We start from the raw sequence: 71,834 nt of genomic DNA, 5'->3' as shown, positions 1-71,834 counted from the left end.
TTCAAAGGTAGCAAGTTCGCACCATTTGCTATATCACCTCGGCAAACCCTTGTTTTTTCTGCCCATGTCTCACCATCATACAAAGCTTCAGGTTTCAACGCTGGTGTGAGTCAGCAGCGCACGGCGGTTCTGCCACTGACAGCTTCTGGTCAAGACACACTTTGATCTTGACTCGTCGGTTGTCTCTCGCGCAGTTATCTTCTAGATAGAGCATGTTAACATCAGTGGGCAAAGGTTTTATTTTTACAAGGCAACTATAGCGGCGTCCCTCAAGAATCCGATTAGAACTACTCCTTTTGAAATTTTTATTAACGATGTTCATTCCGCTATTCGTAACTCTTCTTTCCTTCTATACGCCGATGACCGCGAGATTTAAAAAAAAAACATTCACACTGTTGATGAGTGTCGGACCCTGATGGTGGACCTGCTTTCCTTTTCTAAATGGTGCGAATATAATAACGTTTCCTTGAATGCTGCTAACATCAAAGCCATGACTTTCACGCGGAAAACAGCAAGCATTTCTTTTTCTTATTCTGTAGATTCTGCAGCGTTCTGTAGGGTGTGCGAGATCAACGTTCTCGGTCTACTTTTTAATCCAGCCTTACACTTTCCTGCTCGCACCAAACGCGTTCCAATGCGCGACATGCGCCCTCTCTTGGTTCTGTTTGCAGACTGTCGAGGGAATTCAATTGAGTCTCCTACACCGTTCCGCAAGTTGTGTACGCAACTATCTGTCTTCCTCAACTCGAACATGCGTTGGTCGTCTGGAATGACTTTTTCTAGTTCCAACAGTGACATTATAGATCGGGTCCAGAAAAAGTTTCGAAGCACATGTCATCACCGCTTTGCAAACACGGACATTGGAGCTTGTTCTAACACTGTTGGTTTTTTGTCATTGCCCTTACATCACTCTCGACGTAATCGATGCTGACCTTCCGTTTCTTTTCAAGCTCTCTCACAGTATCCTCACCTGTCTCCTATCATGTTTCGTATTCCGCACAAGATACCCAACACGCAAGCCTCCACAGAAACAGTGCCTCTGTAAAGCTTATTTTCATTATCTTGATATTTTTCATAACTCGCTGTCATCGTTCCCTTCCGAGCTTTGCCTTGTTCTGTCATAGTTTCATGCATCTTTAAAGTGCCCTTCTCCTCCTTTTCCATATGTATTTACACTGCGCTTTGTTGTATGCACATTGCTTTTTGTAAAAATTATATTCCCCCTGGAGTGCTCTGGTTTTTGGATTTTGATGTATGCGTGCGCCAGCACTCAGACCTTGGGGTTGTTCCTGGGCACGTTAAATAATATGACTGATTATTATTATTATTATTATTATTATTATTATTATTATTATTATTATTATTATTATTATTATTATCGCTACTTCTACCAATTATTACCCGTGCTTCTATACTACGGCTGCAGTATTCCGGTAAAGCAATGTACCACCTATAACGAGAGGTAGCAGAACAACAGCACACACACAAAAAGAAATGAAAAATGCTGGCTCTCCCGTAATGGAGAGTAGATGCATGCATGAAATGGCTACTGGCAAAGCAGATCGGTTTGAGATGCTACCATAGCCACAATCTTAAAATGGGTGTAGTGCATGTTCGCAATGGCGCACCCCACTACATCACACCGCACCACGCCACGTACTGTGCACTGGTCCATATGAATGCAATAGTTTCCTGTCACAGAAAGAACCTCATTGCATGTATCGTCTCGGTCAAACGGCTATTCGCGGAGCCCCGGACGCTGCCGGCTTGGACGCTGCCGCGCGCGCCGCAAAACTCGCGGACCGCCGGCGTTGAAAAGAACACTCCACGCCGATAGATAACAATTAAGTGTACGGTGCCCGATATCTGCCTTTTGAACGCCGCTATTGGAAGTGACAAATAACACTTCAGCGCGCTAGACAATACAGCTTGATCGATATTGTGCAAAAACATTACGAAGAACTCGGAAACAATATTTTTTTTGTACCTTGTTTCGAAAGTAACTAGCCCATGTAATGAGGTCTTGACTGGTTGCTTGGCTGATCTCGTTTTGTTCTCGCGTTTGCCCAGATGTTCTCGTTCGAGTGCCCGGATAACGATGGCACGGCTCTGGCTTTTAGCTCAAGGCCACTCGAAGACCGCCGACAACGGGAGCTAGAAGCATTTCACGCTAAAAAAAAAAAAAAAACCAGACGCAGCACGTCACTGCGCTTTTGTTTTTGCCTACAAAACGCAAGCAACATTTCAATTGGCTCCGCTTTCGTCGCGCTGTCTCGACGCGCGCGAGTGCATTTGTGTGTTCCTTTTCTTTTTCGTCCCTGCGTTTCATTTCGCTCTTGCGGTCTACAGCCTCTGCAGCGCATGCGCATGAGGAACAATTGAGGGCCAGCTTCATAGGGTGCACTCAGCGCGGCATCAAACGATTCTTCCTCAGCGGGTTGCGATCGCTTGTTCTAGGTCATTCGTTTCACGTCGAATGACACAGCCGCTGAGTGTACACGCACCGGAACTCCTATGCCGCCTGTTCAAATACTTGTTATGGTAATTTTGTAATTGTAAATCATTTGCGCGAGAGCGAGTGACCGCTCGGTGGCAGGCTAGGCAAAGTAGATAAGATCCCTAGCGCCTGAATGCCTGTAAGCTTGCCACCGAGTGCGATTAAAATGCAGAAAAGCTTTTCGTGAAACAGGCCGATTTGAATGAAATTTGTTGTACTTGAGACAGGAAGGGAAATTCTAGTTACCGTAGTAAGGCAAATGTTGATTTAGAGTCCGGAGTGTTTTTGAAAAATTGCTCGAAATCGACTCGTCTCAAAATATACAAGAACGAAGATTCGAAACCCGAAACTCTGTGCCGGAAATAGGCATCGCAGTTTTGTGAACTGCCTTTCTAAAGCAGACAAACTCGATATATGAATTTAAAGCTTAAGTAAATGTTTTTGCCATGTTTATGAGAGCTTCGCAAAAGTCCTACACATATAATAATGGTATATATTTCGAAGCTGTGTAAAACACACCGATTTCGTCCGCTTTAGATGTACTATGAGGTGCAGTTCACGAAACTGTGATATCATTTTCATTGCTCACTTACAAAGCTGCAAGCATGATAGTCTTTTTCTTTTAAATCACGCCATTTTCATCAATTATTATAATAACATTGACTGCCAAAATCAAGATGCCGCTTCTAGCAGTTAATCGATTTTAAATTTCTTTCATAAGTGCAACGAACCTCATCATATTCGACGCGGTGGTTGGCGAGGAAAATGGTTTCTCCTTCCCCATGTGTTCTGATAGGAGCCCCCGAGCTGTAGGTTCTTCCTAAAGTAGCACTCCACTGCTCGTCAAGGACCCGTCGATTTTTTTTTTTGTGATAGCTTCGGAGCGCCGCAGCTGTCTTGACGAGATGACATTTAATTGTTTCGAAAATTTACCTGCTGGTACGTCTGCAACATCATTAGTCGCTGTTCATGTCGTCGTGAAATACGACACAGTCGTAAAAGCGGTTATATGGCGCCTGCCGGCTGCCGGAAAATGAACTTTTATACAATCGCTACCGGCGGCTGCCAAGCATTATTACCACTAGAGTCAGAAGCTTTTTAACAGCCGTAGACATTACAGGCACAGCTACTTTAAAGGACCGCCCCACCAGGCATGGAAAATTGAAACATACAAGCGCAGCGTGAGAATCCCGCGTTGACGATCAAAGGACACCCGTGTTCTTTGATTTAGCTGCACGTCGAAGAACCCCACCGCGGGTGGTCAAAATTAATTCGGAGTTCCCCCCGCTACGGCGTGCCTCAATATGGGATCATGTTTGTGGCACTTGAGACGCCATGTTTTAATAGTTTTTTTTAAATTAACGTCTTTCTGAACGTTGCACGTCATCAACAATGACAACGCGACGTTGTTGGTAATTGTTAAATTTTCGATGTACCCGATCCACTTGACGGAATGAGCGTCGCGAATAGTCCCTTATCATGCCGACAGAAACATTGACGAGGGAGAATTATAGAGAGTGACAGGACACGACACCTCATCGATTGTTTTGACTAAATCACGTGAGGCCTGTAAATTCTGCCCAAGCGATCTGGATCCCAGCAGTTACACCGAAACGTCAAACAGCCCACTGTCTCGTCTCAAGGGTACGCTCACGTTATGATTAAAGTGTGGCCAGAGTTCAACATATCCGGCTTAATAATGAACTTCGAAAACATTTACTGAATCCTTATTTTCAACCTGTTTTCGTGGGTTCCACAAGGTGACCTCGCTGAAACTAAACGGGTCCCGGGAGGCGACTCGGCCGTGACGTCACGACGCAGGAGGTGCCCGCGTGGGAGCAGGACATCGCGACGTTTTGACACTATGGCTCCGGCGCGCTCGGTCACCTACAGCTCCTATATGATGCGACTCGTTGTGAGGCTCGACATAGTGGCTAGCCGACGACCGAGCTGTAGCCCGCAAGGTGTGCCAAAGCCACGGAGGAAGGAAAAACATAGGAGGGAGCATTACGTACGTCACGCACCCATGGCCTTGTCAAGCGAACGCTCCGCAAAGTCACAGTGGCCGCCAAACACGTTCCCTCTCGCGTCGAGAGAGAGAGAGAGAGAGAGAGTAAAACATCTTTATTAATAATACTTGAATGGCGAGAGCAGTGTGGGAGGAACCCTCAGTCCAGGGTCCCTAAGATGATTCCGGCGATGTTTCGAGCCCGTTGGATCACAGCTCGGAGGACCTGGCGAGGTCCGTCGCGGAGGGCATCGTCCCACAGCTCTTTGTTGCGTAGGGGATAAAGGAGAGTTGGCAAGGGAGGAAAGAGGGAACACGGAGGAAATGCGAGATTTGTCGAGACGTTTGGTTACCGGTAGTTTTTATTCGGTGGCAGCTACCAGATGCTCACATCGAGGCTCCCGCGGCTGCTCAGCTGCTTTGCCTGAATCTCTGGTCGCATTTTTCTCTGGATGCTTGTTTCGCCTCGGTCGTTTCCTGCAAGGCATGTGTTCCGCACTTTGGGCGAGTTGTGAGAGGTTCACAATACAACGTCATCCGGCCGAAGTAAACAGACCGTTGTGAGCGACAGCAAGCGATATGTATTCGTCACATTTATGACCGAGGCCTTGCCCATGTGTACTTTGCCTTGTTATGGGAGCATTATTGATTTGCATTGTCGCTCGATCAGTCGCGTCTTACGCATGAGGGTTTGCGTGCGTGCGATTGATCACATTACGGGAGCGGAGTCATCCTTGCAGGCCAAACGAGGTGGAGCTTATTGCCTCAGATAACGCTGACTCCCTCAAGAAACGGTGAGTTGCATTTGCTACGTACGTACGTGCTATGCTGCTTCCTCATGAAACGCGGTGCGTTGTCAATTTATCTGCTCCCAAGAAAAGCAGCAGCAACTGCAAACAGCGCTTGTTCCAGCTTTTGGTGTTTGACACCGATATACGGCCAGGCCATCCGGTCTCCGCTATGTTCCCAAGCACTGGCCCTGCTTCGAACACTGCGTACTGCGAACACGAACAAGGGGTAGGTCATCTGACGCATGCCATCTTACTATACAAAATGGGTTTTACGTGCCAAAAGCACGATCTCATTATGAGGCACGCCGCAGTGGCGGACTACGGAATATTTTGGGTCACCCAGAGTTCTTTAACGTGCACCTAAATCTAAGTACACGGGTGCTTTTGCACTTCGCCCCCGTCGAAATGCGGCCGCCGTGATCGGGATGTGATCCCGCTATCTCGTGCTTAGCAGCTCAAGACCTGGCCACTAAGCAACCACGGCAGGTAAAACATAACATGTATCGGCGAACGAATGAGGATGGTGCACTGCAACTAAACTTTGCTTTATCCCTCACACGAGAACTGACCAGCTTACAAAACAGTTTTTAGCCTCCATTTATAAGTGAACGATATGCGTGCTTAGCTTCTGAAACAGACATTATGCAATTTACTGAAATACGAACCGCAGCGCACACTTGCTGCAAAAGCAGTCAGCAGTGTACCAACGCAGCGCACCTTTCGGAGAGTCCTGCAACATTTGCCTTCCACTTCCGACACGCTTGAGAGGCGGCTCTGATGCGGCTCGCCGAACGCACACGCATAGCGCAACACCGCGATTCGATACCACAATGGATGCCACAATCCAGAAACTTGAGCGCGGCATTAAGCGAAAGTGCTGCGGTGGTAGCCATGTTTTCGTTCATTGGAAGAGTTTTTGAATGATTTCGAATGCGTATCGAAAAAAAAAAAATCAACCGGGAGTACTAAAACCTACCGCGCGCTCTGACGTTTTTATCACGTGTTGGGCCGCCACAAGGGGTTCACTCGGGTTGCCGGCGTGCTCCTTCCTATTATTTCCTCCCTCCGTGACAGGCAATGCGATGTCCTGATCCCACGTGAGCAGCTTTTGCGTGGTGACGTCACGACGCAGTCACCTCCGCGAAAAGGAAACCGAACCTGGCTGTATGGAAAAGCTGTTACAATAAATTAGGAGAAAAAAGCTATTATGTTAAGCGAGAACTCGGGGAAACGCTCGTTTCACCGGGAATAAATTAATGTGATTAGCTTAATTATATTAAATTGAAAAATAATGTAGTTAACTTCAATATAATGAGAGACCTGCCAGCGTTTTCTTTTTCTCTCTATAGGGTATCTACCCCGGACCTTTATTGAACGAAAAAAAAAATGAAATGACGAGTCCCTAATATTGTTTCAGGACTCATTTAATTCCTTTTTGTTTTAACTTTTCAACTGTATACGATGTGCGTTTAAGCAGCAGCGGGCACGTACGACGAATACAGTGCACCTGCGCGTATCGTTGCAGTGCTTATCGTAATCCTGTCGGCGCGAGGTTGCGTGCCCCGAGCTTGAGTCAATGCTCTGGTGTTGCATGCAGCAGCTGCTTGAGTACGAAGTTGCTTGCTGTCGTGCTTTAAATGTGCATTGAAGCGTTAAATTTGCGCAATTCGAAAGATGAAGCGCGAAAGACAAGGAAAGAAAACAGAAAGAAAGGGAGAGAGACGACGAAGCAAGTGTTGACATGGAAGGCAGGGCAAAAAGCCATGACTGGGTGACTGCCATATAGAGGAAGGAAAAAATGCTTTCTCCATGGCGACGTCCTAGGACCTTTAGTAGAAGTCCAGCCCCAAAAAACCACACTGCACCTATTCGCTCACGACCGCGCACCAAAGCACAGATCTGGAGAGGCCACGATATTGAAAGCAGTTCTCCTGCCCGTGACGTCACGGAAATTGGCTACTGTAATTGGCTGGCGCATTTTTTTTTTTACAATACCTCTTTGAGGTGAATTGCGCGGTGTATTTGCCACTGCATGCTATGGGTACTTCCGACTGACGGACGTGTGTCAAAAAAAAGTTTGCAAGAACACTTAGGATTGTTTAAAGCGTGCTGCAAATGAGGAGAAGCAATCAGGCACAGGCAAGCTGAGAGCCAGTGCCTAGAGTTCTTAGGGGCTGGCTCTTAGGATGCAGAAAGTTACATCACAGTATCCGTTATAAACTTCGAGAAAGGCGGCTTGTACGCAGTCTTCTAGGGTTCATTGGAACTTTGGCATTACGGGCTTTAGGATATTTTACCGCGTATTCTTGAAGCCTCTCACCAGTGTATGTACAAAAACGTTTGCTCGGTTCATGCAACCCTTGTTTACGTTTCAAGTGGGTTTTCGTTCAAGCTTTCTGTTTCAAGTGGTGTAGCAAGCTTCTGTGCTCATGTTGGATTCTCAAAGCCCTCGGGGATAGGCCAACCACCGGAAGGAAGGGGTGGGGTAAACAGAAGTCAAAATAACCTCGTCTGTCAAGCACAGATCAAGGCTTCCATCGTTCGTCACGCTCGCGAGCAGAAGTCACCGATGCAGTCGCGCGCGCTGCTTGGCCGTTGCGGAACGCTTGACCTTCTCTCTCATGCGGGCCTTTCCGTTAACGCAAGTGCCAATCGCGGTCACGTGGCAGCCATTCGAGGACCGTTTGTGAACAAACGAAAGGCCAGAGGAAGGAATAGACGCAGATCACACCAGCGCAAGGAATGGCGTGCTGCATGCAGTACGGAAGCTCGGCGTTATACTCAAGGCTGATTTTCTACGACGCAAACGACACGAGTGCGGGCTTTCGGCAGATTCTTATTGCTAGAGATAAGCGGTGCAACGCAGACGAAAAACGGTCAACGAATCAGCTAGACGACAAGGGCGCCGACTCTCAGGAAGGCTTATTTCTTAACTTAAGCGTTACAACGCAGGCGACAAACGGCCAATGAAACAGTTATATAGATGACAAGACTAGTGACTTTGAGCAAGGTTTCTTTCTTAATGTAAGCGTTACAAATTTCAATGAAACAAGAGAACCGACTTTGAGCAAGGTTTCTTTCCTAATGTAAGCGTTATAACGCGGACGACAAATGGTCAGTGAAAGAGATGACAAGAGCGTCGACTTTCAGCAGGGTTTCTTAATGTAAGCGTTACAACGCAGGCGACAAACGGTGAACGAAACGGACAAAACCGCCAACTTTAGGCAAGATTTATTTCGTAAAATAAGCGTTGCGATGCAGTCGACAACCGGACAGGGAACCAAATGGCACAAGCGGTGACATTAGCAACTTTTATTTCGGAAAATAACCGTTACAACGCAGGCCACAAGAGCGGGTGACAAGTTGACAACCGTTACATCCCGGAATATAAGATACGCTTGCATTCAGCGATAAAGATTGCCGATTGTCGGCGCTCGCATCGCCTGCTTCGTAGAAAACCTCCACTGGCTGTACATAGCGCAGGCGGACTTTTTGTTAGCGTATGACTGTGGGACGCAAATTACAACGTACAAAAAAAAAAGGGGGGGGGGGCGGGACCCTCAGACACTGATCGCACGGCGCGAACTGCCTTCGACTTCGCTGCACGCAACTTCGAAGAGGAGGGAGGGCGCTGAGCCGCGGTGTGTTGAAGGGGGCGCGCGGTAGGATTTAGCAACGAGCAAGCGAAAGCAGAGGAAAGAGAACAAAGAAAGGGAATGACGGGTGTGCGTGCACTAGACAGGAAAACAGAGGCTACAGGGGGGCGGGGAGAGCGAGGCGCGCTCAGCGGCGGCCCGTAACGACTGCAGAGATGTCCTTGGACTTCCGCCGAGGGCTGCGAGCGTTGTGACTGACTGGCGTGTGCCCAGGGAGGCGCGCGTCCATTTTCAGTCGTTCAAGGCTAATTCGCTCGCGGGCAATCCCAGCCGAATATACAGCGCCGGCGGCGAGTCAGTTACAGCGGCGACGTGAACAATTCGGCGGACTGTTGCGCAATACCAGAGTCCTCCACTGTAATACGTATGATTGGCAAAAAAGAAAGAAAGGAAAGGAAAAAAACTGATGTGCGATTGATAACTCGGTAATTGCAAGCGGTTGCGAGATCACCCCCTAAATAGCTGCCGCGACTTCTGACGTTTCGCTAGCCGGTACAGTTAGGGACTATAACGGGCTGCGCAGCCGGTTATACATAACGAAAGCGACTACAGCGCATAAACAGGCAATGAACGTACAAGGGGGAAAGAAACAACCACTGTAGTCGCTTTCGGTATGTACACTTAGGCAGCGATCGTCGAAAAACAATCGCTTAACGATGAAGTTGCGTAGTTAACTAGAACTCGCTAACCGTGGTTTGCTACAGCGCAGTCAGGCGTCTCACAAATCTGCGCGACAATCAATATGTTCAACGTCAAATTTATCTATTGGTATCTTCAACATAAATCACTTAATATATTTAACAAATCAGTTGATTTCATTAGGCAGTTCTTGTGGAGATCCATGTTGATGGTCGTGGGAATCTTGGAAAGCATCAATCACTTTTTTTTTCTCCGCTGCATCATCCATCACGATGTTTAGAGATGGATATAAAGATCGTCGTTATTATTATTGAGCATGTTCGCACCAAAATCGTAACAATATTATCAACGACTTGGGGGGGGGGGAGGTGTTAGAGTGTTTAGCCTGCGACTCCAGGGTTCATGGGGTGCATCATCTTTCAGCACGAGTTGAGCAGCTGAGCCAGGGGCAGACAGGACGCCCTTCGGGGCGTCTCTCAAAAGCGAGTAGTTACGAAAGTGATGAGCCGTGAATACGGCGCCGCGTACGGATGGTGTCACGGGGTACAAGCATGGCTGACCGGCTGGAGGTCACGTGGTACACCGCTTCGAGACGAGCGACGATTGCGTCACGCAACCAGACGTCTTCGCGCACCTGCAAGGAAACTGAGACACGCTTAAGAAGGCTCGCGTCGTTGCCGGCAACCTGCGGCGCCTTCTCTCCCCCACAAGGAGCGAGGCAAGCGAGAGGACACACACACACACGCACACACACACACACACACACACACACACACACACACACACACACACACACACACACACACACACACACACGCACGCGCGCGCGCGCGCGCGCGCGCGCGCGCACGCACGCACGCACGCACGCACGCACGCACGCACGCACGCACGCACGCTTTGCCGTGTGGCCTGCACTCGGCAAATTTGCACCTTGTGCCCAAAGAACAGTCATAATCTCTCTCTTGCGCGAATTTCCTTTCCCTAGCGAAATGGCGAACTGGGCAAGCTATTGTGGATTCGTGGTCATAGGAAAGAGCGAAGCGACAGAGACGACCATGGAGAACACAGGACGAGCGCTTGCAATCAAGTGAAAGAGTTTTATTAGAAGGACATCTGAGACGGTTAGTGAGCCGCAGTCGCTTGCATGTAGGCCCCTTAGAAACGGTGCACCGCCCGCGTTCCTTCGCGATATTTTCAGTTCATGAACGGCATGTATCAGCGTGTCATAGAGTTCGTGACAGGGAAGTCTGGGGCACGCAGTGCTAAAGAATGAGAGAGAGAAAAACAAGGAAAGGCAGGGAGGGTAACCAGAGGGACGCCCGGTTGGTTACCCTGCACAGGGGAGAAAGAAATGAAGAAGTTGCACGCAAGATACGTAGATGATGACTATTGTTTGGTAACGTATAAGGGGGGGGGGGAGGCCTTATCTGTGGGAAATAAAATTTAGCACCAGTAAGGTTCTTCGTTAACGACCGACACATATAGGTCACGGGGTGTATGTACAGGGGCTTCCGGGGGTGTAGTCAATGCAAATGCCCGGTTTAAAAACACATTGAAAAATACACTGTCAAAATTTTTTTACATGCTTCGGGACTCAGCTTGTCCCGGAACGAAACCGTCGCCAATCTTGAGCGCACTTATTTTTATTTAACGACGTTCTGTAGCTACGTTCCTGGCAGGAAACATATGTGGGGCACTGATAAAGGCACGCTATTTGTGACCTGAATGCCCCGGGCGCATAGCGTTGAAGTAAAGAAATGCACGCAACATAGGTTGCGATTATTGTTGCGGAACAAGATAAGCTCCGAAGGCCGTTAATTTTGCTTGCAGTCTATATACTCCAACTTGGCCAATCAGTGTCTCATAATACTCAATTCGGAGTACCAGCGCTCCGTCTACGTTCTGTGTGTTTTTTTCGTCCTCGTGCAATTCGGCGCTGGAAGGGACCCTACCCTGTATGAATGAATGAATGAATGAATGAATGAATGAATGAATGAATGTTCCAAAATTACGGAAGAATGACATTTGTTTATTGCTATAAACCGTCGGTCAACACGTCGCTCTACCTCTAGATGACGTCGCATCGACGGCGCTACAGGCCTGCAGTTTCTAGCTTGCAGTGTATTCACGGTGACGTCACACACGCCATGTTTTTGTCCTATTCACAGCGCTGGCGGAGACGAGCGAATGGAGATAACGCGCGTGTAGCCCCTCACCGTGCACCGTTCGCTCTACATAACAATACGCAGGCCTCGATGACGTCAGTGCACCCCCCTTGTGTGCGTTGCAACGTACCCGGATCGCCTTGCATATAGGCGCACGCCCTTTATTTCGTGAGCTAACAGATGGCTTTATCTGAGCAGTACACACACTCAATGCATGACGCAACGCGATCGAGGAACCTGAGCAGAGTATACACACTCTCAGTGCATGGCACAATGCAATCGAGGAGCGCAATGTTCAACAGAAGAATGCACGCCTTTCGCTGGACGTGTTTGCCGGGCGCTTTTGATGAGAGGGCTTGATGAACGGGCTATCTGGCGTTATCGGCATCATGCTGTCGGCTAACACATGAAGCAGGCCGGCTCCCTGTTGAGATAGCAGCTACGTGCACTTGGCTACGTTCCGAGAGAGAAATGAAGCAAGCGCACACACACAATGCCTCCACGTGCACTGACCGCGCCAGAACGAACTGAAGCAGATAACGGAACTCCTCAGAGTTTACCTGCAGCAGGTCGAATGGGAAGTGGAGCCGGCGCCGGCGTTTTTTTGACGAAGCTGCCTCCGCATTCGCGGGTGTCGAAAGCTTGACTGGTAAGATGTCGGGTCGATTGACAAGAAGCATTTTGCCTTTGCTGAAATACGCCTAAGCCTAGAAATGCTTCAGGTACGTGACGGTAAGTTGCTGCCGAGCAAGTTGTCCTGTGACGGTGGCGCGACGGGCCCTGTTATTTCAATTACGAGACGAACACAAATCTAAACTTAGCAACGTTTAGAACCGGTAACCAGTGCGAGCACCAGTTATAGCCATTCGGTTATGTCAGGTTGTAGTACTAAATTATCTTTTGCGAAGATACGCGCAGACACGCGATGCGCGCCTAGTATACCCAGTGCATTTGTGGCGCACCCTGCTATAGTGCGTCGGGTCGCTGTCCCTGAGTTACCCTTGTGACGTGGGCTTGTTTCCGCTCAGCATTTGATAAATTTAAGGGATCATTTTTTTGTCTCGCAATTGTAGAGCGGCACATTTGCCAGCGGCACACATACCTATGGTTACCCAATTAGGCGTCAAAGACGTTCATTGAAGAGTGACGCACACATACTGGCACATAGCCAGTGACCCAAGTTGGCATTCCAGAGGTTCACCGGAGACGAGCACACACCGAGTGGCACATGCCCGATATTCCAAGTGGGCGTCAAAGAGTTTCTTCTAACAGAGCAGTATACCTACCCAGACCCACGTCTCATCATCATCGTCACCACCACCATCATCAGCAGCAGAAGCATCGTCCTCACCATCATCATCAGCAGCGGCAGCCCATTTTATGTACGCTGCAGGATGAAGGCCTCTCACAGGGATCTCCAATTACCCCGGTCCTACGCCAACCGGTTCCTACTATAGCGCTTGCGAATTTCTTAATTTCATCACCCCACCTAGTATTCTGCCGACCTCGACTGCGCTTTCCTCCCCTTGGCACCCATTCTGAAACCCTGATGGTCCACCAGTTATCTAACCTGCACGTCCCACGTCTACAGTGACCCATATTGGCGTGAAAGAGGTTCGGTGAAGAGCGGCGTGGTGTATGCTCAATGCCGCATATTCAGCACTCCCGCCTTCTTGTACAAGTTCAAAATGTGCTTTCTTTGGGTACCGCTACGCTTGGGCATAACGAGGGGAAGGTTAGCGACAAATGAGATTTAAACTGTGAATACAAAAAATTTTAGCCTCCTTTTCTTTCACCAAAATTGAACTTGAAATGTTTTTACTTTATGGTCATGGTGGAACTTTCCGTTTCATAAAATGATGCAGGCTCTATGATCTCTATCTTTCGATTATAGCTTACCTATATATAATATACAAGTTTCCCTAATTTTACACTTTACAGTAACCTACCCCACTCTTGGCCAATCCCCCAGAGGGGGTGTGTGCCAGTAGGTCACAAGGACCTACATTTACATAATCAGTGACCCAAGTTGGTCCGACGGTTGGTTTCGAAACTTGTTACCTCAGCACAGCATCCCGATGCGCTGCCCGTTCGACTATTGACCACCCAGTGACCCAGGTATTTAGGCGAGGAAACGGTTAGTTACAAACATAGATAGATAGATAGATAGATAGATAGATAGATAGATAGATAGATAGATAGATAGATAGATAGATAGATAGATAATTCCCCAGAAAGAGCGTGAAGTACCCAAAGAATGCTAACGCTTTAAAACAAGGATCGTTACAAAATCTGGGCCTTCCTGGGCGACGAGCCAGTACGAGATGGGATGGCCGGCCTGCGTTTTCGCACGCTGCAATCACTGAAGTGCAGTCGCAGCGGCAAGGGCATCAAACCTGCGACTTCTTGCACACGAGTGTAACGGGCCCGGTTGGCTCAGTTCGTTCTTGCTCCGCGGCGAAGCGCCACATAAGCTACGGCATCGCGGAAGATTATGTGAAAAGCTGTCGAGGGCATATGAACTTTTTCGTGTATCCCAAGTTCGCATGGCTTGTACGTGTGTCACAGGTTGAGCGCTCGTGGCTCATTACCGCAGCAATCGCGTGACTCCCGGGCAACCTTGCGCGGGGCGCCGTGTCGAGGGTATAGCGGCATTACGTGCACGTTCATTGGCTACGAGCAAGGCTGGTACGTATTGGGCCCCAGGTAAATGCAGAACAAGTGCTCATCAACACACAAGACAGCGCATTGCTTCATCTGACTTTTTTTTGCTGATCACAGCTATGCACAATTTATACGGAGAAGTCCACGATGCGTAAACACCCATCCGTCGCAGACCGTTATTCTTTAAAGCTGGCTTACTATAAATCGAAGGGACCTTGTTGGTTCAATTTTTTTTTTATTCGAGATTCCTACCGCAGTGTTTCATAGCAAGCGAATGCTCGCAACTTCCCCAACCCCGGGCAACGTTGCCCCGGGAAGGCGAATGCTAGTTTCGGTTTCAAGGGTGTCGTCAGAGGCATCTGCTGAAACCCTTGAAACCGAAACTAGCCAAGCAGGCACAGGGCCTTACTTGAGCCCAAACCCTCAGCCACGTTCCCCTTTATCACCACTACCATCGGTTTCAAGGAACATGCGAGCTCCAAGCGGTGTTGCCGGATATCCTAACTTATTATTTTTTTATTTCCTTCTTTGTGAATTTTAAATCGGGCGAAGCGCGGGAAGTGGTTGTCTTCGTGCGTCCGTCGAGCTTACCTCAGCTCATCCTTGCCACTCGCTCACCGATATCAAAAGTCGGATCGCGCTTGGTCATGTGATTCGGTTGTCGTCCCAAGTATGAAGATGGGAAAGATAAGACAGAGAAACTCGATCAGGCGTGCAACGAACGGAAGACGCAGGGAACCAGGCCAACCAAGCATAAGACGAAGATGGCTAAAACGGGCGATCACACATTGCGCGGCTCTGTGGTGTTCTAACACAGGGAAATTCCAGTTCTGCGAAGTTTTTCAGGTTTCCTAATGACAGCCGGTAAGCACAAGTATTTCACTTTATTTTGTGAGCAGGTATTTATATTGCATGAGTTTTGGCATGGGAGTTCTGTGCAAGCCTCAGTGGAATGACACTACAGGAGAACATTCGTTCTACCCATTCGTCATGACGGCAGCCCATCTGCATACTGTCGGTGAAATACTTGAACTGAAGGGCTTAAGTGCGTGTTTGTTAAGCTATATATTTTGTGCACTCTTCGTCCAACATGCGGCCAAGGCTAGAAGAAAATAAAAAAAGAAAGCCGTGGTGTTTTATCAAATTTCAAGAGCAATGACGGCTAAAGGATGCACGCACGTAATTTCTTATTGCGTTTTGATGCACCATTACTAAGATATCTTACTGAAGAAGGTTGAAGATCCCCATTATATCTAAATTTTGGCGCGTACACTGTACAATACCCTCCGTTACCTTGCTTTAGGCTCAGCTTCTGTTTGTGAAAGTTTTAGGGCACCTGTATTATAGACCAGGCGCAATGTTATTTGTTCTGCCGGAAAAAATGTAGTTAATAATACTAGTAATACAAGTATGAAGTATTTAATGCTAATTAAGTGAAAACAGGTAATTAATCCCCCTGGCGATGAAAAGTGCTATTAAGGGGTGTTTTTTTGTGAATTGTCGGTTCCTTGTGCTGCTGTTGTGTCAAAACAGTGTCCCAATACTCGCCGTGTTTTTCTGTATATATGAATATGACGCAAAGTATGACAACAGGCAGATTATATGAGCATGTGCACTATAGAAATATGTCCCCTCATTCGACATATAGTTCAAATAACGAGAGCAATTATAGGCTACTGCCTGTTCATGCCCAGGTGCATGTAGCCAGTTTAAAATTCTGTGGGTCCTTACTTCTCATACGGTAAATGAAATACATGTATTGTACTCTACCTTCTTTCTGTATACCACAAAATGTGTCGCCTTCATAACAAACGTGATAGTTAAGTTTCGTGTGACTTGCCCGTGATGGTTAATTTTCGCATTGGTTTGGATCTTCTGTAATCTGTGTTCGCTCATTATGTACAAATTTCAGGTGTGCATGAAAACTGCTTCTGCATATTGACGCTTTCGCAATGCGTGGAAGTCAGTCTTTTTCCAGTATGGAATATGTGAATAAAAACGAAAACATACAACTGTTACTCGTGGTGAGTTTTGGCTGACTGAGAAATCGGCCAGCATTATAGTTGATCCGCTTCACAACACGCGAACGAAATTAAGGAATGACGGTGCCAGGAAGTTATTTTCTTATTTCCCCCACTATATCTGTGGACTAGTTGAACTGCAGCCCTAAACTTAACCACAAGTTAGGAATTTCAAAGCGATTACTTTCACGAAATGACGAGATGTACTATTACCTCCGAATATAGGTAGTTAACGAGGGTTTGCTATATAAATATTTTTCATTATAAGTGCTTGGCACTGGTGTGTACGAGAGATGTTCCAGTGCTTTAAGAAATGAATAGAAGCGTCTAATGTAAACGCGGCACAAAAAAAGAGCTTCGTAAACACGGCAGATGAACCTGAACACAGCCGCTAGAAGGTGTTGACACAGCCCGCTTGCATGCAATGTGGGAAAAAGCTTCGCGGCAAGCCTCCTCCTCCCGGCGGCGCGCCCTCTCCCTCTACTTTATGACCTCATCAGTGACGTCATGGAGGCATTTTTTGTTTGTGAATGATTTCCAATTGGATATCCGGCAACCGCCAGTGGTGGAAACGGCGCTGCCGCCACGTATCGGCTAAAACCCCTCAATCTCCAACAGTAGCGCCAACCATTTCCCGCCTCCTCCGCTACACTCCCGCGCTCGGCGCAGCCTCGACAGTGACGCCGCCTATGTTGTTCCTGTCGTAGCAGACGACTGCTAACGCACTACCGGAATAAATACGCGGAAACGTTCGTGCAATATCGAGCCCTGCGGAGCAGTGTTTGAGGCGAGATTTTGCTTCGTCAGTCGGTAACTGGCCTTAATAATGTCGTGTTGGAATTGCGCAAGAAAAAAAAGACCATAATTTAAGGCGTACGCCCGCACGTTGAGAGTTCGTGTTGCTGAAAGACGACGAATGCACGCGGTGTACTCAAACACGCGCGTAATTACCTCAGTTTGAGGTTTTCACTGTGTGAAAGTATGTGTACGTAGTTTCGTGGTTCATTTGTGTACCTGCAAGATACTCTTGTTCGGCCGGCGCGTGAGAGATTCCACCTGTCTGGGGCCAGCAACGCCTAGCAACAGGGCCGCTTCTGCTCCGCGAATTTTGCAGATGCGTGTAGCTCATACATGGGTTGTGGCGGCCATGAGCAACGTTTTCACACGTAGACAGTAATGATAATTTGAATAACGTACCAGCACATGAAATCGTTTATTGATTATAATGCAAGTGGTTGGAATTTGACAGCAAGAACGAACTTGATGGGACAACTGGACAGAGGTTCCGAAAATAATTATTCCCCCCTCATTAGCACCAGTAACACTTTTGTTGAAGTGCTTATTTGATATATGTACACTACGTGCGTCTGTATTGTATTGCGGTAAATTTTTGCAGGGCAGCAGTGTTGCTATAACTGGAACACTCAAAGCACACAGGACAGGGAAAATTTTGATTCTCGAGTTTTATGTGCCAAAACCACGATCTGATTATAGGCACGCCGTAATGGGGGACTCCGATTTTGACCAGGTGGGGTTCTTCAACGTACCCACAATAGACAGGACACCGGCGTCCTTGCATAACGCCCCCATGGAAATGCGGTCGCCGCGGCCGCGGTTTGATCCCGCGACCTCCCACTATCAATCCGTCTGCGCGCACTTTCGTCGCACTGGGCCAGCAATGGCGGTCGGAGCGCGCTGGAAAGAAAAACATATACAAAAGCGCGACGCGTGCTTCCACGTGACACAGATTGGCCAATAGGGGAGCGGCGGGGGAGGTTGGGGCAACAGGAGGCGCGGAGTAGGAAATGCCAGGGAGAGCGGCGCGTGGCTGAAAGACCTAAGAATGGCACTACTTTTGGAGAATTGAGGGGCTTTAGTGTCGGCATGGGGACCGAGTGTCCCGAGGAAGGTATAGGGAGTTTCCGCCCCCTGACTTCCCCTCGACTCAGGATGGATGTTATGAGCGTCCCCTTTGGAACGGGGCGGTGGGCTGCGCCAACAAGCTCTTGCTTTTATACTGCCTAATGTCCTACCTAGGTTAACAAAGGAAAAAAAATCATACGATGAATTCCCATAAACAAACTTACTGATCCCTTATTGTCAACTTTGCTTTTGTACGTCTCCGTTTCTTGTCATTTCCCTTACTTTTCTTCCACCAGTCTTCCAATCGCCGCTCACCAATCTCTACTGCGGACATGCTTACTTTCCCCCTGCTGTCGCTGAGCTCAAGGGTTTCAAGGAGGCCAGTGGTGCCTAAATCGACCTCTGGGCAGAGTGGGCGGCGGAGCCACCCCTCGGCTGAAATCGCCACTGCAATTCCATGGCCGTGGCCTCCGAAATTGCATTCCCCAACCTTTCGTGCACCGGTGCAATCTCAGAGGCCATGCGCCGGTTCCGTCGATCTCGGAGGCCGCGCATTGGCGCACCTCGGCGATCCCTCGGCGATAAGACTGCAACGAGGTGCTCCAGGCGCGCGCGTCACGCGCGAAATTACCGACGCATGCCGAAGGCTTGGCGCTACAGTGACTCGCTTTTAATGCGGGCCCTTACTGTCGCTGGCCCTTAACAAAAGTCCCAGAAAAAAGAAAACGGTTACGAAAAAAAGAAAGGCAAGAAAGAGAAAGAAAAACACCGCCAGGATGAGGGTCACGTGGGACATCTCTGGGCGGGGTGCATGGGCGTGCCGCGGGCGCAGCGGAACGCGTCGGCGAACGGCCCGAAGTCGGCCAGCTGCCGGTTGAGCCGGACCTTGGCCGGCGCCCACGACGCCCTCTGGACCACGTCGGCGACGTCTTCGTGCAGCTCGCAGAAGGACTGCGCGTACAGCAGGAAGAAGAGCTGCTCCGAGCTGACGTTGGGGACTTCCGGGAAGTGCAGGGACACGTCCCGCAAGCGGTGGCCGCGTTCGCTCTGCGGCGAGAAGGTCACCACGGCCGTCCTGTTGTCCACCACGGCATCCGGGGTGTGTGGCCGGGGATGTCATGAGTAGAAGTGGAAGAGGGAAGCGTGGAAGGAAAAAAAAAGCATATAACGTTTTAAAGAGACGCCAAAGACAAAAGTAGGCTTAAAGGGACACTAAATAGAAGAATGAGTTCTTCTGCATCAGTAGATTACCTTTCTACGGCACTAAATACACCATTGTCACCGCAATAAGACGCTTGGCAAGGCAGAAAAAGCGCAAGAACGAAAGACGGGTGGCGACGTCTCCTTGCAGTTCCCGCAACTGGTCGCTGTGACGTCATGAATTTTGACGTTATCTTCTATGTTCTACTTACTTGTACAGTGGTACATATTCACTACATTGTGTTCAAAAGGAACCAAATATTAAACACAGCAAGTTTCGGTAACCTTGACTCAGCCAACGCGGCCCAAATGCGAAAACATACTTCGGAGTCCCAGACGTCCCACTGACGTACTGGCGTCGGGGTTTCGGCGCGAAATTCAAATACATACTGATACTTCGACCTTCATTTTCTCATCTAACAATCAGACTATTATTTTGAACTGACTGCCTGCAGGTTTCTCAAACAATGCTTTATTAGTCTAAACTGATTTATTGTTTCGCTTTAGTGTCCCTTTAAGCTGTATTCGTAAATTACTATTCGACGACGACGACAACAACAACAACAATAAAAGTCGCTCTTACGACGAGAAGAGGCTCGGTGTGACGTCATGGATGTTGAAGGCGTTTTCTCGGACTTTGTTTATATCAGTAAATACGGATTAGGTTGTATTCTAGAGGAGCCGCAGAAGGAGCTTGGAGAGTTTCGAAAGCTTTTACTGCCGCCTCAGCGGCCCAAATACAAGAAAGTAAGCCGAATTTCGTGACGTCACGCTGACGTATGCCGACGCTGAGGATTTCGGCGCCGAATTACAAAAGCGGAATTCGGCCACAAATTTTCTCTGCTAGTAAGAAACATTTTACGGCGAAACTAACGAAAATGGAATTTTGAAAGAATGCCTTATCAGTCTAAACTGACTTAGTGTTTCCCATTACTGGTCACTTTCAGAGATGAAAATCATTGGAGGGTGTTCGAAGAGTGAAATTTCCGAATGGGATCGAACACGAATATTCTATGAAAAACGACCACAGAACGTAAATTCAAATATCAAATATTTTCTCATTTCTAAGGCAACATGTAATGTGAAGTTAGCGCGGAGTCAGTTTGGTAAAAAATAAAGAGAGAGAGAGAGAGAGAGAGAGAGAGAGAGAGAGAGAGAGAGAGAGAGAGAAATGGGGCTTTATATACACTGACACGCACAGCTCACAATTAGTCGGCGGGACAACTGACGGCATTATAGATTACAGATTATTTAAATTATTTGGGGCACCACTGCAATGGCAGTAATTAAACAAGGAAACATCGTGTTACCAGATGCACGTGCACAGTTATGTTCGCTCAAGGGGAGAAGTGTACAGTCGGCGAGAAAAATGTACGGACCGTGGGATCGGAGGAAAAGCTGAACACCTCCGCAGACTCGCAACGCAGCCTGCTATTCGCATTTCCAGCTTATCCTTGTATGTGCGCTCAACGTTGTCATATACGGTTTTACTGGCTGCTATTACAACACGCCCGGAAATTCAACGTTTTCTGGGATCTCGTGACCCATAAACTTTCGTGGCCGACTCTGCGTGATACTACAGCGCCGCACATTACATTAAATGGATGCAAAACTGGCGAGACCGGAAAGATAACAAATTGGAACAAATTCGTACGTAGGCTGTCCAAAAGCGGGCCATTCTTATTGAATTACTGGAAACGATTGGGCAGAAGTTATATGCTTCCTACGTTCGCTTAGAAACCGGTGCCCCTGCGCAACAGCGTCAGGTATCCTGCAGCAAAAGATTCGTAAAAAGTCCTCGTATACACCGTTCTTTTTCTCCCTCGAGACTGCAATAACTGTTTGTTGTCCCTTACATGTTCGATAGTAACGAATATACGTAAAACTTTGAAGAGTGAATTCTCGAATGGAATGCGTATCGAATAGCAGTAACTATTCGCAATTCCTATTTTTGAATACTCGCACACTCTATAGTTAAGTTATTAAACATTGGTGTAACGTCATCACCCTCCTCATCCTAATTTATGACCGTTGCAAGACGTAGGCACCTCCCACCTATACCTAATTACCCGTGTCGTGCATGAGCTCCTTCCGTCATATACCTGCGAATTTCGCCAAATCTTACTATACCACCCGATTCTCTGTCGCCCTCGATTGCTTCTCTTCCCTTGGCACTGAAAGTGTTACTCTTACATTGCGACTTTTACCAAGCCGATAATTTCGCGTCTGAACTAGAAATCCACTTTCGTTATTATCATTGTTACCATGGGTGCTATAACGTAAAACTATTCCAAACTTTTCTATTCCAATTCTGCAATCAGCCCACCGCGATTGGTCTTTGGACCACCCCCACTTCACCTGTCTGTCACGTGACGTCACGAAAACTGCGATAGCTCCTCATCTGATATGACGTGTACCCACTGATTATGCATAATTTGACCGAAGAAAACAAAAATAGTTATTTCTGATTCGATGATTTTTGCCATTAGCCTTCGGCTATTGGTCAAAAGTTTTCGGGCTGCACCCACTTCACCTGCCTCTCGCGCGACGTCACAAACTCGCAAAAACTTACCGCGTCGAAGTGACGCGTACGCGTTAAAGATGCATTAATATGCCGAAGAAAACTGCATTTTCTTCTAAATAGCCGCAGGCTGCCCCGTTTCGAAAGGAATAAAAGATGGCTGCCGCCGATCGCTCCGGCACTGGCTACTCGCCCCTGCCGGAGAGCACGGGTTTATTTGCGTGCAATAAAACTTTTTGCGTGGCCGTGTAACGTTTTCGAGAACTTTCGGCACATTTACGACCTCGTTCTGCCAAGTCTTCTTTGCTGAGGAGCGTCATTCTTAAGCTTCCGTTGCATGCCGCCGTGACTGTCGACGAGCCACCGCAAGCTAAGTAAGAGAAAGCGGACCAATCGCAGACGCCGCCACCACCCTCTTCATTCAGTTATCGATATTCAGTGCAGCGGCTCGGCCCCATCGAACCTCTCTCCAGTTGAGCATGCTCCTCGCCTCTTGTGAGCCAATTAGATAAGACAAGCCGCTCAGTGTGCAGGCAGTGTTATGCGTTTTTCAAGCAAAAGTGACCTCCCATGAACGAAGGGAGCATCTGATCGGTTTGTTCAGACAACCCTGCGGGTGACCGCCCATGCTTGCGTCGGCAGTTAAGCAAATTTAATGTCAGGAGATTGGAATAAAAGCGCATTGGAATAGTTTTACGTTACACGGCCCCATCTTTCTTATCCGACGTGTCGCTTTTTTTTTCCCGAGAAGTTTTGCATTCGAACCATGTGTAATCTTCCCACGTAATGTGGCCCCTACTGCTGGGGCCAGTCCCTGGTCTGCAGTACTTTAATTGAAACAAATAAATAAACAAATAAGCAACGAAATAAATAAATAAATGTTAAATAAGCTAACTTGTAGGATTTGTGCACGGCCTTGAGCACCACGTGGTCCATGACGCTTGTGCGTAGGCAGCGGAACCCGTCGACGCTCCGCCGGCTCCGCCCATCGGCCGCGCTAAGGTTGCCGTAGGCGCGCTGAAGGCACACGCGCAGTGGCTGCAGCTCGCTGGACCACATGGCGTGCTCCTGCGGACGCAAACACAGATCCAACGAGGGCAAATAAGCTGCGTTGGACATCATTTAAAATGTGAACGCGTCAGCTACGTGGTAGCAGATCGAGAAACGTCGCATCATTTAAAATGTGAACGCGTCAGTTACGCGGGAGCAGAGAAACGTCGCATCACTTAAAATGTGAACGCGTAAGTTAGCTTCCATTAGGGCTCCTCCAAGAATCCCGCGAGATCTCGAGGCCATGGTTGTAAAAGAGTTTCTCACGCTTACGTAGATGTAAAAGTGACGTTGCTGTGCTGTCATCGCACGGCAATGCTGGGAGATGAGTGCTTCTGAGTGGTTTGTTTCTAAGAGAGCCAGGATACTTTGAAGGCACGTCTGGCGAACAGCCTACTGTCTGTCAGTCTCGCAGTTTCTTCCCAAACATGGCTCAAGATCTCTGAAGAGCACGACTATTCTCTCGTCCAAATGTTGGCCCCAGACTGACGCATCGCTCGGTTTGGCCACTGTCGATCAGCTATGCTGATTCACTTTCCAGTGCATCCTCTCCCTAGAACTTATTGCCTTTTTCCTTTGCTTCTGCTCTGGTCATTACCAGAAGGGGACGCTGCATGTCCCGTATTACGTAGACATCTTGACCATCGTCACTTCATCTCTGAACAGTAGAAGTGGGGCGAAGCATCAAGTTGTAAGTTATCTACAGCATAGGTCGGCGCGTTCACTCACGAGTACACTGACTCATACTCGCTCTGCCCTTAAACTCGCATCTCACAAGTCGTTTGCAGTGATGCAGAACGTGCAAGGCGCACACAGGCGCAATATCATTGCGCAGAGTAATATAGTTCCAGGCGTAACTGTCCGAATAATGGCGGGTTTAGAGTTTTCTTTTTGCTTGGTACTTGATACGATACGGCGATACATGAATATCTATTACCTTTGCGCAGGACCCTCGTATGCGACGACTCCAGCAGCAGCCCAGCAGACGACGCGGCGCGGATGGATACATCTCTACGGGCACTAGGCCTTACCACTGGTACCATTGGCTAAGGAGTCGTGCTGCTTCCACAGTGCTGCGAACAACTTGCGAGATGGATTATAGTTCACAGGCGCGAGTGCACGTAAATGCGAACGAGTGCATAGCCTGCGAAACTATTGGTCGGTGAGCGAATGTCCGCTTATTCTACCGACCTGTGATTGGCCACAAGCAGAGCGCAGACAGACGAGGAACACTTAAATAGGAACACAAGACGACTGCTGTCTATAAACTGAAAGTTTATTCAGAGAAAAACCTGCTAAGAGGAACGCGACAACCTTGAGGAAAGAAAAAAAGGACAAAGCTGCATGAAAAAAAAAACAAGAAAAAAACATGAGCCGTCATACAAGCCAATTTCTTTTTTTCACATAATTAACGAAGCTTGCCGTGTATCGCCCAGCTGCGCATACCGCCATCAACTGGCGACGTCGCGCGCTACGCGACGCATTGACGTTATGCAAACGATCCGTCAGAGCTACGTGCGGTGTTTCCGTTATGGGCGGCAATGGGATCGGCCGGCTCGTATTGCCAGCATCGCATTATGCGCCGGATGGTCGACGCAAGGCTACGCCAATGCTAGGCACACGCACTGTTTGTTTGTTTGTTTGTTTGTTTGTTTGTTTATTGGTTTCTTTCCAATACAAGGAAAAAGCGAAGGGAGAGCTAAAGGCTACTAGCCTGACGAGGCCCTCCCTCCGCATACAGTTTCGACAATATTACAAAAGAGATTTGAGAAAAACAGCACACACATTTGTAGTTACACTCTACACAGTTCTATGTCATAGAGGATCTAGTTCATATCACTGCACACAAATATATAAAACAGATTTCTTGTCATAGATGTGGCAGAACGGGAAAAAAAAACATATGAACGCAAATGCAAAATGTCAATCATCGTAGCGAACATATGAAAAAAGAGAAAAAAGGCGACATCCAACACACAGTAAAAGAGCACTGTTTTACAGACAAACGCTACATATGGTTTTAAATGAGATGTCACTGGTAGCGAATTTCTTTCTCGATAACCATTGTTTTGAATGTTTTTTTCTTAATCGATTTGTTGAGGTCGACATCATCTGGAAGTTTATTTAGAAGCACCGGAATTTGGTAATTTAAATGTTGTTTTCCATAATTCGTGCGTGTTCGAGGCTTTCTGCGCTCTTGCCTTCGAAGGGCGAGCGTGTGTGTTTCAGCGGGATTGCTAAATGCGTGTAGTTTATGTTTTTGTACATACTGCAATAACTTGAAGCAATAAATTTCATCAGCTCTTAGCAGAGAATACTTTACAAACAGTGGACCTGTTGGCAAGTCTTGTGGGTGTCCTGCATATCTTTCGAGTAGGCGAAGTACACGCTTCTGAAACTTTAGTATTCGGAGGTAGTTTCTACTAGAGGTTGTACCCCAAACCAAAATACAGTAGGAAAGTCTGGAATAAAAGAGAGTATAATAAAGAGAAACTTTAAGCCACAAAGGTATAAGTGAGCTTATTCTATACAAGCAGCCGAGCGATCTACTGAGCTCCAAAGCAAGATTATCAATGTGGGTGTTCCAAGACAAATTTTCTTGGAACCATACTCCCAGAAATTTTTGCTTCACCTCTTGTTTTAACGGAGTGCCCCGAAAGGTAATATGAATATCATTCTTCATTGGCTTGTTAATCGGAGCGAATATAATATATTTGGTTTTATTAGTATTCAACTGTAACCTGTTGGCATGTAACCAGTCAGAAAGTGACTCCATATACTTATTAACAATCTCCTGAAGCTCTGTAAGGGTACGTGCAGTGAAGAAAATATTCGTGTCATCTGCGTACATTATTAGTTTAGGGGAATTATAGATGCTACAGAGATCATTAATATAGACTAAGAATAATAGCGGTCCAAGAATAGAGCCTTGAGGAACACCTTGTTTAATTACTATTGTTGTAGTCGTTCCTTGGTGGACACTTACATATTGAAGCCTATTGCTTAAGTAACTCTCTATCAGTTTAAGGACGACGCCGCGAACACCGTATCTTTTTAGTTTAATTAATAGCACATCATGACACACTGAGTCAAAAGCTTTTCGTAGATCTACTGTGCATAGTGGAGCCATCGTGCGGACAACAGGCGCAGCGCACTCCACTTCAAAAGCGGCCGAAGTCTCGGGGGCGATAAGCTAATTCGATATCAGGTATAGCTGGAGTATCTACGCGACATCGCATACCGTGGCGGCAATGTAGATGCTGATGACATGTCCACAACCCCCCCCCCCCCCCCCCTCCAAAGAAATTTCTCTGCGGTGATATCACTGCCGAAGTATGCCATGCACATGTGCGCGCATGAAGTAGACAGAAGCAGGTGTCGGAAGTCGTGAAATGAAAAGCAACAGGCGCTCGAACGCGAAATGTCAGAATCGCGGTGGTAAACGCGTTGGCCTTGCGAGGCTGCCGGCATGACTCATTCTTCCGGGTGCGTGCATTCTAGCTTGTGCATTGTTTCCGGGCAGGTGGCGAACGATAAACGTGAAACTATTAAGAAAATTCGCATGTTCGCAGAATTTGCTGTTCTCTTTCTCCTTTTTTTTGTATGCAGGCCTGGTACACCAACAGTGTAGATCACATGCATTAGGGAGAAGACAGCGCAAAAGCGACACCTCCCTGGCAACTACGCGATACACTAAACATATAAGGAGAAAAAAAATATAAAAGAAGGAGAAAGAGGACAGCAGGGATGAAGTTGAATACTTCAAAGCAGCACGGAACAGCGTGCTTTGTTCGTCTCGTACTGAGAGTGCACTTTATCTCACGGTGGTGGTTTCGGATTTCGTACATATCTTGTATGCGAATACTTTAGCTAGTTTTCTATTTGAGTACGCAAAGTTAGGGGACGCGAACCGCTGGCATTAAAGGTAACGCAAAACGCTATACAAAATAACCCCAATGAGTGCCAAGGACGCAAGTGGGGAAAGTGTGTGCGTGTGTGGGGGGAGGGGGAAGGTAGGCTGGTACCCAAAGCCGTTCGCCATTCTTCGCAAAAACTAAAACTTCCTTTTATCTGCGCAAATAAATATGTGAGTTCATGCTGGGCTCAGCCCCTTTCTAGCGCTCTGTCTGGTTGTGCCATAATTGAAATAAAAGTATGGGTAAACCCAAACTCGCCCTTCAGTACGTGTTCCTCATCGACTGTTTTAAAAAAGAACGCAGAGGGATAAGTCGATGTGAAGTGCCTAACGATGTTTTTCACTGGTCGATCTGGGGCGGCCGCCGAAATCCTGGCGCGAGTGCTCGGATTTGGCCAACCCGAATCTACCAGCGGAGGACAAAAATGCTCCGTGGTTCCTCCGCTGTTCCGCAGTGGATCATGCCGGCAGTCTGTGCAAACACGTCACACAACCCGACTTCTGCTCTGCATGTTTCTATGGCAACCGAGCGAAGTCGCAGTGCCACAGCAAGCGGAAGTGACGTATGATTTTCGTCCATTTCCGCCCAAACCCGCGCCTCGGCAGCGGAGCAAGTGAGAGCGATCTGGCGTGGAGCCAGATCCTATGAAAGCTTCTCGCACAACATGGCCATGCAGGAGAACTGGCTAAAGGTGGTGACAGTCAAAGCCCACGGAGAACGAGGGGTAGGGGCTTTCTGCACGCTCAATGCGGTCAGCCGGCATGTCTTGAGAGGGGGAGAGGGGTTTGAACTCTGGATCCGTGCTTAGGTAAGAGGTCAGCCAAAGTTATCACGAAACGAGTTGTAACTTTTCTTCGCCGGAGTACGAAAAAAAGTCAGTCGTCATTTAGCCACCGTCATAATATATCGTCTTGCTACTCTCGTCATGTGCATTCACAGAAAGACGTTGATTGGTCTTGTAACGCTTTGCACGACTCCAAACGATGCCGGATGCAGGATAAGCTGCAGTGCCAGCAGCAAAATGCTTAGCCCGGCATCCATTCCCACTGTTCATGGTATCTGCATATATTTTCAAAATTATGCTTGAATTTTTTGTTTGTTAGCTGCTGACGTCCAGTCACTACCACTAGCTGTTTCCTTTTTCTGCATTATTGCGTGTCCTTTGCTTGAGTATTAGTTTTGAGAAACGTAGCAGTCTAACACACAGCAGTCAATATATTCCATAGCATTCCTCCGGCGCGGTTGAACATGGGACTGGATTATACAATGAAAGTAACGCCAAGCGGATAGTGGGTCTCGTGACTCACTGACCACCCGATCCTGGGATTCGAAAAACAACCTGATAGCCATGACGAACGCACCATGGTTAGCTTAGGAAATTAAAGTCTCTTATGAGAGCAAACGTGCTTGAACAGCGGTCTAGCCCTTAAAGGGACACTAAAGGTTACCAGAAACTCAAGTTAAAGTGGTAGAGCAATGTTCTAGAACGTCTAAGGCATCAATATAATCGCGAACAGAGCTTTAGTAACCGAGAAATTGAGGTAAATGCATGACACGATTTGAGACCCCCCAGCGACATTCCGGTACTAGCCCGATGACGAAAGGACTCCTCATAATTTGTGTTACTAATACTCAACTACTCGTATTAAAAATATCATTTCATTCGATTATAAGACGGAAAAAAAATGCTACTTGTCTACGTCTATTCGATTCTAAGAAAAAATAACATTTTGACGTTGCCCTTCAGTAATATGGGTGTTCGAAAGGTTTCGTTTTCGCTCGACTCTGCGCCGCGCACGCTTTGGAGTTTCAGTAGTTTCGTTATCGCGTCGTGCTGTGAGGGTTCTGCTGGCTCGCGAAACTTTCATTTGGAACAAGCAGCGAGAATGCCACGTCCATGTGATGTCGTGGGAAGCCCTCGTTGCTTTCCCGCTCCGGAGAGCCGGTGTCTCGAGGCCGCCGTCGTAGTACGCAACGACGCCGGCAGTGCGAGCCCTCAGCAGCAGGTCGCACTCGTCGGTGCTCAAATCGCTGAAGTTGAGCCCACCATCGCGAGCCAATCTGTCTGTGTCAGGGTCCATAGCGACGAGCGTCGAAGTTAGCGTCAAAGAATGAAGTACCAGCTTATGGGCGTCTTGCGCTGGAGTTTGAGGTATAGTAGCGGCGCCTGGTGGCGGTGCGGGAAACGACATCTGGGTCGTGCCAGCTTGGGTCGTATTGAGCCCTGGCTGTGGCGAAGCACGTTTCTAGGCCGAGTTTTGCGTCGATTCGCACAATTTTATACCCTGTTGCGAGTGCGAAAAGGCTCGTCGCTTCTCATAGACCACGCCGACCACGCTGCGAGCTCGCCGCAGCCTATAGTTTAACGAAAACGGACTCTCCGTGTGCCGTGGGACGTAATGTGGGACGTAATTCGTTTCTCCTTCCGCTAGCCACCATACTCCCGCTTTCGCTCTGCTGTCGGCTCTGTCTTGGCTGTTTCTGGCCGCGCGTTCGCGTTTTGCGCAGAAAAGCCGTAGCGCCGTCTGCGGACGCCGTTCTACTCACCGATGGCGCAACGTCACTATGAGACCATGATGTCAGTACTTCTCCATCGGAGGGCGGGCGATTTGAACTGCGCTAGAGGTACGCGGACGCTTCAGAACGCATTTTCTCTTAAAATAAGTCTCTCCTTGGCACGAAACAAGCGTTTCGAGGTTTCTGTGATGGTATTTCAACAGTCCACGTTGACTTAATAGTAACCTTTAGTGTCCCTTTAAGTGCCGATGTAAATAAAATAGGTGGCGTCTAAATCGCAGTCCCGCACTATCGGACGCCAATCTCGAAGTCTACATATTCCTGGACTGCAAGCGCCGGAAGCGACTGCGGGAGCCGGGAACGCGTCATGGTCACCATCTTTTGGACATAACTTATTCATAATTTACAACAATCGCTCAGCTAAACATCCACCATGTGAACGAACGAGGCATGCAGAACGCGCTCTAACGAATGGAAGAGAATGGAGCTCTTTAATTTTTTTTTTATGCAGGCTAGTTAAACACGTAATATGCTGACACCTTTTGTTTTTCTGGAATCTAACTCCTTTACTACTCAGCAGCACACTTTTTGGGAAACGTTAGTCTCGTGGGACTGAATTTTTGTCCTTTAATAACGGCTTATTTTAAACCTTAGACAAATCCTCAGCAATTGAACGCCTCGTCTCTGATTTCGATAACGCAGTTGATACCGTCTTACAGCCGCTACCATTAAACTTAGAGCACTTAACATTCAATTCAGCCTTCCTAAATGCGGCGTATATTTCTTGCGGAATAGCACGCAGTACGTGTCAGTAAATTATCAAGACCCCAAATCACGTCATGTAACACATCTGGTGTCCCTCAGAGTTCTGTGTTAGGGCCTCTTCTTTTCGTCATTTATATTAAGAACTACCCCGGGCCCGTTAACTCAAACATAAGGAAAACGATTGTGTTCTTTATCTGAAAATTTCTAACGAGTCTGACATTTCTATGTTCCAGTTTGACCTTTAATAGCGTTTCATCTTGGTGCAACACGCGGGCTTTCGAAGCTTAACGCTAACAGATGTAAAGCGATGCGGATGTCTCGTAAAAACTAAATTGTTCACACGTCAAACGCTAAAGACCTTAACGGTTGCCCTCTCGAGTTCGTTGACAGCTGCAAGTACTTGGGCATTTAACGCGGGATCAAAGACTTTCTTGGGCTGTTGCTCTGGCATCTGAGCTAAGCGGAAGGCTATACAGCAGATTGCAGAGCGATCGAGCCAACCCAATTAGGTTTTCTGGCGCGGATGCTGCGTCGAGAAGCTTGCTTCTCCGGAGCCAACGCGGTGTCACTTTGAGGAGACTATCGAAACGCTGCAGTACGGAACAGTAGCATGGGATGAAGACAGCAAGTTCTCTGAAGGTGCCGCTCGTTTCGGTAGCAGCCCTGCAGACTTAAAGCGGACGGACATCGTGTGTGGCAAGATTGCCATATACAATGTCCAAGTTTGCCGTATGGAAATTCGCTTCGAGTGGTTGATTAATTCGACCTTGCTCTGCAATCTGTTAGCCTCCTGGTTAGCGCAGATGATAGAGCAACCACCACGGAAAGGCATTGTTCTCAGGTTCGATCCTCAACCGCCCTCAAACCAGGTCGACTTCTTTTCCTTCAACTACGACGCTTCCTTTCTGTGAAACCGGTATGAGTTATCTTTGCAGCTTCGTGCTACAAATAGGGCAGATGATAATTTTTTTGTTTTGTTGAATCCTCCTCCACCTTGAAGGGTTCTGCAGAACCGATTTGCCATAGAGTCAGGGTACTTGGTTCTCGGGTGTTCTATATATGTATTTTTTTAATTCGGGAGGTAAAAATAGGGCATTATTATTTAAAGAACAAAACAGGGGAGAAATCGGGAATTTTGTTGTCTGCCGGCCCAAAAGTTCGGGATTTTTCAGGTAACATTGAGAAACTATTCACTTAACAATGGTTTTCTTTTGGACACAAACGTTCAATTTAAACATGCTAAATAAACTTACAGGAACATCTGATGGCAAAGAAAACTGCTCGCAAATCATGTGACAACGCCCATCTACAAATTATAATTGTCAGGCATTGGTAATTATTTAAAGGAAACCACGTTAACAAAAAGAACGAATAGAGACAGGTTCGGCGACCCCTTCTTTACTTTGTTGTTTGCAATAGTTTAACAAAGAAAAAAAGTATTGCGCACGGGCATGCTTTGCAAGAGCTGTGATGCTTTCCCATGTATCTTGCTAACCCTTGTTTGACGCACATGATCATATGCACTGAGACCATTTCTGTGCCCATCCTAGACCTGTCAGACTTGTCGTCCTTGTCTGTTTTCCTGTTTAACTGATTCCAAATGTACGCTTTTGCAACAAAATAAATAAATGTCAGGAAAACGGTGATGTGACCAGTCTAGTTCAGTTGCACTGAAAACGGCCCTATGGACTACAAATATGTTGCAGTAAAACTAGTCAGGGCAAATAACGCAGCTTGAGCTCGTTGGTTTTTCATTGCGCGATACTAACACTAGTGTTGGATCACCTTCGTATCGTTGTCTTGTCTCTTGCGCTGGTATTGCATAATGATTAGGGCTAGCTAGTTTATTCCGAAACTATGGCGAGGACGGGCGCGACCTCCACTCGCCTGGAATATCCTGTAGATCGAGCGGGCCATGAGCAGTCCTACGGTGGGAATGTCCAGGAAGAATTCGCGTCCGCCCACGTCCACGTCGGTGATGGACATGGGTATGCCCAGGGTCTTCGTGTCCGGGTCGAAGTGACACGCCAGGTCCAGGTTGGAGTCGAACACACGACCTCCTGACCCGACCACGCGCTTCAGCCAGTGGGGGACCTGTCGTGAACGCGCGCCAGCAACGTGTAGTGGTCCTGGGGGGCGACTACAGAAAGTTCTCGCTTAAGGGAAGACGTACAGAACTGACAGCGCGTTTCGTTTGAAAACAATATGCACGCTGCGGAGAGTGACGTCACAGAGGAGGCGCTGCTGTCACATTCAGCGCCGATAATATATATATATATTGACATAGTTTAGCGGCCTGAATTTTCACTACAGCAGGAATAATATACGTGGCTAAATTAACATAATTACTTCGCGATGAGTGCTGTTCGAAGTGACGAACGGCGACAAGGTTTCAGCGCATTCGCCTGCTCTGTTTTGCCTGGAGGTGTATGCGCGCCGGTTCACAAGCACGCAACTTGTCCATAGGAGGTTTTCTGAACAGGGAACACACAATTAAGAACGCTAATAACTATTGCCCCCTTTTGACAAGTCGAGTTTGGGCCTTGCGCAGTGCCGGTGACGCAGTTGCTTGAATACACTGAATACACCCGCGTGCACGTACTGTTTCCTTATTGGTTGAGCAAGATTGAGAATAACCATAAGCTAAGCTAGAGGCCGCTGTCGGGCATTTGCATAAATAACCCTAGCGGAATTTGGGTTCATTACATCTATAATCCTACACGTACAAAAAGGCCGGATAACGAAACGTAAAGCACGAAGATAACACGAGCTGCAACATGACTGGGCTATTTTCCCCACGCGTTTCCTCTATATATGTTGCTGAGAGCAGCATTCCGGGCAAGTTGGTAATCCATTACTTAAATGATATTGCGCGACACTAAAAAACGACACGGACGTCAGACAAGACGACACACCAAGCGCAAACTTTCAACTAAGTTTATTGTGCCACTGCGCCAGTTTTATACATGGCAGGCAGCGTAGATCATTTAAGTAATATATGTTACGTTTCTTTACTCCGTTGAATGGATTAGCGCGAAAAGGGTAGTGAAACATCGAAGCTCAACTTTATTTATTTTATACTTTTTTTTTTAAGTTATGACGTAGCGGTGTTTGGCACGGGTATTTGGCCCACCAACACGTGCATTACGGGTAACTCCTGCTCCGAGTGCAATACTGGAGCTCGATCTCGTAGCAGTTCGGAAAGAGGCGTTCGCTTATACCTCACGTGATTGGTCGGAATTGATGCCGAAAGCGTGATTCTGATCAATCACCCTAGGGCACGCGATCAGTTTGTCACTGATTAGCGCAAGAAGGAAGTCGAGTGAGTCGATTGTTTTCGCGAAAAATAAGGAAGCGCTCGACTCGACGCAGGTACAACGCACTAACGCTCCACCGTGGACACATTAGGAAGCGAACTGACTAAGTTTTCACCGATCGCCGCAAGATGGAGACACATTCCGCTCCTCTTCGCCGTGTTGTCATTTTCGCGCCGTTCTTTCTTTCTTTCCTCCTTTTTCTTTAGTAGCGCTGGCGCAATGCGCCAAACACAAAGCGTGTTTGTTTTTGCAGCTCGTTCTATTTACAATTGAAGAAGAGGTAAACAGTGAGGTAGCGTTACGTCAGGCAGTCGGCCTTCGCCATGCCAACTTTTGGCGAAGGCATCCCCTTCGCTTTCTGACTGAGAGAGAGTTTATTTCCGAGATTAGAAAATCGAGCTAGAACAGCCGGCATGTCCGAGGAAGGCAAGCCCGAGGAAGGTCCACCACAATAAGAGTGGGCGAAGCGCTATTTTCGGGACCGAATCGAATACAAATCTAAAAGTTTAACGACCGAATCGAATCAGATGTTGAATACCTTTCGAATAGTTTTGGAATAATGAAAAACCGTTTTAATAATTAATAAGATGTTACAGGTTTTGTGCGCTCAAGCAGCACACCTTACTTGTGTTCCTTTGTACCCCTTTTTCTTTTTGTGTTCATACCTTTTTGCATTGTTTTGTAAAGCCGGTGGCTTGCGTCCCCAGAACTTAGGTGCGTAATAACTAAAACTCCCCTAGCTTATAACAATGTTAGCATCCTGGTGATCACAACGTTAGCAAGGTTCTCTCATTGCACATCACGTTATGAAGCGTTGTTTATTAGTAGCATAAACGGTATATAGCAATAGGAACAAAGTATGTTTTTTCCTGCTCAAAACGATTGTAACCCTGCTTGCGTGACGTTTCCCATGGTTTCCCTTTATTTCCGATTACGCACTTTTGGTTTGCCCTAGTTTTAGGATTCTATACTCTTTTTTGAAAATTTATTTGGTTCTGAGTTGTTTCCTATTTAAAAACTCTTTACTTTATTCTAGGTACTGATTTGTATTGTGTCAGACCAATTGAAATCTATTCGTTATTCAAGGGTTTCGAATTTCATGCGCGCCTTCAAAACGCATAGTTTGTATAGTAACTCTATGGTCCAAGACGCGACTCTGTGCTCCGCGAACTCGGTCGACCGTGGCTGGATGCCGGTATGCTTTATTCGGTGCTAGTAGAGCTGTTGGTTATACATCGTACTGATAAATCCCGCTGTTATGCACAGGGACAGAAATGGACGCAGTGAACTAGCACCTGTTTAATTGAGACGAACTGTTGAAACACATTTATACAGACGTGCTAACAAAATACTAATAATAAACAAACAATTAGCAAACAGTCAGTAGCTTTATATTCTAAGGACATTTCTAAAAAAAAATTCATGCAGGGAACGTAGTAAAAACGCAGTGCTCGTTATTTGTCTGGTCTTGAGAATGCGAACGGAATGCGAATGTGCACTGTACTTGTATATTTGTCTGTCTTCGCGCAGGTCATTTTGTTAACACGTGTGTATAATAACGGGAATTAACCGCGCGAAAGACGAAAACGCGGACGAGGCAAGTAACAACCACACGTAACGCTGTACCTAAAGTTCTTTCTTTCAAAACTTCAGGCGAGGAGTCCATACCTGTGGACTCCAATAAAATAGGCTAAAAAGTTCAAGTGCGCTCAACCTGTTTTGCTGCCGTATGTTTGCAGTAACGCCGAAGACGCACGACGTATGTTTACAAACTAAATTTTCAGTGGACAGAGTTGGTTGGCTTTCGAAGGCGCTAAAAACCACTCACCAGACTGTGTCGTATTTGCAGGTAGGCCGGTAGGATGTGTCGCCAGTCCACGACCACGGTCTGCGTCGGTTCGTAGTAGGCGTCGACGTCATCCATGTGGTTGAAGTAGGACTTGTCCGAGTCGGCGATGCTGTCCAGCACCCGTTCCCTCACGCCGCTAGGTATGTCCCCAGACTGGAGCATAGCTATCCTAGGATGTAAAGTGCAGGTTGGGTGGAATAATAAATACAGTATTAAATATTATGGCATGGGTAATTTTTCCAACGATGGGGCACTAGTGCTATAGGCTACAATGCCATCAACAGCATAATGTGACCACCTGGCACTGTGCCGGCTTACCAAGTCTAAATGACTTGGGTGGTCTTGTGGTCCACAAACATCACAAAGCCATTACATGTCACCGAACACTTGAACAGCTGAGTGTCATAAACATGCTGCATGTTTGTAGACAAACGGGCAAAGTATGAAAAAAAGGTATCAACGACTCCGCTGCCAATCTTTTTCTTCCTCACTGCTCCCCGCTTTGAACAATAATGGTTCAAAAGTGGCTGTCTGAAAATTTGGGCTACCTGCACTAATCATTCCTTCAGAGAAAATCAATGCACCTTCTCAGTCGATCAAAACGTTTCTTTTTGCTTGCACGCACACGAAGTGACGTCAGCGAAGTGACGTCAGTGACGTATCTTCGTGATATCGCGCTCTTACCGTGTTTAGTCCCTACCTTGCTTTGCCGGTGATGGGTTTAACTATACTGATGAGAAAAAAGCACGAATGTCCGTGGATACGCAAGGCTGTCGTCGCATGAAGCTTTCATATACTTCTCAAGCCTTTCTGTCATGCGTCTTTAGGCGATTTCCACATGATATTGTAATTATTATGAAAAGAAAGGTTTAATTAATCAAACGCGAGAATAGAAGAAAGAACGAATAAAAAACCGGAAACGAAGGAGATAAATGAATCGTCAAAGGAATTAATATATCTGTGAATGAGTGAAGGATTGAATCACAAATTAAGCAAGAAAATGCCTTATCTATAGTTGATATCACGATGAAACAAAATGAGTCTTCTCCATCTTGCTCCTTAATTCACCATGCTCCTGCATGAATGATTTGATTGATGAGCCCGTTCATTCCAAAAGAGTGGTGCAGGTAACGAGTTGGAGAATATTCCTTTGATTCGACCGGAATGAACGACAGAATGTATCAAATGAATCTTTGGCCAACCTGTCCTCATCACCACCATTGTGCAATGCACGAATGAGTCATTAATTTCAAAAGGACGGCGAAGGCGGCACTTTGTATAACATTAAACTGGAATGAATGAATGAATGAATGAATGAATGAATGAATATGTGAATTAATTCATTAATTCTCGGGGAGGACCACTCACCGGTACGAGTTTCGCACGACGGCCTCCTTCAGGCCAGCCTTGGCGACAACGCCCATGCGGGCCGTGTCGTTGAAGTGTTTGAGGAAGGCGAAGTTGAAGAGGCGGTACGTGAGCAACGCGCATGCCTGCTCGTGCTGCTCCTTGTCGCCGTCGAGGAGCGCCCAGAATGGCCACAGGTGCAGGTGCAGTGAGTAGCTGAAGTAGGCCCGCACCGCCTCGGCCTTCGCCTCCTTCGTCACCTCTGCCACGTGACTCATGTACGACGGGGCCCTGCGATCGTTCCGGCAAGGCCACGTAGATGATCATCCATATACCGAAGCACCACTACGAAAGAACGCACTTGTCTCGTATTTATTGACGGCGAGCTCCACCACTGGAAAAGCTGGCGCCACCGTCGGCGTGACGTGGCATGAGGGATCACGTGAACACAGCGGCCGCGTCGGCTGCTTCGGAAGCGCCGAAGCGAGCTGAAAACGAAAGTTTAAAGTCCCACGTGCGCCGCGGTTCTGATTGAGTGGTGGGGCTTTGCCGCCTTGGGTGTCAATTTGACAACACCTGAAACTACTATAATAGGTAGTGGCTGCCTTTGGACGCGTGCAGCATGGTAGGCTACTGCTCGGTGCCGCAGTGCCGGACGTACGCAACGGAGCCCGGTGTCAGCCTTCTTCAAACGTAGCCGCAGGGCAAGGAGCTGCGTGAAGCTTGGCTGGCGAAACTTAGAACCAGCAGACAGCCATCGGCTACAACTCGGGTATGCAGCAAGCACATACGCGAGGAAGATTTCTGCTACGGCGCCGGGACTGCGCGATGTTCGGTGAGTAGCAGAAAACGCGCACTGAGCCGCTCGCCCGCGCCCGCTGCCCGGCTAATGTCAGGACGGTTTCGTCTATGAACTTGTTGATGCTAGATGCTGGCCAGTTCACTGGAACGGAAAGGGAACGGTAAGCCGCACATTGAAGAAAGCCATGTCATATGGTCATGTTTGTGTTAAACCCGCCGTGGTTGCTCAGTGGCTATGGTGTTGGGCTGCTGAGCACGAGGTCGCGGGATCGAATCCCGGCCGCGGCGGCCGCATTTCGATGGGGGCGAAATGCGAAAACACCCGTGTGCTTAGATTTAATTGCACGTTAAAGAACCCCAGGTGGTCAAAATTTCCGGAGTCCTCCACTACGGCGTGCCTCATAATCAGAAAGTGGTTTTGGCACGTAAAACCACAAATATTATTATTATGTTTGTGTTAAAGGGAAGCTGAAAGGTTTTCCAGAAAAAATGAGTGGACATGTGTACATAATGGTTTTCAACCCTCCGAATTCGAATATCGTATCGAAATTGAGCGAAGGAAAGCGCAAATATATTTTATTTCGACGAAAAGTGCAGCAGCGGACACGCCCAGCTCGCGCGTCTCGTTTCCGCCTGTGAATGGTCGGGCGCCTCGTGACGTCAACTCTAGTGACCGACCGCTGCCGCTACACGTGAAGCGCGGTGCCAGGTAGTTTGGTGCTGCAATGGAAAATTAAGAGGTAATGGAAAATTTAGAGAGGCTGCGTTTTTCTGAGGAGTTCGGCGTTACTCCCTACATGTACGAGCCGATTGCGAAGAGCCGGCCTCTCGAAGAAGCAAACGATGCTGGTGCAAGCAGTGCTTTCGACGCGAACGAAAGCGAAGTCGTGTTGGAAATGCTCTTTGGTGAGTATGTTTTTTGCAAAGCGATCTAGTGATCTCGCCGATCTTTCGCCGATCTAGTGAGCTCGTTTCCGGTCAAACAACTGTAGTGTTGTGTTCCTGCATGCCTCCTCGTGGAACGTAAGCGGGGATGCGATCGTCGGCATTTGTGCGCTGTCCAAAGCTGTCGGAAATCTACAAAGACGGTTTAAACGCGTGAAAAGCTTCCCGATTCATGCAGTACGTGTAGTGACCTTCATCTGTGCGCCATCCGCACACTACTCGTAACCGAAGTCGTAAAGGCGGCGAATTCCGTCGGCTACGTGAGACCACTCTACATACACGCAGACGCACCAACAAAGGAATGCAGGGTTGATCGAAGCAGATTACGATGGCACGCACGCAGAAACAAGCACGGTCAGGCACGGTCGCGCAGGCTGCGAAGGAACAAAACACTAGAGTTGACGTCACAACACCGCGGTTTCCGGTCTCCGCTCGCATCGTCAGCGTCAGCAGCAGCGCGCGGCATTTGACGGGAGGCGGAGCTACAACGCAATTTTAACCGACGATTACGTCGCTCCTAATTGAAAAAAAAAACCAAATTTTACCTACATGGTTTATAAGGTTCCCGCATCCGTATATGAGCGTCTTATTGAATTCGACAGACTCTTCAGCTTCCCTTTAAAAATGAATGCACTGGATTACAAAAAAAAAAAAGCAGAGGGAAATCGCACGCTGAGAAGACGGATAAACATACAGTGTGACGCAACTTCAGAAATAATATTGAAATGTCCAAGAATTCAGAAGACAAAAAAAGACTGAATCGTCGCGACGGTACAACACAGTCGCCGTAGGCGTCTCTGTAACGAAATTATTTTTGAACAGTTCTGATTACGTCCACGCAACAATGGTTGCTAGTGTACTGCCAAATTCTCATATGCTGCGGCCTAAAGCTCACGGCACGCACGCACACACACGGTGCGAAAACGCGCTCACAGCGAAAGCAAAACCTTGTGCGCGGACATGCATGCAGACGCGCGGTCAGTCGCTGCGAACCTGTGCGATCGCGGCATTGAGGTTTCATTCTGTTATGCCCCATTTGGTCATACAGACAGCCTACCAGAAGAACATATTTCACAAAGTTTGCTTTCAGTGTTTGCCTACCTTTAACACAAGGAGCCGGTTCGGGAGACTCCACCGCGGCGACCGCGCGTAGCGGCGTTCGCTGTACGTATTCGGTAAAGAGATAGCATCTGTAAACGACTCTCTGCTTTAAGTTTGCCCAAGATTATTATATCGACAGTCAAAAACTTCTCTCCTTTTGACAGTACCTACATAAATGTCCAGGAGGGCTGCCTTGTGGTGTTTTTATTGAGCGCCGTAACCGAAACCTATGAGGAGCGCGCCGCGTGATCCTTCATACTACGCAAGGGAGGCGCTTCCGACAGATGGCGACTCCGTAATTCATCGCCCCCGATACGAAACAATGGAGGTTTAGGCGTGAACGCTAGCGCCGGTGGCGCCATCTAGTGGTGCTGATTTCCACCAGGGCGCGCAACAACACCGTTGTTGCAATCACGGGCTATGTGCTTGCTCCTAACACGGTTATCGCAATGACAAGCTATGTACTTGCAACTAAGTAGCGGACGTAAATTAAGAGTGGCTCATTTTTATTTTAGAATAAAGAAGAATTGGCAACATGAAAGAAAATAGGAATGCTAATAAAGCTCTGCACGCGGACGCCATTTTGGAAGATTGTGCTGGCCGCGAGAGCATGGGAATTAAGAGCCTGCTGCAGCCATCACATAGGAGTCATTTTTGCTAGTGAACACGCCATGGGTTCCGTAGCTCTTTGTTTAAGTTCAGGCACGTGAACTAGCATTTTATAGCAACGGTATAGAGACATAATTAGAGCAGCCCTTGAGATAACACTGCGGCCTCACTTAATGAACTGCGCTGTATTATTAGCGATCGAGGAGCCGAAATGCAGTCCTGCCCAGCTGTATAAAAGAAAACCTCATAGATATAAATTTTCCCTAATTATATGTGCCGAAAATGAACTCATTACCTTTCTTTCATGACACGAAATAGCTTACCTTCTCGTTGCTTTTCAAGAGTCGATCGCTTTCCTTCGGCCTTCACGTACCATAGAAAGCGCCGAGCGTCAACATTAACCTAAATAAAATCTATAGCGCTTGCGATTTCATAAAAACGCTGCTCCCTACCTCCTTCGCATAAAGAAGCTGTTTTATGCGCTGGCTAAACAAATAAATAATTAGCGATAACGCGCGCGCAGCGCTTGCACAGGAACGCGACAGCGGTGCGTCGAACGCGAAGACGAGGTGGCGAAGAAGCGGTGCACCAGCTTGCAGTCGTCTTTGATTGGCTGCTTTATGCCAGCGCACGTGTTGCGTAAGTTTACACACTCTTGCTTTACCTTGACGCACGCGTAATCCCCGCATCAGTTTAATAGTAGGAGATAGTCTGTTTTCTGGCACAAACTGGTACGTATGCCTAGAAAGAACGAACTTGAACGATGGGTGGCGCCGGTGCTTCGAGCATAAGCATCCGGCACTTGATGTATAAACGACGATGGCATGGGACCGACGCATACGCAAAACGCGAGAAAAAGGCGTCTAGTAAGGCACCAAGAGGAAACGACTAAAACTTAGTATGGCACTCGTGGAAAGATAAAACAACAAAAAAGTCACGGACAACTCGCAAGGTGTACGACTCTTGCAAAGAATATAATCCGCCTATAACCCAACGATATATAACCTGGCGCGCATGTGAACGCGGGCGTCTGAAGCTGCGTCTGCTATACCCTTTCAAGTCACAGGTAACGAGATACGAATAGCTCATGCGATGCCCCTCCTAGCGCATTTCGAGTAGGGCAGCCTTCCGTCAATTTGTTGTCCTACATAACACATCGAGATTGATTTAAATGCTGGGTTAGCGCGCGGTACACGCTTCACCCTCCGTTACCGCGGCAGTCATTCCGCGGCTCCCCCCAAACATGGCCGATCTGCCAAAGGCTTCCGATAGACGGCGGCAGGCTTTTGCGCAAGGTCCATAGTGTCGCAGATAGATTTGAGCGTGCAAGCTTGCTGTGCTCATTTGTACCGAATTACTTAAGAAACGTTTATTTCTTTCTTTTTCTCTCGCGCCATCCGTAGGTGGCTCTGAAACTTTCGATCGCTCGCGACTGCACTTCGTTCTCCACTTCTTTCTCACTATAGTAATGATTTCGCAATGTCCATTGCGTGTTCTTTCGTGGAGCTTTCGACGGCACGATCTTACGCCAACGTTAACCACCCCTACACACACACACACACACACACACACACACACACACACACACACACACACACACACACACACACACACACACACACACACACACACACACACACACACACACACACACACACACACACACACACACACACACACACACACACACACACACACACACACACACACACACACACACACACACATTATCCAGATTGGCCAACGTACCTCACAATGACGCACGTATGGCCGTCCACGTCCAGATGTCCGAGGAAGAAGGCCTCCAAGAAACGCTCCCAGCGCCACTCTCCGTTCAACTTGGCCGCCAAAGCGCTGACCGTGGTGTGCGAGATGCTGCTCAGAGGAGCGAGGGCGTCGTCCGGGGGACCGCCGAAGGCCCGCAGCGACCAGGCGAACTGCAGGGCGCTGTCCACGAACTTGGCGTCGGCCTTCATCCTTCGAACGTCCGAGGAAAGCGTACCGTTAGTGGCGTTGTGTCTAGCGAATACGGCAGTGGCAACGAACAGTGACCCACTCAGACGGAGTGATTGCTTTTGTGATCACCCCTCATAGTGGACGCGGCGTAATACAGCGCGACGTCATGATTTAAATCCAATATGCGCATCATCTCCATATACAGAGTAGAACATTGTTCGTGGAACAGCCATGCGCAAAGAATTCGTTTTCACAAGGAACAGTGTACAGCTTAGCACACCACCTTGCAGAACACCAGTTTCCCGGGTGAAAGACCTCGGCAAGGCGTGGCTCACCCTTATTCGAAAGGTACGGCTAGAAAGGTAACTTTCGATGATTCTCAACATACTGCCGAGGACGCCCATAGCGGAGTGGTCTCGGATATTACCGAAGCTCCATGTGATGCCATATGTTTTCTCCAAATCGGGAAATACGGAGAGAAAAAACAGTTCGTGTATGAAGGTATCCTCTATATTTGCCTCAATACGGACAAGGTAGTCTGCAATCGACCTGCCTTTTCTGAAACCACACTGGTAAGGATCTAGTAGTCCGTTGCTCTCAAGGAGATAGACTAGGCGCTGGTTGATCATCTTTTCAAAGAACTTGCACAGACAGCTTGTCAAAGCGATAGGTCTGTAACTACTAGGTAAGGACGGGTACTTACCTTTTTGAGTATAGGAATTACTATGGCTTCTTTCCAAGAAGATGGAATATACCCAGCAGCCCACATGACATTAAATAGTGAGATGAGTGTTTTCTGTGTTTTAGGGTGGAGTTACTTGATCATTTCATATATGATACATCAACACCTGGTGCTGAGCTGTTGTATGAAGCAAGAAAAGTTTTAAGCTCAGCTAAACAGAACTGGCGGTTCTAATCTTTATGTTGGGTGCATTTTCGATCAAGGGGCTGTCGCTGTGGGCGTTCCTTCATCCTCAGAAATGAGTATGTGTAATGAAATGCACTGGAGATATATTCAAAGTGTTCACCCAGGCAGTCTGCCTCATCTTCCAGGCTATCTCCTTGGGTACTTACTAAGGGCAGGGGGTTCGTCTCCGGGCCTTTTAATTTGTTCACCCTATTCCACACCTTTGCCTCGTCTGTATACCAGATATTTACCGCTCTTTGCTCATCGACGTGTTCTCCTGCCTTGCGATTTGACCTGTTTGAAATTAATAAGGTTTTCAGCTGTTGGAGAATTGCGAAGCAATCCCCCAAGCTTTGTTTTGATTTTTGAGTGCTTTCCGACATTCGTCATTCCACCATGGGATGCGACGGTTCTTTGCCAGTCCGTTAGTTTGTTTAATACATCTTGTTGCGGCGTCAATAATAAAGCCTGTTAGGTAAGGCAGGGCATCGTGTACATTAAAATAAAAAATGTCGTCCCCGCCTAGATATGTGAGTTCTCGAAACAATTCCCAGTTCGCTGATTCGAGGTTCCATCGAGGGAAATGTGGCGAGCATGCGTTTTGTTTTGTTAAGTTTAACATAATTGGGAAGTGGTCGCTCCCGTAGGGGCTCCTGAGAACAGACCACTCCAGGTACGGAAACAGTGAGCTCGAAACAATGCTCAAGTCTATGGACGAGTATGTGTTATGTGTAACGCTGTAGTATGTTGGTTATTTTTTGTTCAATAAACGTGCACCTGAAGAAAACAGAATTTTCTATCTGGTGCCGACGCGTATCGTATCGTCGCCCCACAGGGGGCTGTGTGCGTTTAGATCAGCAACCACTATGCATGGCGGAGAAAGTTCATCGATGAACCTTTGAAACTCTGTTTTAGAAAGTTGATAACAAGGGGGAACTTACATAGAACTAACTGTGATTAGCTTACCAAACAGCACAGCTCGGACTGCAACTGCCTCGAGGGAAGCTCGGCGTTTTATTTACTGGCATGCAACGCCCTTATCGATTATTACGGTTACATCCCTCGAGGAGGCGTGTGTATCATCGCGGTCTTTGCGGAAAGTGACATATTGCCTTAGAAAGTTGGTCTGTGTTAATTTTAGGTGTGTTTCTTGGACACACGACACCTTTGGAGTGTGCTTGAGGATGAGTTCTTTAACATCGTCAAGATTGCGGAGAAATCCTCTCCCGTTCCATTGTAATATTTGGGTATCCATAATGAGAACGAGGCTAGTGCTGTGTGTCTAGCCAGGAAAGTTAGGTTACAGGGCTCTTTGCCAGTCCCGTAATGCGATGCTTCTCTTTTTTTGGAACGGTCGAGAGATTCTCGCTGCTCCTTAGGCGATGGTGGCGCCGTATGACTAGCTGTCGTGCCCATCGGCTCCTGCGAAGCGCTGGACACCCGCTCTTGTGAGCGATTTGTTTGTCGAGAAGGCCTCTTCTCAAGGGAGGAGGCCTTTGAGGCCACCAGCCCGGAGGTCGATGACCCCTTCTTCTCGGACGGCGGAGCAGCACCAGGCGCCGAGGGGGCGGGTGGCATCACTGTCGGCTCACCGCGTGTGGGCCGGGACAGCCGCCGGAGGTCGTTGCGGCGCTGCCCCCTGACGCACCACTTTTGCAAAGCTATTGTTTGGCAGGAAGAATACGCGCCTGGGTACCTCCTTAAACGAAATATTCTTTGATTTTGATTGCCACTATTTCTTTTTGTTTTTTTTCCAAGATGAGCAGGACCGCGAGTACGTGGCTTGCTCCCCTTCACAATTCAAGCAGCATGGAGTGTTCTCGCATGACTCGGACAGATGTTCGTGGTCGCTACATTGTGCACAGGTTAGTCGCTCTCGGCATGTTCTGAGAACTGTGGTCGAACCTTCGACATTTAAAGCATTGGAGGGGATTTGGAATATACTGCCTGGACCCCGATCTTCAGATAGCCTGCCTCGATTGTTTCAGGCAGAACACTTGAATCGAATGTGATAATAAGATGCTTAGTCTGCATTTCCTTACCATCGTGCCTCATTTTGATTGGTTTTACACTGATCACATTCTGGTCACTTCAGCCTCTAAGTAGTTCAGCCTCTGTAAATCAAACAGGTCACTATCAGATACCACACCACGGCTGGTGCTCATGGTACGATGCGGTCCCCAAAATATTCGCCAGCCGTTCATACTGATTCTTATCTCGGAGTTCCAGAAGGAGATCTCCACTTGAAAGTTTGGAAACTTTATAGCCTTGGCCTAGAATTTCGGTTATTGATTTCGACACCAGAAAAGGAGAGATAATTCTCACTGACTTTGCTGTTTTCTCGGAGTGTACGACATGAACTTTGGGAAAATTTTCACTATGACTGCCAAAGAACCTAAATACTTCGGTGCGCCCTCGTCTGTGAGGGCGATCAGGAAGTGGGGGAAAAGAACTAGCCATAGATATGTGCGGAATTTCGGCAGCACCGCCGGCCACCCACCATGGAGCCCAACAAGGGGACACTACAGAACCGTGAAAAGACATGGCCTGCATGCGCCAGCTGTACAACGCTACTATAACCAAATTTTTTTTTATAACCAAGGTTGGCTATCCCACACAAGGTTAATCCTTGCTGCCTGGAAAAAGGCAAAGTAAAAAGAAGCCAAGAGAAGACAGGAAAGATCGAAAGTAAGAGAAAGACGAATATTAGGGAGGACGATAGGAAAAGGCAACTACTGATTTCCCCTGGGTGGGGCAGTCCAGGGGTGCCGTGTACGTGAAGCCGAGGCCAAAGAGGTGTGTTGCCGCCACCAAGGGGCCGTGAAGGTCCAACATCCGGCAATGGCTCAAACCCCAGGATCCCCCTTTCCCCGGTTCCCCGGACACGGCTAAGCCGCACACAGTTAGACGCGGGAGGGTCCAACCCTCGTGTACTCGGGTACGTGGTATCGCAAAACACCAAACGCCTGCTGACGCAGACGACCCTGCGGGGAGTTAGAGCTGTCGCTTCGACGGGTGCCGCCATGTTTGTTGACGCAAAGCTTTTGGGGCTCCCGCTAAATCAGTGAAATAGCGTGCCCGACGCAAAACCCAAACGCAGTTTGCGTCTTGCCCTATTCTAAAACTGTCCATTGTCTGGCGCCTGTGCTTGCACGCGTTGAACAAAGCGACAAAGTGCTGGCAAAAATCCGTCCACGCTGGGTGTTCAACGTGCGTACACCAAAGACACTTGGAAGGAGGATGGCGGCGAGAGGTCACATGTCACAAGCGACCCAATCACCGCGGCGGCGGCGCGCGGAAAATGAATGCGACACTCTGAAAATTTTCCAGTTATTCTAGCTAGTAATTTCCCGAGCCATGGCCCATCTAAGATTTACGCCACAAAGCAGCTGGGTTGCCGGGACAATCGTTGGAGCGGCTAGTCCACGCTCCTGTTCATCTACTCCGTGGGTTCAGGTGGTGCAAGCGAATGGAACAGACTTGTCACCTTGCAAATCGGGGAGCGTGTGGCGCCCTCTATGGGGCACTATAGCCAACACCACCTAGATAGCACAAAGCCTTTTCACTCCAATCCATGACGTCATGCTACCTGGCCCGACTGCCATAGAATCTAACGGGGACGTTCCCGACTAGGTTATTTTGACGACACCGCTTTCATCACGCCAGCCTTGTCAATAGAAATTTGGGGCCAGGTAGCGTAACGTCATGGATAGGAGTAAACAGGCCTTGTGCTATATAAGGTGGTGTTGCTGTAGCACGGTATAAAAGCCAAGAACTTACTTTCGCCAAAGTGGGCATACAACCCGTAGGCGAACGAATTCTCTCGCGTTTAATACCGAAAAATGTGCGCATTTATAAAGTATACGCCTCTTTTAGAGAGTGTAACGCCGCCGCACTCACATCTTTCTGACCAGTTGACGGTGCTTCCGCGAGACGATGGTGGGCATGCCCAGCACCGCGTCCCCGTCGAGCTGGTCGGGATCCTTGAGCACGATGCAGGAGGTGCTCGACACTTCGGCGACGCCTATTTCGAACACCGGGAACAGCTGCAGCGTGCGGGACACCTCGGCCGCCCAGGCCTCCGGCAACCGGTGAGCCCTGTCGACGTCGCGGAGGTACTGCGCCAGGTCGTGCTCGATCGACTCTCGGTCGTGCTTGGTGCCGTGACAGGAGCGGAAGAAGCGGTAAGCCTGGGGGGGGGCGAATAGTGGAGGTGCACCGGGTTGAGCGGTCGATGACCCTTGCGGCGCGAGGACAACGACCACGAGCCAAAATCAGTTATGCTGTGCTCGTATGTTCGTTTATTCATTCGCCACGTTTTGGTGGCGCAGACACCACAAGCAAAAAAGAAAAAAATAAGCTGCATATGCAGATCCAACGCTTCCGCCTCCACTTATCCACGATCTTCCGCTTAGTGACTACTATATTGCTGTTTTATGCTGCATATTTGCGCTCATGTGCATATTTTCTGACAGGAGGTCCCCTTTCACCGACGTGCTCTGGGACCTCCTTCTGCATACTCGTGTGAGCATGTATATCTACTTAAAGAAATATAAATTGAAACTGAAACTGAAACGCACGTTTTGGAATCTATGTTAAGCGTTTCATTTTCATATCCTTGCGTCTAGGGCACAAAGGCGACTTACGCGCGCGTCCTCGTGCTTCCGTGCACCCGGGCTACGCAATGAGACACACGTGGCGGTAATGCCAGAGCTATAGTTAACGTTCGAACGACGGAAGTCATACGTGCGATTGTGGCCTAATGGTTACAGGATAGGGCGGCGGCGCTGGAATATGCAGGTTCGTTCCGCCATCGAGCACGTAGTTCGTTTTTTTTTTTTTAGCGTGAGGTATTCGGTAAGACGGCATGCAGCAGCACCCAACGACGCCCAGCAGCCATGGTCTGAAACGTCCGGGAGCGTTCAAAAAGCAAGCTTTGCTGAAGAGTACTCGACCAATGCAAGCAAACCGCATGGTGGACTCAGGCCCGGCCGGTATGCATGGAAGCAGATGCGCGCACAAACGACAGAAGCCGAAAAAAGCCACGCCGTGCTGACGGTCATTGTGCTGTTGCCACGACTCAATCGTCGTCATCTCGTCATTGTGCCCCCCGTGATGCCATCTCCATCGTGTGCGACGTCGACCGTTTGCCCCGCGGTGTATACGAGCACCAACCTTCGCTCAATTAGCATTGCTTTGGTGCGAACGAGCTGTTCGTGAAACAAATAAAAAAATTGGAGGACGCTTAAGCTTCGCCTTCAAGAGTGGAACGCGACAGCGTTCCCGTCGACCCGCCAAGGGGTGTAAGACAATGGGCTACGGCGCAGCGACTACGCGCCCCGCATCGGACGCGGTGAGCGTCGAGCAACGCAGCGTTCGGCGCGACAACGAAATGTGCGCCTGAGCAAGCGACGGACGCCTGAGCCTTAGAAACAGCTCGTTTCTAAGGCAACACCGCGTTCACTAGAGGCGCTTTTGTACCGCTTTGAAGCATCGAACTTAGTGTTCGATTCTCGCTAGAATATTTAAGTTCCGTCAAAAGAAAGAAATTGTACCATGATATGATAGACTCATTAATACCAGTTCCAATGTATAGGTTAGCATACTATGGAGGTTCAGGCGATGATGTCCTCAAAAGGGTCAAAAGAATGCCTGTGAAACCATCGGTAAAATCATTCTTCTTCAAACTCCACACAAATACCTTGCCTGTAAAGACTTGGCTGGCCGATAAAGGAATATATGTGCCGTGGACCACCGATTGTATAATGTGTAAAAAACCAGAGACTGTCGATCACGTCTTCATTGATTGTTGGGATCCCTTTTTTCATTGGGACATCTTACAACGAACATTAAAGAAAGCATTACCAATAACCCCACGTTGTATCAGATACTTAGACACAGGTAATAACGATATTCCATATGACCTTATTATGCTGCTGAGCCTCCATAGCATATGGTCCACAAGAATGTCGGTATGTCATGCTGATGTGAATGCCCATTCTGTGCGAGAAAACTTTATTGAAAGTGTCGTCTACATGCGTGAAGTGTACAAAGCCCAGAAAGAACCGCCCGATTGGTTGCCGCTGTTCGATGAGTTGGCTAAATTCAAGCGTTTTTAATTTCAGAGAGTCAGCATATGCTAAGCTGATTCTCTTTTTCACAATGTATTCGCATGGCATTTCTGTAACGAGCAAATAAAAAAAAAACTCGTGGCTCAGTGGTAACGTCTCCGTCTCACACTCCGGAGACCCTGGTTCGATTACCACCCAGCCCATCTTGCAAGTTGTTTTTTATTCATGAAGTGCCTGCTGGGATTTATCGCTCACGGCCAACGCCGCCGACACCGGCTTTTCTGCGACACGAGCTCCTTAACGCTGTCGCGTTAAAAAAATAAGAGGGGGGTGCACTGCACCAAAACTCTTCTCCTGAAGAACGCAAGCTGCGGGCTTCTCCAGCTTTAGGGGTGTTTCTTCGCGTTCTCCAAGAGCTCCAGGTGGTACTGGAGTTCTTACAAAGTTTTCCCGTAATGCCGATGGAGTCCTAAAAATCGAGAATCTCAAGATTATCAACGTGTCGACTAGCAGGGTTCTCACAAATACTGTTCGCAGTGTCTGAAATACTCACTGAAGCTTATAGCGACTTTTGTTGTTCTGCTAGTGCTGGACTTTTCACGTTACAAAACAGTTGTTCACTGCAAGAAAAATTTGTGGCTGACGTCATAAGCCAGCACTTCAACCCGTATACCTGAAATTCCCTACTCGAGACACGGCGCAATCAGTAGCGAGATTTAGCGCAGCGTTGCGGCGGTCTACTCGGACGCACGTAAAACGGCTACAACCGGGCGACATGCTTGGTTGAACATTTCGCATCCGCTAAAGAATGCTGCGGGACCATCTGGTAGAGAGGGAGAGAGAGAAATAAAATAACAGCATTTTCGAAGCAGTAGGGCCTCTTTCGCTACGATTAACAGCTTCAAAATTGACGGCTCATCCCATTACCAGCATCTCATTATGACGGATGTGTTATTTTCGAAGTACGACTATGCTAAGCGAAGGCCGATTTTACCATTTATTTCTCGTCACTGGGTACAAGCCATTAACTGAGAAAGCTACCCATTTTTGTTCTACGCACGCGTATACTCTGGACACACGATTACGGCTTTATTACAACGTTTCAGTCTTTAACGCACGCGGATGGTTGAGAAACTGCGCCACACACGTCTTCGAGGGCGATTTTTTTTAGTGGAGCTGTTTAGCCTCTCCATGTCGAAGCACTGCCAGCGCTGTACATACCATGGTGCCCTCTCGTAGATTAGATACATCGAACCGTTTTCTTTTTTTCTCCCGTAGTAACAACGGTGTCACCTGTTGGGCCTACAATAGAAAATAATTTACACCCTTAAAAGCGAGAAAGGGTGTAAATGCGCCTATAACTCACACCATTAGGGCGTCCGTTACATAAATGACACCCTTACCCTTACATTTACACCCTTTTTTCACTTTTGAGGAGAGCTCACCTTCGAATGCATGGGCGGCGTCCTCGACCAGCGGAACTCTCCCCACTTGCCGAGGACGGAGCGCACCTCGATCAGGAAGTGGTTGAGCGCGTCCTCCCTGAGCGAGGGCCGTCTCGCTTCGCCGCTGCACGCGTACTCGTGGAAGTCCCTGCCAGCAGGAGGCACGCACGCAGGACGCAAACGTTTAAGGTACTGTGTGCACCATTACAGAGCTTTAGTTTAGGGGACGCGAACGGCTTGCGTACGCAAGAACGAGGGGTGACGGTACTGCGCATGCGCAGACGCTGACGTAGGAGTCTGCGCATGCGCAGTATTGTCGCCCCTAGTTGTTGCGTACGCAAGCCATTCGCGTCCCCTAAACTAAAACTCACTATTAGCTCTGTGTTTGTGTGGTTGAGCTTTGCGCCACCAGCTGGCGCCACCAATCTGGCCGCTCACGTTGACGCCGCCGCTAAACCGGAAAACCGCCCGCGCTTGCCCGAATACCGGACACGCTAAACGTCTCTACTGTCGCCAGATACGCGTAGCGCAACAACAACAACAACAAAAAGGAGCTAGCAGGGGTGCCCTGGGACGTACAGTTTCCGGCCTATTACGCCAAACGCACGGGCGTTTTACCGCGGAGGCGCAAAGAGACCGGTCTGCACGGTGCAGCCATCTGGTGGCGTAGAGCTCGACCAGGCCAACACGGTTAACCTTGTAGTAAACAATTGTATTTTACCTTGCTACTGGCGTAAATTTTCGGCAGCATAATGATTACGCCGCTGGAACTAGCAAAAACGTAGTAATAATAAGATGATAAACAGATCAGAAAAAGAAGTTTGCCAAAACCCGGGATCGAACCAGGGACCTTTAGATCTTCAGTCTAACGCTCTCCCAACTGAGCTATTTCGGCACGCGCGCATGTAATTCAAAACGAAAACGTCACCAAATAACACCGACTTGTCAGAAACATTTGCATGTTTACGCTGCGTGGCCCTAGTTGCCCATCGATAATCAAGTGAGTAGCTAGGAAGCAAAACAATTATTATTATCAAAAATAAATTTGGAGAAACGAAAAACAAGCACGTGTAACTGTTGTACTACGAGTGGAAGTTGAGCAAGTTCGCAAGGTTTCATGGTGCTTGAAGGCAGGCAAATACGTACAAACAAAGCAACGGTTGGTACAACACAAACACTTTTGTTCTTCGTTTCATTATTTGTCTGCCCGTATTTTGAACGCACGTTGACCTGAGTCTTTCTTTAAGGCGGATAAGACGCAAAAGAAACGCAGGACACGCACTTCGCTAATTTCCAACATTGTTGGAAGTCTGCGCCATGTTTCTTGTTTGTTTTCCTGGGTCCAGTCTTACTCGCGCTAAAGAAACTCAGAAAGCGATGCCATACCAGCAAGCCCACATTGCTACTCTGGTAAATTGGATGCATAACTAAGCGCCGACACAATGTAATTTCATACATTGGTTCCACTGAAGCAAAAGTTTCCAATGTTATTCTTATCTTTTAGAATGCACGACATTTAGTTAGGAAATTGGGCGTCCCACTGATTGAATCAGCGTTGTACATTAAAAAAAAAAAAGATCCGCATGCAGTTTAAAAAGTATGCCGAAACCCGGGATCGAACCAGGGACCTTTAGATCTTCAGTCTAACGCTCTCCCAACTGAGCTATTTCGGCACGCGGGCAACGAAGCTGTCGAGAGAGGTGTGCTTCAAAGATAAAGAATTGCCCTTTGTTCACGCTGTCTTTTTTTTTTGTCTTTTTGGGCGAACTTGCCGCTTTGCTTTGTCTTCTGGTCTGAAACGCACCGAGGAGAAGGCAACACTACCAAGATAAAAAAGAAAAGAAAACGAAAGAAGGAAAGAAAGAAAGAAAGAACGAAAAAGCAAGACAGCGAGAAACTATAGTGTGCTATTCAATTGTCCAGGATTGAGAGAAACCTTTCGCACAAGGTCAACACCGATCTGGCAATGGAAATTAATGCGATACATGAGGATGCTCTAATTCAGGGTTGCGGAGTTGCCATTCTGGAATTGAATTGATTGCGCAATCATTCCAGCTTCTTTTCGCCAAAAGTTCTCCAGAGAATGGTGACCAGAGTTGCGCTGGGATGATGGGCACTGGAATGGAGTTTGCGTTTATATTATTCGTAACACAGTTGTAAATGCAGTGGTTTCTAGTAAAGCTGCAATTGGGGGTCGTTCGGTGATACACTGTTTCTGATAAACACGCTGCTTTGCCCAAATGCAATGCAGGAGCGACTTCAGAAGGGTACGGTGACATACACATGAACGCCGAGGCGAGAGAGTGTTAGCTTGTGAGCACTCGTACTAGCCTTTGTTGCACGATGATAAAAGTGATACTCAATATATAAAATTGGGCCCAACCCACGCAAATGTGGGAAGCGATGTTATGCGAAGCGCATTTTGCAGGTATACCGCTATCCAGCATTTTTCGAGGTCTCGCGAAACAATACCGCGTGTACCAACGTGTTTATTTAAATCGAGTATAGTGTGTGTGTGTGTGCGTGTGGGCGTAGGACAACACCACGAGGACGACCTCGTTGAAGACGGTTGCCTGTCGGCAGTGACCCGATTTCTACGCTGGCCGTACGACGCGAGCTTACGGCATGGCTGTTGTTGGATCCTACGTAGTTAGCGGGGGGGGGGGGGTTGCGCAAGCAATGGAAACATCGATTGTGACGTACCTATGGTACCTACGTACCTATGGCTATATGTCACGTGGTGTATGTTAAAATGACAACGGCATTTGTACTCCGTGGAACAAATGTTGAGGCATTATAACCTAGGGCGATCAGGGAGTCGTTACAGCGTGGCACAGTTTCCATGTAGCGAAAGCTGCCACGAGGAAAGCGCTGGGAAATGCGGACCGGTCACGGAGACAATGCACTCTAACACGGCGCGTCGAAGCGCTTGTCACAAGCAAAGAAGCCGGGAAAGTGGCACGAGGAGCACATGCGGAATGTTTAAGAGCTGGATCGCTTTGGAATGAGGTATAAATATGCGTGCGATCGTGGGCTAAATCCGGGGAACAAAAAAAAAAGTCGTGGTCTAATGATTAGAACGATGGGCCGCTGCTGTGCTCTACGGCAAAGGTCCGATTCTCAACCAGTCACACGTTTTATTTCTGTTAAAGCGAGGCCAGACAGGAACTTAGCTGCGTACTGCAAAGAGTCAAGAATGAGGAAAATAATGCTTCGCATTAAAATTATACCACGCCTCCTAAAATTTAGAACCTTTACCTAAGTTTCCGAAGATAATTACCAATAATTGTTAACTTTTCTACTAGACTATGGTGGGTAGTGATTCGTATGGCAAGTTTGGAGGCAGTCATATTTTAATGCAACCCCAGTTTTAAAGATTTAGCAAATGCGCACAATTCGAAATATTAGTCGCATTTCAACACTCCATCCCGGCAACACACAGGGACACTATAGATAGCACAGCAGCGGTGATGGCGCCATTTAACACAAAACCCGACTGTAACACAGAACACGGCCTCAGAAATCGACGGCGTACTGCACGGTCTAGGATGCTGTGCACAGAAGCAGGATTTAAAGGAGCACGTTCTGTCTATTACCTTGTGCAAATGCGTCGGCAAAAGCATTCATAAGCGTATAGTGGATGTCGTTTTCCTTCTTCCCCTACTGCGCGAGCACTGACGCTACGCAAATGAGTTTCCCACCGATTGGCATCCGCCATTGCAGTTCACTGTACCTCGATGGTCCACCGGCGCGACGATCGCAGAGGCGAAGTCCACCGAGCCATGGTTCGAAAAAGCATCACGAGATGATGCCACCAGCGCTGCTGCTGTAACGCTCATTTACTTATGTTGCCGTCTTGAGTGTTCCGCGGTATTTCGAAAATTAGAGGTTTATAGCGTCCAGTATTCCGGCAAGCACGGGAGGTTTGCCGGATGGGCAAGGGCGTAAAGGTGAACTGTCGGACTGGCGGCATCACTTATTCGCGCGACAAAGCTCAACCGGACAAGAACAGGCGCAAGTATATCATGATTTCTGTGCTGGTGTAAAATTTGGACAGCGGCGTGATCGTGTTCATGATTACGTTGCTGCTGAAAATTTGCACCAGCAGTGAAGTAGAATATACTTGGTTGTATTATTGGAATATATTAACTCTGACATTGTCTGGTTGAGCTCTGCGCCACCAGGTGGCTGCACCACTCCGGCCGCTCACGTTTGCGCCCTCGCCCATCCTGCAATCAGCCCAAACCACGCTCGTTTGTCGTAGTACCAAACAGGTGGATGATCTATATTGGAGTATTTTACGGATGGCCCGAATTCTTTCTGTGAACACGATGGCAGCACGCTCCAGTCGCACTCACCTGCAGGGGTCGAGGCTCCAGGCGACGTTTCGGCGCAGGTGTTTGCCCTCCTTGGAGCAGTGCTCGGTCTGGCAGGCGAATATGAACTCCTGCTGCGGAAACGGGGCGCCCGGGTATCGCTCCGGCCCGGTCTCTCCGAGAACATCACGCAAATACTGCCGCACGCGCTGGTGCTGCGAGCCCGGGGAGACAAAGACGATATTCGGAAACTCCGAGACACAGAGTTTGCTGCCGGGATATACCTGGTACGTGGTATTTTGAACAGTTACAGCGCATGTATAAACGTGTACTGACGCGAGGTATGCGACTTTTCGATTTCATTGCGTGAAATGAGGGTGCTAGACATCAAAATCTTGGGGAAAATATTCTGGGAAGCCCCCAGAGCGCTCTGAAAAATTCGCCCAGGAGGCGTATCCATCGTGACGTCATAATGTAGAAGGTGATTACGTGCATTGACCACGTGGGAGCAGGACGTCGCGACGTTTTGGCATTCTCTGCTACTCTTTGATCAGCCCGATGTAGAAGCATGTTCTGCAGCCACGTAATCAATACACGTGGCCACCTCCTACGTCATGACGTCACGGCCCATACAGCTCTTGGGAAACGAAATCGAAACGTGTTAGATGAAAGTTAATGCAACGAATTACTTAAGGAGCTCTGGGGCTTGGAGTATTTTTTGGAAGGTTTCAATGTCAAGGACCTACATTTAATGCAAAAAACATGAAGAGTCGGAAATCTCGTGTCGGTACTTCTGTGCACAGGACAATAAAGGGAGGCAGATTTTTTTTCTTCTTGATTCGGAGTCTTCATCGTCATGTTCCGAGATAGTCAAGCGAATTCGGCTTCGAGTCAGCTGGCACACAATCTAGTTCATTTCACAGTGTGCTGGAGCACACAAAAGGCTACAGAAATCTCGTCGAAAGACAACCGTGCGATCCGTGAAGAATACAAATATTTGTACTATAACGCGACATCGAGGCGTCGCTGACCCAACTTACAATGCTTCCATCAGGTTTCGTCAGCGCATCTTTGCTTTGCAAACCGTTTTCCCTAGAACCCTAAATAATCGCGGAAAGAAATGTGGTCTACCGGCCCTCAACCGACCACAAGCGCTCGCGCACCTCTTCGATGCGGGCGTAGATGGCCCGCTGCGTGAAGAACACGACCAGGCCGGCCGCACAGAGGCCCCCGATCACGAGGGCGGTGGCCAGGATGCAACGCCTGGTTGGGCCCAACATCATGTACATGTTGCGTGAAACGGCAGCCGCCCGCTGGCTTCGGGTGGCTGGGACGCCGCCTCCAACGACCGGTGACGGGGTTTGCGGCTCTTCCTGCTCCCTGCACACCGACGCTGACCTCAACACGGTCGAAGACATGCGGTTCACGAGTCCCTCCTGGTTCATGGCCGTCGATTGACGTTCTTCTTTTCTTCTCTGTCGATGATGATTAGGATTACTTACCTCAGGAACGTTGGCATATGCCCACTGTCGGGGCTGGACGAACAGTCGGCCAGCCATGGACAAGGTGCATTTGGTAGCCGATGTTCCAGCACGGTGTGATGAAATTAGAAAATTGGCACGCGTAAGATGGGGTCAGCTGGCGCAAGACAGGGCTGGGTGATCAGAGATCGCTGGGTGAGGCGTTAGCCCTCCAGTGCATGTTTATACATTTATTCACCTTCGCAAAATGTATGACATTGGCGCAAGACTGTGGATGTGTGCTATCTGCTGAGGATTTACCACACGACACATCCGGGAGCTCTTGATCAGGCGACCTTGCCTATGCCGTGACCGACATGCTGACTTGTGCGCTTGGACTGGCTACGACTCTCGATCCAGAGCCTTGCTGGATTTCCTGCACGATTCGGGATAACGAGGTTCCTCTGGCTGCGGTCACGTGTAGCGGCTGCAGCGATCGCAGGGATGCAGCAAGAGGGTGTATCATGACGTCACAACACATGAACTTTCCGGGAACCTAAACAAAAACTCCTTCATAAAATGAAGTATTACATATTCTGGAGCGCTCCGACAATTGTCATAATCTTTTCCTATGCCGCGTAGGGTTTCAACCATCACTTAATGCAACAAAACGACGTCGGAAATGTCGTGCCAGTAAGCCCGGTGGTATTTATAGGTTTACGCTATTGAAGCCGAACTTTATTCAGCGCTGCGGCACCTTGAGAGGAATGGGACCTGGTCTCTAAGCGCATGCGTTGTGTTCCATCGTGGTTTATAGTTTGAGTACGCAGAACAGGCATATATGCTCATTGGCAAAATGTCATTAGGTCATGGGTTTTCCGAAGTGCGAGCAATATGCTACCCGCGGCGGGAAAAGTTATCATTACTTTTTGCCCCATTTCGATGGTGAAGCTCAGGACGAGGATGAGGCCCGAAGACAAAAGAATACCATTGTTCACGACAGCAGAATAGTCGGCGAGACGAAACGCGGAAAGGCTGACAGCTAAAACCCAGCTTCTAGCACTTCATCGCAGTAATGAAAAAAATACTGGTTTAATTATGCATCTCGTTACAATACAAAGACTACATATATATAGCGTGATCTACTCGATAGTCTGGCAAACCGCACGTTATTAATTAGCGTCCTTTTGCAGCACGCGTGGGATTATTAAAGCAGTTAGCTGTGAGATCTTGCCTATCATGGAGCAGTAACATTTCTGCATGACGTGTGTTCAGACACTGCGGAGGCAATGTTTTCATTTAGCCATCAACCCTACGTAGCGTAGAGCTGAAACAAAACGAAGAAAATCACAGATTGATCGCTCCCACTGAAGCAACATAAAAGAAAAAAGGATCGAAGCATTGAGAGAAAGACTATAAATGTTTGGCAATAAATGTTTTGCTCGGCACCTGCTGCTCCATTAAGCAAAATGCACAAAGCAGAGTCTACGGTAATCGTGGTTGTCGAGGACCGTAAACGAACTCCTACCCAAATCCGGCGTCCCTTAACAGCATATATGCCGAGATTTATTCGAATTGTTTTTGCGTGGCCTGTGGTGAGGTTGCTACTTTGCCTCATATGCTCTGGGAGTGCGCGTCGCTGGGCCCGAAGTTCACCAAGGAAGAGTGGGACGCGCTCCTGCGAAGTCTCGCCTTTCAGGAAAAAATTCTGACCGTCCAGCGAGCCCGCGATCGGGCCGGCAGGCTAGACCTGCCAGTCCCGTCGTGGGATTAGCCGGGTGTGCGTTTTATCGCGTTTCGCTGGACCCAATAAAAGTTTATTCGCTCGCTCGCTCACTCACTCACTCACTCACTCACTCACTCACTCACTCACTCACTCACTCACTCACTCACTCACTCACTCACTCACTCACTCACTCACTCACTCACTCACTCACTCACTCACTCACTCACTCAAAGACAAATCGAAGAGACGAAGTTCCGCTTCACCGGGCCATCAGTAACGTCAGTAATGGCACGTCACCATCAATGCAGATCACCACCAAAGGCCATCAGTAATGCCACGTCACCGGTCGAAGGCGACAAGACGCGCTGCCTTCACCCTCCATGGTACGCTCGCATTTTCTCCATTCATTCGACCCGAGCGTTCTGATGGCGACGTCAGCTTTCGCGTCGGCCAATCCGGTCGCTCATGTCTCCCTGTCTAACCTCTTTCCCACATCTCAGCGCAGCTCTTGCGAGATAATCGTTTAACACCCTCATATTGCTTTTAATGTTAGTGTATTAAACGTCTACGGAAGGAGTAGAATAAATTTATGTACTTCAAAACACTGTACAAAGCCACTGGAAAAAAAAAAACGTCGCTGCAGTTTCTGTGCAGCTGGCGTACGAATGCCCCCATAATTGACCATTGCGCAACGACCAAGCAGCATATGCATATATAGTGTACAGCGTGAGCTCAATACTATGTCACAACCGGGTTTACAATAGAGCGGCCTGCACGACTTTTGCGGAGATAGCAGACTCCGAAGGGCCATCCGCAGGAATCACTGATTGCACTATACCTGTGCAACTCACACCATCATTACGAACGCTTACAGCAGGCTCTACTTGTATAACCTAGCGTAATACAAGCTTTGATAAACACAGCCTCCAGCTATAGCGTCAAAGCAAGCAAGGCAGAGGGGAAATGATTTGTAGTTTTTTGTTGGATTATAAGCTAAACGGTAATGAAATTGAAAAAAAAAAGAATATTTTGCTGCCGGTGGGCGACAACACACCTACGCGTCACGCGTGCGTTGCATCACGAACCGTGCTACGGCAACGGCTGTTCCATGCCAACATTTATGCATATTATGCAACATATACGCCATTTATGCATATTGCTACGAGGCGCTGTCAGCGACGAAGATGAAGAGAGAGAAGACGACGCTCGGTAATGTCCGTGTGGTTCGGTAACCATCTTCAGTGACATTCGAAGCATCCTTCTGTATATAACCTGTCAATATATTATACGTCTTTTCCTCCTCGTAACATTTTGGTGGAGGTGCGGTTTCTTCGACACTCAAGAGAGGTGCTCCCCGTAACAATATGTTCATGATGTAAGCCAAAGTGTTAGCCAGCGCCACGCTTCAGCTGCGAAACCCAGAACAGAGCTTCCATTACCAATTTTGTCTCTGCATTACTCCGAAAATTGTTGTCGCCTTTCTTCTGATCATTTGCGACACTCTGTTGAGCAGGCAGAACACAGTAACGTTATCAGAGGATGGTTGCGAATTACTTACTTAGTTTCAATATCCGTAAATACCCAATCGTTAAGTTTCGTGTACGAATGAAATATTACACATCAAGTGTTCGTATACGAAACTTCGATTATTCACCCACCCGTTATGAGCAAGCAAACAAACAAACAAACAAACAAACAAACAAACAAAGAGAAATAATTTGTAGCTGTCCTCCGCTTGCTCCACACAGCTGCTCGGGCAAGTGGAATGCATTGTATCATTTGGGTCGCCCTGGCCAGTTCAGGACGACGCATCCGAGTGACTACTGTTTCTACAGCACCGGACCACCGGTGATTTCATCTAGCAAGCCACAATGTAACAGCCTTTTGCATAGATGCTCAGCAATAACATCGCCTTTCGTGTCACGCCGTGGGTCCAAGCCAGCGATGCAATGACCTCCTCCCGAGCACGCGCTTTCCCTCGTCTGCCGGAGCCTCTTGCCGATGACCTCAGCGCCTGCAACGACCAATCCGGGTGCTCGCGTGTTCTACCGTATCAACTCTTTCCTCGTTTGGGCACAGTGCTCTCTTAACATTTCTATATGGGCTGGTTAGCGCCCGCTAACCAAACCGTATAAAATGCTACCGCATTAAAAAGGCCACAAAAAGAAAACAACAAAGCTTATTTTATTTTTTTGTAGTTGTGAGGATCGTACAAAACGGCGGACACAAAGAAGAGCACCACCACCGTTCCTGTGCAGCTCGCAAGGGAATGTACGCATAGTTAAATAAAGCATAGTTATCCACACGCTGTAAACTGCGTAAGCTCAACACTGTGGTGGCGACCGGGTTTACGATACGTGCACCTGAACAGCTTTTGCCGAGATCCACGACTCCGAAGGCTCGTCCAGAGATATTGCTGGATCGGCTACGTGTGCAGCGCTAGTAACGAATGGTCGCTGCAGGCGTTACTCGTACAAGCAAGCGTAATACGGTTCGATAAATATATCCGTAAGCTAAAGCTCTGCCGGAACCTTTGGTGCAGTGGTAAGAAGTGCCTACATCATTATTTTGTTTGGGATTATAGTGCTAGTTTCTGGAGATGAGGCTTTTAAATCTGCATTTAAGGTTCAATTGTGTTGCATCTTTTCTTTTTCCTGAAGTTCCGATTTCGTTTTGCCGATAGTTGCTCTATTTCTGTGCAAGCTTCGATCCGTATACAGAGTCCTCAGTGCCTCTAAACTAAACCGAACGACACTAAGAAAAAAAAAAGATTGCGTAGAATTATAACCACGTAACGAGGACATGCATGGGTCCCCATACCAGCGGCTGTCTTGCGATTCTTGCATTCACTCTGTCGTGGATACAGCATTAAAGAGGCTTAGCATTTAGCATCGGAGATCAGCTTCGTTTACGTACACAAACACACTGGGAAAGACAGATATTATCCCATATGCGACCACTGAAGAAATTTCACCGATGTTTACGGCTGCGAAGAAATTCGAGCGCGAAAGTGATTGAGTCTGATCAGATTAAATCACCCAATAAACACCACTAAACATTAATTCTGCAACTTCTTCGAGTTATACTAAGATTCCGATTCTGTAGTTATGGTGGCTGGATAACTTACATTTATACTCTCGCCATTCTCGCAGACGCATTTGACAGAAGTAGTGCGGCTACAAGTAATTCACACGCAATCTGAGTCATGTATACGGCACATGAAGCATGCCGTTGGAATTCCGTTGCCATTTCGTTGACATGCGCCTTTCGAAGAAGTGCCCTGCTCCTTCGATCCCTACTGCAGGTTGGTAGTGACGTGAGACACAATGGCATTCGCAGCCGCGTGGTTGGGTACGCTCACGGCGTGGGCCGCGCAGTAGACGCATTCGATCCAGGACAGGGACAGTCGTCCCGGCGGTGCGCCGTAGTTCTCGAACAACAACCTGAGGTCGTAGCTGTTTGTCTGCAGGTGACGAAGTGCGGGCAGCGCCGCCGGCAGCGCGGAGTGCAAGTCCTGCGGCCGCAGCCCCAGCGCGCGGATCGAGCACTGCGTTCGGAAGACGAGCTCTTCGAGTTGCGGGAAGCGCACGCGACGGGCGCACCGGACGACGAAGTGCAGAAACGCCGAGCAGTTGGCGTCGTCGTGCAGCGACACGGAACGGAGCGTGTCGCGAGTGGCAACGAACAGCGCGTCGAGGCAGACGTCGTAGGTGCGCACGCTGAGCTCGAGGCGTTCAAGTTTCGGGAACGAGCCGGCTTGTAGCGGCAAGTCCTGCGACGAGGCCACGAAGTTGGTCAAGCGCAGCCGCTCGACGTTCGGGCACAGCCTCGCCACCGTCGCTATGCGCAGACCTTCGCAGCAGCACAGCTCCAGCGCTTCGAGTTTGGGCCACCGCCGCAGCAGGCGCTGCAGGTCCGCTTCGGCGACGCTTTGAACGGTGCCAAAGGACACGTGGAGGTCCCTCACGTTGTGGAAGGCCGAGACGCTCGCCAGCGCTTTCAAGTGTTCTCCAGCCACCTGCGAAAAATGCACGTGCTGTTCATGCTGAACAAGGTGATATATAATGTATTTATTGAAATACTGTAATCAAAGACGGAAATAAAATCTGAAATCAAAGACGGAAAGACTTGTCACTCCAGCTGGGAGGAGGCTCCTTTCCTCCAGGAACCTTCTGTCCTGGACCGCCCGAGCTGCCGCTGGGCGACCAGGTCCGGCTTGCAGATCGCAGCCTCCCACGTTTCAGTGAGGAGTGTTGGGTCCGCGTCTGCCGATGCTGTTAGTTTTGTCGCTGTGATGCTCGCTCGGGTGTGCCTGCATTACCGTAGAAAATGTGCCGGAGTGTCTGGCACGTCGCGATGTGGACAGGTGTAGCTTTACAGCGTCGGTTAGATATGATGCAGTAACGTGCCGTGTCTGAAGGTATTACTCTGGAGTCGCCTGTAGTCGGTGCCTTCGTCTATTGTTAGCTTTGGATGGGGAGCAGTGTATATCCTCCGATCAACGAAGTGAAACGCGGCGACACTCCTCCCCCGTCCCCCTATACCTGTGGGTTCAGGGACACGAGGTACTTGAGAGGAATGAGGTGGCACACACCACGGCCCGTGCAAGCGTCAAGCGAGCCTCCCTGGAGGAGATCCTAGGCGCGTCCCACCAAACTACATCAGCGGCGGAAGCAAACCATACAACTTACTTTCGCAAGAAATGAACAAATTTTCATTGGTGTTCTGCAAATAAATATATTAATATGCGTGTATTCCGGGCATTTATTTAATGTACTGATTCATCAAGCACCTAGAAAAACATGACATTCTGGAAACGTTTTCTTTAAAAAAATGAAAGCTAACACGGCAGGTAAAGGGTTAAATACATGTGAACTGAAAGCAAATGGTTCTAGCTGCAACAAAGAGTATTAGTTGCCCTGCGTCATTGAGAACCTCAGGCACTACAAGAATATATTTTACACAGCTATTTACCCCCAAAACCGAAAGAAATGCGTACTTCGGTATAACAGCACTGATAATGCATAACTAAACGAATGATAGCCTAAAAAGAACTAAGGTGAACCTTCACTAATTCACGAGCAGGTATAGCTTTACGCTCAGGTAGTTCATGAAACAGTATGTTGTGCCAAATATTTTAGTCGAACAAGGGTGTTGACCGTCATGTGTAGTGTCTCGGGAAAATGCGCGCACCAGTGCGACAGTGTATTTGCTTTACTGTTTCTGCTCGTGCCACATCATCCGATTAACGCCGATTCAACAATTACCCGAAGAATATTGGAGTTACAATTGCTCTGCAATAGCTGTTGATAAACATCGACCTCCAGCGCTAGTCGAATGGGTACTGCAGTTCTACAGTTGACCTGCCGAGGAGGGGCCGAGGAGGGCACCCCCCCTACTGACTTATGACGTATCTACTGGGCGGACAACGCCCGCCCAACCAGTAGTTAAGTCGAGGGGGCACTTCCCCTCCCTCTCACAAGTGGGGGAGGGGGCAATAGACGTAACTTGAACTATAGGCGTACCTACCTGGTGGCCAGGGGGCACTTGACCCCCCCTGCCCACTTGGTAGATACGTCTATGGTCCACGTAATACGAAACACCCTGCATAATCTAATGGTGATTAAGTGATCTATAAAACAATACATATGTGCAAAACATTCACACATATACATGTGTTTGTGTTTTTCACTTATATATTGAAACTCAGTATTACTAAATAAGGCTCAGTATTACTCATTATTATTCAACAATAAGTCAACATCATTTAGTGAACGACTTCACTGTTGTGAACTGCTCAACAATACTCAATATTATTCAACAATAGGTCAATAGCATTTAGTGAACGACTTTATTGTTGTGAACTACTCAACAACTTTATTGTTGAGTTGTCGCTGTGCTCTTTCAGTAACTGTTGAGGTCTTGTTGAAAGGATATTGAGCCAACAATTCATAAATATGCCAACATTTGAATTGTAATTTTTACAAGGGCACTGGTTTTAGTAAAGTATAATACGGCTCGCGTTATAGTGCATAAAATGGTTGCGTAAGCGCTAGCAGGCGACCCAGCGTTATCGCTTCGTATGCTGCACAGCAAAACGCTAACAACTCCTTTGAATATTGAGTTTTACAAGAGGGCATCCAAATTTAAGAGACGCTATGGGTCAGGCGTACAAAGGAGTTCGCATTCGTTGGCACTCAATGCTGCTGAGTAGACCATAAATATGATTGCTTTGGCGCAGAAAAGGAAGGACGGAAGGCTACAAGGACTCCCTTCCTTGTTCTCTTCCGTCTTTCCTTGTTTTCCGCCAAAGCGATCATATTTATGGTGTACTCAGCAGTATGAACCGACCAGCCCAGCAACATGTATTTCTGGAGTACTATATATGCGCTATATTTGACACTTCCCCCTAACGCAAGCGGCAGTGACGTCACCTCAACATAAAATTTCGCAATGCACATAGAAAACCAAATGGACACCAAATGATCCACCTAATCAAATGCCATGTTCGTATTATCTGCACAGCACCGACCACGGGGGCAGCGACCAGACAATTGTTTCGAAGGAAATAATGACGACGATAACAAAATTTAGGATGCGGCGTTATATGTACGAAAGGAAAAGCACGAGCAATGATTCGCAGTCCGTGGCCTCCGAGATGCGGCCGGGCGCGTGGCTTCCCGCGCGCGTCGCCACGTTTCAGTGTTGAAGTATGGCCTCAGAAGCAGAAAACGTAACCTGACGCTCGCCACGGGCCACAAGCCGTATGTCGCACTTCGGCCACAACGCGGAAGCCTAGATCACCAAATTGGGTAAGCCAGGTACAGTTCAGCGGACGGGCAGCAGCCCGCAGGTCACACTGAGTTGAAACAAGAGGCGCATCTGCAATGCACAATATGGGTCATTTTGTCCCCCTCTCCAAAAACACCGGCGACTGCCGGCTCATCCTCTCACGCTTTTCCTCGCACATAAAGCAAGCGGCGCGCGGCCACGACTTTATCACCTTTGGACCTTATAGAGAACCTCACGGCGACGGTAGAAATGCGCCTGAAGTGCCCATATAATTGTTATTATAATAAAAGCTTGAAATAACATCCACAAAGTGTATACGCACGCTACGGTTCGACGCAAATGGTGTTCGGGGCTTGTGCTATGGCGAGCGCTTCGCCACAGCTTCGTACGTTTGTGTTCACTGCAGTATAAAAAAATTTCTAGCATAGCCAAACGGGACTGCCATGATTTGGGGGTTGCACTTTCGAAACTAAGTCGAGGAAAATTACCGCAGCACAAAGCACTACAATTACCCTGCGCACGCGATGGAACTCCAGGATGCTTGCGATAACTTTCATTCGACTCGAAAATAACGAGACAAGTGTAGTCATTCGTGCCTACAGATTCGTCCTATGCTCAGACGGCATTCGCAAATGCTTGCGATTACTGCGACTTCTGTTCCGGTGAGCTGGCTTTATCGCTACGCTGACGCGTCGCTTTCTGAAGAAACGCGTGAGTAAGTCAATTATTTCTGGCGCTACCTCGCAGTCGTCTAAGCAAATATATTTGGGTATAAATCGGTCAACAGGTGTCTCGCCACCTTAACTTGAAGTGCTTTTCCTTGGTGCTTCATGTTTGTAGAGCTGAACGCATGTCAGTCTCGAGGAATATTGGGAATTGGATTCTACGTTCGAAAACAGTTTTCCTCGAATATTCGCATTCCAGAAAATTTGGTTTCGCTATACAACACCCCCAGTGCCAACATCACTCCCACTTACGGATGTGGCATTGATGTACGTGTTGACGCACGATGTTGTCCGCAGAGGTATAGCTGAATGTGCACCTACCTTCAATATTTCAAGGTTAGGAAAGGTTCTTGCAGCGAGCACTACATCAGCTGATTCCGTTCCCTTGACGAATCTGCCGTCTGGTGCTACAGCGGGAAACAGCAGAAGGTACGTGAAACGCTCTCCTCTTGGACGGCTGGTTGGCACGGTAGAATTCGTCCGCACAACTGTGTCAAGAACATCGCTAGTGTCTATGCGACTCAACTGGAATAAAATGGGAGAGAGAGAAAGAGAAAAAACGTTTTAAGGACTACTCACCAAGCGCTATTACTAGAGCTCGGCTGCTTACAGCTTCCTACGTAGATCAATCGAGGGAGCGTTCTAGGGCCATAACTTTTAAGAAACGTTCAGCAGTAGCTGAGCTAGAAGTGAACAAAATGTAGCTACCTAAAGGCATCTATGTTGCCCGATACGTCCGGCATCTTTGATGCCTTCAGGTAGCATGTGTGGGTTTATTGACCAGGTGCCTTCACCCAAAAAGATAACGTACTCGTCACGCCTGTGTCAGACAGGATAGGAAAACAAATGTGGTTGTGGCCTAATGGTTACAGCATCGGCTGCTGCACTTAGGGGCCGAGGTTCGAATCCCTCCGCTGGGAGCGCTTCACTTTTTTTAAAGAAAATGCGAATCTGCTCGACAAAAATCCGACCAGCGATCATCCGACCAGCGACCGTCTGACCGACGCAGGAGGAAAACAGGGAAAGGGTAGGCGACGAACGCTTCGTTTTAAAAGCAATGCACCTTCTTAACGAAGCTATTAATCGTAGGAATAAAAATGCACTAACCGTAGCTTCCGAGATTGCGAAATCTCGTATCCAAGTAATACCCATCATCGACCTTGTCGACGAACAGCCCGCAATGCCACGTTTCGCCTTAGTAATTATGGAGCGAGACTATATGGGTGCGTCGTTACAGTATTCAAAGAACTGCTGTACATTCGCCGTTGTGGTGCTTCCGACACTCTTACGCTGGCATGCTACGCTGTAAATAGTGCTCATTGCAATACTAGCTTTGTGCAGTGTCCCCGAGACCATCGAAGAACATTAAATTTGTGTGCTCTATTCGAAAACACGTCACAAGATAGCATCGCCAGCGCGGCAGCTTACGGCGTTGCGATTTCTGTGAAAAAGACAACGCCACGTGCTGGGGGCGGCACACACAGGGCGTTGTGTTGTGTTTGACCTGCTCCGCTGTCTACGCTGTTTCGGCATAATGAACGTAAACCGAGAAGGCCAGCTTAAACCCTTGTTGTGTTCTGGGGACTTAAACCCTTGTTGTGTTCTGGGGTTCTACGTGCCAAAACCACCAGCTGAGGCTGTTTTAAAGCGACATAACCGCATTAAAGGTTTTAATGCTTGTAAAGAAGAAAAACCTCACGCCCCTCCTGATAGGCGCAATTTTAGTCATAAAAAGCGTGGCCCGTGTAGATGCGACCGTTCCAGAAAAATTTATAAATGTCAAAACGCTAACTTGAACTCCTTGGATGTTTCGCTCATTTACTTTAGCAGCCTGTCATTGATACCTTCTCGAAGCGTTAAAAATAGTGTAGTAATATATTCGAACGTAAACTTAGGGTGTAGGATGAACTAGCGTCAAGGTCCAGAGGAGGTATTCTGTAGGAGTACACTTAGTGGACTGTCCATGGGCCCTATAACGTAAAACTATTCCAATATGTTTCTATTCCAATCTCCTGACGTCAAATTTGCGTAACCACCAACGCAAGCACCGGGCGGTCACCCGCGGGGTTGTCTGAACAGACCAATTAAACGCTCTCCTCGTTCATAAGATGTCACTTTTGTTTGCTTGAAAAACGAATAACATTGCCTACACTGAGCGGCTTGTCGTATTTAATTGGCTGACAAGAGGCGAGGAGAACGCTCAAGTGGAGAGGGATTCGATGGGGCCGAGCCACTGCACTGAAAGTCGATAACCGGATGAAGAGGGTGGTGCCGGCCTTTACGATTGGTCGGCTTTCCCTTACTTAGCTTGCGGTGGCTGGACGAAAATCGCGGCGGCACGCAACGGAAGCTCAAGAATGTTGCTAAAACGGACCCTCAGCAAAGAAGAGTTGGCAGAATGACGGGGTAAACATGCCGAAAGTGCTCGAAAACGTTACACGGCCACGCAAGAAGTTTTATTATACGCAAATACACCCATGCTCTCCGGCAGGTGCGACTAGCCAGCGTCTGAGCGATCGGCGGCAGCCAGCTTCTATTCCTTTCGGAACGGGGCAGCCTGCGGCTATTCCGAAGAAAATTCAGTTTTGTTCGGCATATTAATGCATCTTTATCGCGTGCACGTCACTTTGACGCGGTGAGTTCTTGCGGTTTTGTGACGTCGCGTGACAGGCAGGTGAAGTGGGTGCAGCCCGAAAACTTTTTACCAATAGCCGAGGGCTAATGGCGAAAAGGGGTCGAATCAGAAATAACTGCTTTTCTTTTTTCTGACAAATGATGCATAATCAGTGTGTACACATCATATCAGATGGGGAGGTGTCGCAGTTTTCGTGACGTCGCGTGACAGACAGATGAAGTGGGGGTGGTCGAAAGAAGTTTTTGACCAATCGTGGAGGGCTGATAGCAGAATTGGAATAGAGAAGTTTGGAATAGTTTTACGTTATAGCGCCCCATATCAACCGCTGCTGATTGGTTGGGGCCGCACGTATCCTCCTCGCTCGTACAGCTGAATGCAATGAGTAGCGGCCGAAACGGACAGTCCACTAGGTGTACTCTTTCAGAGTGCCCCCCCCCCCCCCTGGCCTCGTAGTGTCGTTGTGAATAACCTGTTGGCCACACTGGTCGACAGGTCTTACCAGCGAGCAAGTTGCATAGCGCTACTTACTTGAGGGCACGATCTCACGAGAAGGCGCAGAGTTTTGTTACTCATCATGAGGAAGTGTCCCATAGACTCCACGCCGCCCAGTAGCTGCGTCAGTTGACAGTCCTCAACGAGGGGCGCGGAGCGGTTCCTGCGCGGTTCGTAGGTTTCGACGATATGCTGGCACATGTCGTGCGGCAAGGCGAGCACGCTGGCGCTCGGGAACATACGAATGAGTTTGTACACCTGGTCCCTGTTGTGCACGATGCATATCTCCTCGGCGTCTCGGAGCAGCTCGCTCGCTCCTCTGGCGTAGCGGTCCGATGAGTGGAATGGCGCGCAGCCGGCAAACAGGGCCTTCGAGGCCCGCGTCCTGCCCCGCAACGCCCTCTGTGCCGCAACCAGGCACTTCTGGTTCGTGATCAGCGAAGTGCCTTCGCCGTCCTCGCCGAGCGAGCACCCCTCCGGGAAGGGGACGTCGTGCGACCACGGAGACTCCAGCTTGAGGACGATGTGGTCTTGAGCGAGAAGAAGGACGTGGGGATCTCCAAACCCTTCTAGACGTTCCATGTTGTAGCGAATATGGCAGCCTGGGAGTGAGTCAGAAGTGACATTGGTTATTGACAATCTGGCATGTCATGCCGAATACGAAAGTACTAGTTAGATCGTAGAAGCTAAGCAGCAGCCTCTTTGGTCAGCACGCTTGTAAGAAAAGATCCCTGGGAATTCGAAGCGCTGGTGGCTACCATTTTACTACGGAACACTTTATGGGAAAGATCTCGCAAGCATCACGCTTTCCTGAAGTTTGCTTACGATCTCTGCGATGCACCGGTTCGGCGCTTTCGTCAGCGGTCGTCAATGCGACGAAGTGGGAGCGCAAACTGAACGCCAACTACTCAGTGATGTAAGCAGCGGAGCAAACATTCGGAAAGCGATATACTAGCGTGGTCTCGCCCTAGGCTGTCGTTCTGAGTAAGTAATGCAGGGCGTGGGCGGCAGGAGATGGCCCTCTACGTCTTCTCTTCAAGGCACACTAAAGATAAACGCCATCGAAACTAAGTAGGTTTAGGCTGGTAAAGCGTTCTTTCAAGGATCTATTTTTAACCATGGGAAGTCAAAACAGCAATTCTCATTTCCTAAGTTTTGCACCGTAACCTCAGCGTCGGTAGGTCTGTGTGACGTCACATATTTCAATGTTTGGCGTCCTTAAACATCTTTAAGAAGGGGATCGCTTGCCAAAACCGCATTTAGCGAGAACACGTTCTAGCATTACTTCTTGTACCTTTGCAACCGTACTACCCACGCGCCTTATTTTGGTATCGTTGTGTAGAGGAATGTGACCACTCGATCACGCATGTACCGCGCGCAAAGATCACGGCGTTGTTGCGCCCCGCATGACTCAATCCGAGCTAAATATAGCATCTAGCGTGTCGTTCAGAAGCGTAGATCGGCAGTACATTTGTCCTTTCGAGCACGAATGGTAGCGTTTGGGAGAGAGAGGGAGAGAGAGGGAAAGGATTTATTTCTATTGAGATGGGGTGACTTTCTCGTAGGGTGGAGCCCTTATTTCAGGGCCCCATTGGCTCGCGCCACTCCGCGTACCCGCCGGATCAACCGTCGCTGCTCTTGCTGTTCACTAGGCCATAGTATGTACAACTTATCATACCAGGTATGCTTGTTTCTGCAAAGCAGCAACAAGCTTTAAAATTTAATTGCATATTGTTGTCATCAGCTTGGTCGACAAGCTCTATCATGTTTATAGGAACACCATCGCCAAGCGCACCCGCTGCTCCTGCAGTACAGCTAGGCAAACCATAGGAGGACAACCGCGTCCCACCCGCAGATGAGTGGTCTTACGGAGGGGCTAAACAAGACCCTCGTCGACATGTTACGCATGTACGTCGAGGTCGATCACGAGACCTGGGATGCGGTCCTTCCCTACGTTACTGTCGATCACAACACGGCGTTGCATGAACCAATCCGGACCACGACTTTCAAGCCGGTTTACCGAAGGAACCTGACGACGACGACTCTCGACGCCACGCTGCCGCACATCACAGACGAAGACAACCTCGATGTAGCCGGGTATCTCCAGCGAGCCGACGCCGCCCGACAGCTCGCCCGCCTGTGTATTAAAGACTAGTAAAGCACCCGCAGGCGACGCTACAATCTTCGATTAGGCTACGTAGAATATACCAGCCCGGCGGCCCTGTTTGGGTTTGGACCTCGATACAGCGACAAAGACTTAGTGAAAACCTTTTTGCCTTAATAGTTCTGTGGAAGCCCGCGAGGTGGAGAGAAGTAATTAAGAAAAAAATGAGACACCCACCCAATCGTAGATTGCTACGATTGGGTGTATGTCTCATTTTCCCTTAATTGAAAACCTTTTTGGATGCTATTTCAGACCCTAACGTATACTCTGACGTTTTCGCGCACTGTACTATGATGTCTTGCCAGACTTCATTACGCAATCACAACGGCGCCGCTCACGACCTAAAGTAGTCCATGTTGTGCGCCCTAAGCTGTTCTACTAGGGCTAAGGAATTCTCGTATTTTATTGAAGTGAAACTTTCTTTGCCTCTTCCTTAGCCTTTTCCACTGCTGCAGCTGCTGTGGCTGCCTTGCACGCCGCGGTGCATTGGTTCAGAGCGTGCACATACGCGAATGAGCGTGGTAGAAAGGAAAGGCGACGCGAGAGACTCGTTTGGACCTTTCCATCGCGTCGCATGTGCGCAATGCGCTCTGGAGCTGCCTGGGCGTCGCCACATTAGCCTACTGACAGCTGTAATTATCCGCGCCCTACCTCAAAAGCACTGCAGAAACTGCATCGCTTGCATTTCTACTAACGCGCAAGACATGAAGGCGGGGGAATGATAGGGAGGAGGAGGTAGAGGAGGTGGATGAGGTGGAGAGTCGGTAGAGGCGTTGTTAGAAGCGACACCGTCGCGTTGCCAGTAAATACCAGCATTGCCACTCTACACTTTCAGTTCCCATACAAGGGCGAGAGTGCAGGAGAGGCAAAGGTGACGTAAGACGGAAAGGAAATGCTACTAT

At 48.3% G+C, this 71,834-nt stretch overlaps 2 protein-coding genes and 2 non-coding genes across 4 annotated transcripts; all 4 read right to left on the bottom strand.

The window, feature by feature from the left end:
• Positions 1-17,451: 17,451 nt before the first annotated feature.
• On the bottom strand, positions 17,452-56,383 carry LOC142564497 (neprilysin-1-like). Its single transcript, XM_075675515.1, has 10 exons — positions 56,102-56,383; positions 54,981-55,153; positions 50,623-50,770; positions 47,007-47,296; positions 41,993-42,220; positions 36,809-37,078; positions 35,420-35,609; positions 32,162-32,368; positions 22,921-23,093; positions 17,452-19,379 (listed from the first exon to the last, which is right to left on the bottom strand). Exons 1-10 carry the CDS (start codon positions 56,381-56,383, stop codon positions 19,088-19,090), a joined length of 2,253 nt encoding a protein of 750 aa, XP_075531630.1. The 3' UTR covers positions 17,452-19,087.
• On the bottom strand, positions 51,445-51,517 carry TRNAF-GAA (transfer RNA phenylalanine (anticodon GAA)). The gene has a single exon. It is a non-coding gene; the product is annotated as a tRNA-Phe (tRNA).
• TRNAF-GAA (transfer RNA phenylalanine (anticodon GAA)) lies at positions 52,223-52,295 on the bottom strand. The gene has a single exon. It is a non-coding gene; the product is annotated as a tRNA-Phe (tRNA).
• Positions 56,384-61,419: 5,036 nt separating the features above from the next.
• On the bottom strand, positions 61,420-69,372 carry LOC142564496 (uncharacterized). Its single transcript, XM_075675514.1, has 3 exons — positions 68,805-69,372; positions 65,963-66,166; positions 61,420-62,142 (listed from the first exon to the last, which is right to left on the bottom strand). The coding sequence occupies exons 1-3, from the start codon at positions 69,348-69,350 to the stop codon at positions 61,420-61,422; spliced, it is 1,473 nt and encodes a 490-aa protein (XP_075531629.1). The 5' UTR covers positions 69,351-69,372.
• Between the last annotated feature and the right edge of the window lie 2,462 nt (positions 69,373-71,834).

Source organism: Dermacentor variabilis, chromosome 11 (genome assembly GCF_050947875.1).
Source record: "Dermacentor variabilis isolate Ectoservices chromosome 11, ASM5094787v1, whole genome shotgun sequence".
Lineage (NCBI taxonomy): Eukaryota > Metazoa > Arthropoda > Arachnida > Ixodida > Ixodidae > Dermacentor > Dermacentor variabilis.
The sequence above is the reverse complement of the archived record's forward strand: the minus strand, read 5'-3'. Positions and strand labels throughout refer to the sequence as shown.

Bases quoted from the DNA above. Each gene is read 5' to 3' on its own strand.
- LOC142564497 (XM_075675515.1), bottom strand. From the start codon at position 56,383: ATGAACCAGGAGGGACTCGTGAACCGCATGTCTTCGACCGTGTTGAGG. The intron at 35,610-36,808 runs GTGAGTGGTCCT...TTTACATCCTAG, and splicing joins GTCGTGCGAAACTCGTACCG to GATAGCTATGCTCCAGTCTG. The intron at 23,094-32,161 runs GCGAGTGGAGGT...TTGCGTCCGCAG, and splicing joins CGATCTACAGGATATTCCAG to GAGCACGCCATGTGGTCCAG.
- LOC142564496 (XM_075675514.1), bottom strand. From the start codon at position 69,350: ATGGAACGTCTAGAAGGGTTTGGAGATCCCCACGTCCTTCTTCTCGCT. The intron at 66,167-68,804 runs GTAAGTAGCGCT...ATTTTATTCCAG, and splicing joins TCGTGAGATCGTGCCCTCAA to TTGAGTCGCATAGACACTAG. The intron at 62,143-65,962 runs GTAGGTGCACAT...CATTTTTCGCAG, and splicing joins CTAACCTTGAAATATTGAAG to GTGGCTGGAGAACACTTGAA.